The 60,948-nt window shown below is 45.6% G+C and overlaps 2 protein-coding genes across 3 annotated transcripts; both read left to right on the plus strand.

Annotated features, from left to right (window-relative positions):
- The first annotated feature begins 11,009 nt into the window (after nt 1–11,009).
- NTPCR (nucleoside-triphosphatase, cancer-related) lies at nt 11,010–40,682 on the plus strand. 2 transcript variants are annotated; one of them, XM_066605408.1, is made up of 5 exons: nt 11,010–11,148; nt 15,528–15,690; nt 22,157–22,256; nt 32,032–32,241; nt 40,517–40,682. In XM_066605408.1, the coding sequence occupies exons 1-5, from the start codon at nt 11,115–11,117 to the stop codon at nt 40,595–40,597; spliced, it is 588 nt and encodes a 195-aa protein (XP_066461505.1). In that variant the 5' UTR covers nt 11,010–11,114; the 3' UTR covers nt 40,598–40,682. The 2 variants fall into 2 exon arrangements, with proteins under 2 accessions (XP_066461505.1, XP_066461506.1); XM_066605409.1 differs by having other exon boundaries at nt 32,035–32,241.
- Nucleotides 40,683–46,626: 5,944 nt separating this feature from the next.
- On the plus strand, nt 46,627–53,240 carry EXOC8 (exocyst complex component 8). The gene is made up of 2 exons (XM_066605410.1): nt 46,627–47,122; nt 49,130–53,240. Exons 1-2 carry the CDS (start codon nt 46,674–46,676, stop codon nt 50,739–50,741), a joined length of 2,061 nt encoding a protein of 686 aa, XP_066461507.1. The 5' UTR covers nt 46,627–46,673; the 3' UTR covers nt 50,742–53,240.
- Nucleotides 53,241–60,948: the final 7,708 nt, after the last annotated feature.

The raw sequence follows: 60,948 nt of genomic DNA on the forward strand, positions 1-60,948 counted from the left end.
CCGTACCTGAAGACGGACGTCTCTCTGCAGCGCTGATGAAAGAACACATGACCGGCAATGAAGCCGGTCACATGTTCTTTCCTCCGGCGCTGCAGAGAGATGTCCGTCTTCAGTTAAGGCCGTCTGCTACCTGCAGTAACACGGGCGCCAATCAGCCCGTGTGACTGAGCCCTCAAAGGACGCGTACTTCTTGGGCATGTCCATCTATGTAGCTACATGATAGGGCAGTAATCGCACCTACTGTTCATTGGAGATGGAAAGGTGTGGGCTATGAGGGGATATGGAGGAGGCCCACACTGTTAGCTTTTTGCTAACAGTTTTTTTGCTAGGTGCGCTTTAATTCATCTGCTCCTATTTTAAGAAACGCAGCCTCAAAGGACGCGTTGTTATTGGGCATGTCCATCTATGTAGCTACATTATAGGACAGTAATCGCACCTACTGTTCATTGGAGATGGAAAGGTGTGGGCTATGAGGGGATATGGAGGAGGCCCACACTGTTAGCTTTTTGCTAACCGTTTTTTTGCTAGGTGCGCTTTAATCCATCTGCTCCTATTTTAAGAAATGCAGCCTCAAAGGACGCGTTGTTATTGGGCATGTCCGTCTATGTAGCTACATTATAAGGCAGAAATCGCACCTACTGAACATTGGAGATGGAAAGGTGTGGGCTATGAGGGGATATGGAGGAGGCCCACACTGTTAGCTTTTTGCTAACAGTTTTTTTGCTAGGTGCGCTTTAATCCATCTGCTCCTAGTCTAGGAAACGCAGCCTCAAAGGACGCGTAATTATTGGGCATGCCCGTCTATGTAGCTACATTATAGGGCAGTAATCGCACCTACTGAACATTGGAGATGGAAAGGTGTGGGCTATGAGGGGATATGGAGGAGGCCCACACTGTTAGCTGTTTGCTAACAGTTTTTTTGCTAGGTGCGCTTTAATCCATCTGCTCCTTGTCTAGGAAACGCAGCCTCAAAGGACGCGTAATTATTGGGCAAGTCCGTCTTTGTAGCTACATTATACGGCAGAAATCGCACCTACTGAACATTGGAGATGGAAAGGTGTGGGCTATGAGGGGATATGGAGGAGGCCCACACTGTTAGCTTTTTGCTAACAGTTTTTTTGCTAGGTGAGCTTTAATCCATCTGCTCCTATTTTAAGAAACGCAGCCTCAAAGGACGCATTGTCATTGGGCATGTCCGTCTATGTAGCTACATTATAAGGCAGAAATCGCACCTACTGTACATTGGAGATGGAAAGGTGTGGGCTATGAGGGGATATGGAGGAGGCCCACACTGTTAGCTTTTTGCTAACAGTTTTTTTGCTAGGTGCGCTTTAATCCATCTGCTCCTAGTCTAGGAAACGCAGCCTCAAAGGACGCGTAATTATTGGGCATGCCCGTCTATGTAGCTACATTATAGGGCAGTAATCGCACCTACTGTACATTGGAGATGGAAAGGTGTGGGCTATGAGGGGATATGGAGGAGGCCCACAGTGTTAGCTTTTTGCTAACAGTTTTTTTGCTAAGTGCGCTTTAATTCATCTGCTCCTATTTTAAGAAATGCAGCCTCAAAGGACGCGTTGTTATTGGGCATGTCTGTCTATGTAGCTACATTATAGGACAGTAATCGCACCTACTGTTCATTGGAGATGGAAAGGTGTGGGCTATGATGGGATATGGAGGAGGCCCACACTGTTAGCTTTTTGCTAACAGTTTTTTTGCTAGGTGCGCTTTAATCTATCTGCTCCTATTTTAAGAAATGCAGCCTCAAAGGACGCGTAATTATTGGGCATGTCCGTCTATGTAGCTACATTATAGGACAGTAATCGCACCTACTGTTTATTGGAGATGGAAAGGTGTAGGCTATGAGGGGATATGGAGGAGGCCCACACTGTTAGCTTTTTGCTAACAGTTTTTTTGCTAGGTGCGCTTTAATCCATCTGCTCCTAGTCTAGGAAACGCAGCCTCAAAGGACGCATAATTATTGGGCATGTCCGTCTATGTAGCTACATTATAAGGCAGAAATCGCACCTACTGTACATTGGAGATGGAAAGGTATGGGCTATGAGGGGATATGGAGGCGGCCCACACTGTTAGCTTTTTGCTAACAGTTTTTTTGCTAGGTGCGCTTTAATCCATCTGCTCCTAGTCTAGGAAACGCAGCCTCAAAGGATGCATAATCATTGGGCATCTCCGTCTATGTAGCTACATTATACGGCAGAAATCGCACCTACTGAACATTGGAGATGGAAAGTTGTGGGCTATGAGGGGATATGGAGGAGGCCCACACTGTTAGCTTTTTGCTAACAGTTTTTTTGCTAGGTGCGCTTTAATCCATCTGCTCCTAGTCTAGGAAACGCAGCCTCAAAGGATGCGTAATTATTGGGCATGCCCGTCTATGTAGCTACATTATAGGGCAGTAATCGCACCTACTGTACATTGGAGATGGAAAGGTGTGGGCTATGAGGGGATATGGAGGAGGCCCACACTGTTAGCTTTTTGCTAACAGTTTTTTTGCTAGGTGCACTTTAATCCATCTGCTCCTATTCTAAGAAATGCAGCCTCAAAGGATGCGTTGTTATTAGGCATGTCCGTCTATGTAGCTACATTATAGGACAGTAATCGCACCTACTGTTCATTGGAGATGGAAAGGTGTGGGCTATGAGGGGATATGGAGGAGGCCCACACTGCTAACTTTTTGCTAACAGTTTTTTTGCTAGGTGCGCTTTAATGCATCTGCTCCTATTCTAAGAAACGCAGCCTCAGGGCTCAGTCACACGGTGGCATCGGCACCCGTACACCGGCGCCAATGCTCCCCTGTGACTGACAGTTAGAAGACAGCCATACCTGAAGACGGACGTCTTTCTGCAGCGCTGATGAAGAACACATGACCGGCAATGAAGCCGGTCACATGTTCTTTCCTCCGGCGCTGCAGAGAGATGTCCGTCTTCAGTTAAGGCCGTCTGCTACCTGCAGTAACACGGGCGCCAATCAGCCCGTGTGACTGAGCCCTCAAAGGATGCGTACTTCTTGGGCATGTCCATCTATGTAGCTACATTATAGGGCAGTAATCACACCTACTGTACATTGGAGATGGAAAGGTGTGGGCTATGAGGGGATATGGAGGAGGCCCACACTGTTAGCTTTTTGCTAACAGTTTTTTTGCTAGGTGCGCTTTAATCCATCTGCTCCTAGTCTAGGAAACGCAGCCTCAAAGGACGCGTAATTATTGGGCATGCCCGTCTATGTAGCTACATTATAAAGCAGTAATCGCACCTACTGTTCATTGGAGATGGAAAGGTGTGGGCTATGAGGGGATATGGAGGAGGCCCACACTGTTAGCTTTTTGCTAACAGTTTTTTTGCTAGGTGCGCTTTAATCCATCTGATCCTATTCTAAGAAACGCAGCTTCAGGGCTCAGTCACACAGTGGCATCGGCGCCCGTACACCGGCGCCAATGCTCCCCTGTGACTGACAGTTAGAAGACAGCCGTACCTGAAGACGGACGTCTTTCTGCAGCGCTGATGAAAGAATACATGACCGGCAATGAAGCCGGTCACATGTTTTTTCCTCCGTCGCTGCAGAGGCATGTCCGTCTTCAGTTAAGGCCGTCTGCTACCTGCAGTAACACGGGTGCCAATCAGCCCGTGTGACTGAGCCCTCAAAGGACGCGTAGTTCTTGGGCATGTCCATCTATGTAGCTACATGATAGGGCAGTAATCGCACCTACTGTTCATTGGAGATGGAAAGGTGTGGGCTATGAGGGGATATGGAGGAGGCCCACACTGTTAGCTTTTTGCTAACAGTTTTTTTGCTAAGTGCGCTTTAATCCATCTGCTCCAATTCTAAGAAACGCAGCCTCAAAGGACGCGTTGTTATTGGGCATGTCCGTCTATGTAGCTACATTATAGGACAGTAATCGCACCTACTGTTCATTGGAGATGGAAAGGTGTGGGCTATGAGGGGATATGGAGGAGGCCTACACTGTTAGCTTTTTGCTAACAGTTTTTTTGCTAGGTGCGCTTTAATCCATCTGCTCCTATTTTAAGAAACGCAGCCTCAAAGGACGCGTTGTTATTGGGCATGTCCGTCTATGTAGCTACATTATAGGACAGTAATCGCACCTACTGTTCATTGGAGATGGAAAGGTGTGGGCTATGAGGGGATATGGAGGAGGCCTACACTGTTAGCTTTTTGCTAACAGTTTTTTTGCTAGGTGCGCTTTAATCCATCTGCTCCTATTTTAAGAAACGCAGCCTCAAAGGATGCGTAATTATTGGGCATGTCCATCTATGTAGCTACATTATAGTTCAGTAATCGCAGCTACTGTACATTGGAGATGGAAAGGTGTGGGCTATGAGGGGATATGGAGGAGGTCCACACTGTTAGCTTTTTGCTAACAGTTTTTTTGCTAGGTGCGCTTTAATCCATCTGCTCCTATTCTAAGAAACGCAGCCTCAGGGCTCAGTCACACGGTGGCATCGGCACCCATACACCGGCGCCAATGCTCCCCTGTGACTGACAGTTAGAAAACAGCCGTACCTGAAGACGGACGTCTCTCTGCAGCGCTGATGAAAGAACACATGACCGGCAATGAAGCCGGTCACATGTTCTTTCCTCCGGCGCTGCAGAGAGATGTCCATCTTCAGTTAAGGCCGTCTGCTACCTGCAGTAACACGGGCGCCAATCAGCCCGTGTGACTGAGCCCTCAAAGGACGCGTAGTTCTTGGGCATGTCCATCTATGTAGCTACATTATAAGGCAGTAATCGCACCTACTGTACACTGGAGATGGAAAGGTGTGGGCTATGAGGGGATATGGAGGAGGCCCACACTGTTAGCTTTTTGCTAACAGTTTTTTTGCTAGGTGCGCTTTAATCCATCTGCTCCTATTTTAAGAAACGCAGCCTCAAAGGATGCGTTGTTATTGGGCATGTCCGTCTATGTATACGAGGGACGAGTGCGTAAAGCGCTCTTTATACATACACTGCCATGAACTCTAGACAAGATAGAAATATTCATTTTGGCAGATTGCCTTATTTGTTGCCGCTTTCTTCTTCAGACTTTTTCCATTGAAATACAATGTAGGTGTGTACAATATCTGATCAACCTGTAACACTGATTTAAAGTATTCTCTGATCCTCTCTGTGTTACAGCAATTATAATTATTTAGGTTTAGATAAAGTTTTTAACTTTTTCAATATATTTTACTTAAAAAACGTTATTAAACTTTTTTAGTCCCATTAGGGGCCTTGAACATGCGATTGCTGACAAAATTGTACCTTATCCCTGTTGAGACTTAAAAGGTCTTATTATAATACCCACTAGTCCCAGGAGCATTAACGAGTCCTTGGGTTGCCATAGTAACCCATGGGCACCCTATAGTCATGCTGCGGGAAGGGATGGAGGGATTCCCTCTAGCTGCTTAGATGCCACATTCAGCATTGAGTGTGAAATATGTTAAGCAGCTGGCATCTGACCCCAGAACACGAAGAGGGATGTCTGCTATTTAACACATTCGGCACCCTCTGTGCTTGATGCGGTCTCTGCTCCCATACATGTACAACCTTTGTTATGAAGGGGTTAATGAAATAACCAGCATTTTAGTTTTGTAATTTCCAAAGAAGCGATTTTTACCAATATCCTATGAAAAAGTCCCAATGACCCCGTATTTCATCACTACAAGCGCTTCAGTCATTGGAGAATAACAGGAACTACTTACACCTACAAATAGTCTTTTGTGGACTGACGGCCCCTTATAGAACCGTTTCTTTACATAAGCATGAAATAGATAAGGGCCCTCAATGAATACCATATAGGCCAAATATCTCCATAGGAAATCATCTCCTGTGTGTCGGCCCATTACAGGAAAGTACAACAATGTCATATTTCTGTAGTAAAGGGCTTTCTGGTTAGGTGATGTTTTCATGTTCTCTCTTTCTGTCCTCTGGATAGGAGATAACTGATCGGTGGGGATCCGACGGCCGGCATTCCTCCAGTCACCAGAATGTTAGTCCTGAAGCTTGCAGAATGAATAGAGCGGTGGCCGTACACGCACGCTGCTGCTGCTCCATTTATTGCAGTACGACGGCTACAGTGGCCATTGTAACTTGTTTGAGCCTCTACTTTATTTGGTAAACCTCAGGACCCTTATTGTGGCGATCAATGAGGGGTCCCAGCAGTAGGACCCCACTGATCTATTCGTTTTCAAAAAAATGTACCAAACCGGAAAACCCCTTTTCCCTCTATTCTTTCATATCTCAATGGCTATTCAGTATGTGTGTGTATTTTATTTATATAGAATATATGATGTATGCGTGTATATACATAGATTATTGTTTCTCTATAATCACACAAATATATTACATGTAGAATATCGTCCGACTCCTCCTACAGCATTAGGCCTCCCTCACACAAGGCGTTTGCAGAAACGCAGTGTTTTTCAACGCTGCGTTACTGCAGATTCCGCCCCGTTTCAGCAGCGCTGGAATACTTTATCATGAAAACTTGGCTGAAAACACAGCCAAGAATGCTGAAAAGAAAAAAAAAGTAATACTCAACTAGCCGCTGCAGTCCGGGTCGCAGCCGCTGGTCTCTGCCGCTGATCCGGGCTTCCTCGGCACTCCCAAGTCTATTGCTGGAGGGCAGGTTTGAGAACCCCGCCTCCGGCAATAGAGTGCTGTGATTGGTTGTCGGTGCTTGCTCGATGCCCAATCACAGCCCTTCATTGACTGTCTCAGCCAATCAGAGCTTGCCGGCGCTGATTGGCTGAGACAGTCAATGAAGGGCTGTGATTGGTTATCGGCACGCTCGATGCCCAATCACAGCACTCTATTGCCGGAGGCGGGGTTCTCAAACCTGCCCTCCAGCAATAGACTTGGGAGTGTTGGAGAAGCCCGGATCAGCGGCAAAGACCAGCGGCCGCGACCCGGACTGCAGCGGCTAGGTGAGTATTAACTTTCTTTTTTTCTGTCTACCTAGCTGGGGCAGATTTTCGGGGTAGGGCTTCTATTGCAAGCCCTCACCCCGAAAATCGGCGAGCGGTTAACGCTGCCAAAAACGCGGCACCAAGTGTTGCCGCGTTTTCAGCAGTGCTAAAACTGCTGCCCATTCATTTCAATGGGCGACGCAGGGCTGAAAACGCCCCAAAATAGAACTTGCATCGCTGTCGAAGCGCAGCGTTGCAAGGCGCTGCATTTTCAGCCCTGTGTGAGCAGCCCCACTGAAATGAATGGGAGTGTTGTACAGCGTTTAGTGCTGGGCTGAAAAGGCAGTGCTAAACGCTGTATAAAACGCCCTGTGTGAGGGAGGCCTAAGGGTGCGTCACACGGGCAAGAATGATTTCGGTGTGGACTCCTGCACGGTGAATCAGCATATGCTGCAGATTTCACGGTTTTTAATCTAAAAGGTGAAATCTGCAGAAAGTCCACACCAAAATCCAAGACCAAATCCTCACCGTTAAACTGCCTTAAATGACTGCTAATCTTTGTGTGACTTGGTTGCTTACGACTCCAGGCGACCCCCTCGCTGGCGCTCCTTGAGGCTGACGCTGCGGCCGGCACTGGCTTCCCCTCTGACAGCTGCGGTTCACTGGTCCCATCAGGTAATAATCCAGTCCTTAATGTCTGTTCCGTCTGTCCTCCAACGTATTTGGCCCCTAGATGGGTCTCCACTGCGCTCTTTGTCTGCCTGGTCTTTGCTACAGGATAGATCTCCTTGGACTCTCTGAAGGACTTGCTGTTGCCTCTTCTTTCTTCTCCGTCTGCCACTGTCACCATTTCTCCTCTTCTGGCTTCTCCAGCTGTTCCTGGCAAAATCCAATCCAGTTATATTACCATCTTGTCAGCAGTACCAGCAGTTCTCATCTGGCTTCAAGATGGCTTCTGACTGACCAACTGCCACTTTTCCCACTGGAAGCTCCGCCCACTCCAGGCTCCGCCCACTTCACTGCACTATACAGGTTAAGTGTTATGTCTTGTCTTACAAGAACTAAATTAAAGGGCCAAAATCACACCTTACAACAGTAAAAAAAAATGTTTGTGTATAATGTGTGTGTATATAATATATATAATGATCTAAAAACCCTAGCTAGGTTGGCCTCACACAGCGCATTTTTCATGTGGTGTGATGTAATATATTTATATATAATATGATCAATGATGGTCGTTATCACTGATCAGACTTGTACAACGCACGTATGTTACATAATACATGTTTTACATCTGTTTTTTAAGGTCATCCATGCTCCTCTAGGAAATATGCAAATACTGAAGATAGAACAATACCTCTACAGCGCCACCAATTGGAAGGCAGGATTCCTGCAAGTCAATGTCAGAGTCTTTAAACAAGCCTTATAACTCATTTAAGGGGACATAGTGATTTTTATAATATAAAGGGGTGCAATGTGTATTATTAATCATTTTAGGGGCACAGTATTACATATTATAAAATATATATATATATATCAGGGGCTACAGTGTGTATTCTAATTAATTTTTATAAGCACAGTGTATAATATAATTTTTCAGGTGCCACAGTATGTTTTATAATTTATGGGAATGCTGAGTATATTGATTTCAAGGGGCACAGTGTATACACTCCTTCAAATATTTGAACAGTGAAAAGAGGGGCAACTCTTGTGTAGCCATAACAATATTTCTTTATATCCATGTCCCTTTTACGTTAAGCCACAACCTTTATTTCCCCCCACAGTATTAGTGTCTGTTATACCCATTTTTCTTTCCCAGGCAATCTATAGAAAGCATGAGGTTTTTTAGTTCAACATGTTTTTATGAATTTTTTTTTACATACATAGGAGGGAATGTAAATGCATGATGGTAGACGTTCAATAGGATAATGGGTCATTAAAGAACATTTTCGAAAATAGTGATAGAGTATCTAATTTGAGAGAGTCGATTTACAAACTTTTAGGTAGTATCTTTTTGTGTCCTATTAAAGGAAAATTACATAAGAATAGGTAGAAAGGGGAAGGGGGGATTTAGGAGGGGGGGAATATGAGGTTTTGTATCTGGATTCCTGTACCAAATAAGAAACAAAAAACCAGCAGACCTTGTTGGCTTCATGAATAAACCAAGATTAGATTTTTACAGCTCTTCTCTACCTACATGGCCCCAGCAGGGCTCAAGTAGTATCCAGGAGTCGTTATGTAATGGTGTCACACGCGAGGCCCCCACCTCGCTCCTAGATCACATCAATTATAGGGTAATCAGAGCTATGAGATATTGGAGGAAGATGATGGGGGATGGATTATTGGACATTAGAGGAAGATGATGAGGTGGATTACAGGACATTGGAAGAAGATGATGGGGGATGGATTGTGGGACATTGGAGGAAGATGATCAGTCCACTGCTGGTGGGAATATTATAATATTTTATACTTTGGCAGTTTGCCTTTTGTAAGGTGATCAGATTTTCCTCGGGTTAAAGTGGGACAGTGAGGTGTGGTCAGGGGCGGGGCTTATCACAAAGCATGGCTTTACCTCCATCATTCTAAAAAGTACAGGGTTTCAAAACAGACAGGGAGCAAATTCTGCAGCATTTCCGCATCCAAAAAGCAGTCAAAATGCGTACCATTGATGTGGATTTAGACTGGAAATACTCTGTGGCACTCCTCCTCATCTTCTCCAAAGGCATTCCGTTGTCAGTGGTCCCCCGGCTTCTGGTTCCCAGCAGCCTGTCATGGCTTCACCTGATCAGCGGCGCTGCTCCTGACCGAGCCACCAGGTCAAGAGCAGTGGGGAAGCCGCTCCTCTGTCCCGACAAGCTGTGGGAGCGCCTAGTAGGGTAGCTCCTCCTCTGGCCCTCCGCTAGGCTGGCTCCTCCATCCAGACAAGCTCTTGTTGTGGTTTGCCCCAGCTGGGTGTGTGACTTGCTTGTTCCCTGTCACTGATCCTGGGAATCCATGTCTCCACGCATAGTTCCGGTGGAGACCTATTACAGTAGTACCGTAATAGTGACCCCCACAGTGGCCTCAGTAGTAATAGTGTCCCCTATATCGGACACAGTGCTAATAGTGTCCCCCACAGTAGCCTCAGTAGTAATAGTGTACGCTATATTAAACGCAGTAATAAGTGTGTGCATCCTGCAGCAGCTCCACAGAACGATTACCAGCCGGGGAGCCGCGGCATGCCGGCTCATAATCACCTTCATGGTGACCAGACGTCCCGAAAGCAGGACAATAGGCTGTCTCACTTAGAGACCCTGGGGAAAGCGGAACACAGGGTCTCAAAACTGGACAGTCCAGCCTAAATTGGGACGTCTGGTCACCCTACCTTTTGGCATTACGTAGAATGTCTAGAATGTATTAAACATTCATCATTTGATACCTGAACCAATCACAGGCATTCATCGAGCGCTGGCTATGATTGGCTAAGCGTCATTTAACCACAGCCAACGCTTCCATAAACCGGGGCCAGCACAGAAGCAGAAGATCAGTGCAGGTACCCGGGGAGAAGATGCGGCCAGGCTGACAGCTCGTCTAAGGAGATGTATGTGTATTTTTTCCCTTGCCGTCCGTCTGCTGCGGATAAGCCGCCCAGCGGAAGCTGACGTGGGGTGGAAAATCCATGATGTCAGTTCTGGCACCGTTTCCGTTGCAGACTCTCTTCTCTCTACGTTATCTCGGAATACAAGCTGAAAAAAACGTTTCAAAACCCGCGCCAAATGGTGCGAGTTTTGAAGCACGGTTTCTGCTGCGGTCCCACTGTGGATGTTTCACAAGATTTTTGTCCCATGGGAACCCAGCCGCTGTACATATATGTACTGTGTGTTGCTGTGGGAACGTTACACATGTGGGGAAAGGGGGGCAGACTATCAGAAGGGATTGAGGAAAAATGGAACAGCTGCAAGTCTGATTCTGATTCCCATTTGTCAGAAGCTTTTGGTAAATGAGAGGAACGAGCGGCTGGTGAGTGCGGCACCTAGCGGGGGATTCCTGCATAGAGACATAAAAGTATAACCTCACACGTGCTGGCTGCAGACTGGTCACATGGTCATTACGTCATCACAGGTCCTTCAGCTCACTAGAGAGAGGTCACGTGACGCGGCCGGGATTCCCGGCTATAGTTACTTTTTACCCAGCAGACTGAAGCCTGCAGTCATGTTCTGTCACGTGTTCCTAACCGGACCTCCAGGTAATGCTCCTCACTTGTTTGGGGTTGTTGCGGGAGCAGCTGAGAGTGCTGGGGACGCTCTGCACCCCTGAGGGGAGAGTTTGCGCTGGAGCCGCTGCGCACACGTGAAGGGGCGGGGGGTTTGCGCCGGGGCCACTGCGTACGCCTGAGGGGGCGGGGGTTTGGCCGGGCCACTGCGCACACCTGAGGGGGCGGGGCGCGTCGGGGCCACTGCGCACACCTGAGGGGGCGGGGCGCGTCGGGGCCACTGCGCACACCTGTGGGGGCGGGGGTTGCGTCGGGGCCACTGCGCACACCTGAGAGGGCGGGGAGCGGGTGCGTCGGGGCCACTGCGCACACCTGAGGGGGGCGGGGAGGGGGGGGCGCGTCGGGGCCACTGCGCACACCTGAGGGGGGCGGGGAGGGGGGGTGCGTCAGGTTCACTGCGCACACCGGGGGGGGCGCGTCGGGGCCACTGCGCACACCTGTGGGGGCGGGGGTTGCGTCGGGGCCACTGCGCACACCTGAGAGGGCGGGCAGCGGGTGCGTCGGGGCCACTGCGCACACCTGAGGGGGGCGGGGAGGGGGGGTGCGTCGGGGCCACTGCGCACACCTGAGGGGGGCGGGGCGGGGAGGGGGGTGCGTCGGGGCCACTGCGCACACCTGAGGGGGGTGCGTCGGGGCCACTGCGCACACCTGAGGGGGGCGGGGAGGGGGGTGCGTCGGGGCCACTGCGCACACCTGAGGGGGGTGCGTCGGGGCCACTGCGCACACCTGAGGGGGGCGGGGAGGGGGGTGCGTCGGGGCCACTGCGCACACCTGAGGGGGGTGCGTCGGGGCCACTGCGCACACCTGAGGGGGGCGGGGAGGGGGTGCGTCGGGGCCACTGCGCACACCTGAGGGGGGCGGGGAGGGGAGGTGCGTCGGCGCCACTGCGCACACCTGAGGGGGCGGGGAGGGGGGCGCGTCGGGGCCACTGCGCACACCGGGGGGGGGGCGCGTCGGGGCCACTGCGCACACCGGGGGGGGGGCGCGTCGGGGCCACTGTGCACACCGGGGGGGGGGGGGGCGCGTCGGGGCCACTGCGCACACCGGGGGGGGGGGGGTGCGTCGGGGCCACTGCGCACACCTGGGGGGGGGCGTCGGGGCCACTGCGCACACCTGAGGGGGGTGCGTCGGGGCCACTGCGCACACCTGAGGGGGGGGCGTCGGGGCCACTGCGCACACCTGAGGGGGGGGCGTCGGGGCCACTGCGCACACCTGAGGGGGGGGCGTCGGGGCCACTGCGCACACCTGAGGGTGGGGGCGTCGGCGCCACTGCGCACACCTGAGGGGGCGGGGAGGGGGGCGCGTCGGGGCCACTGCGCACACCGGGGGGGGGCGCGTCGGGGCCACTGCGCACACCGGGGGGGGGGGCGCGTCGGGGCCACTGCGCACACCGGGGGGGGGGGCGCGTCGGGGCCACTGCGCACACCGGGGGGGGGGGCGCGTCGGGGCCACTGCGCACACCGGGGGGGGGCGCGTCGGGGCCACTGCGCACACCGGGGGGGGGGGCGCGTCGGGGCCACTGCGCACACCCGGGGGGGGGTGCGTCGGGGCCACTGCGCACACCTGAGGGGGGGGCGTCGGGGCCACTGCGCACACCTGAGGGGGGGGGGCGTCGGGGCTACTGCGCACACCTGAGGGGGGGGGCGTCGGGGCCACTGCGCACACCTGAGGGTGGGGGCGTCGGGGCCACTGCGCACACCTGAGGGGGGGGGGGCGTCGGGGCCACTGCGCACACCTGAGGGGGGGGGGCGTCGGGGCCACTGCGCACACCTGAGGGGGGGGGCGTCGGGGCCACTGCGCACACCTGAGGGGGGGGGGCGTCGGGGCCACTGCGCACACCTGAGGGGGGGGGCGTCGGGGCCACTGCGCACACCTGAGGGGGGGGGCGTCGGGGCCACTGCGCACACCTGAGGGGGGGGGGGGCGTCGGGGCCACTGCGCACACCTGAGGGGGGGGGCGTCGGGGCCACTGCGCACACCTGAGGGGGGGGGCGTCGGGGCCACTGCGCACACCTGAGGGGGGGGGCGTCGGGGCCACTGCGCACACCTGAGGGGGGGGGGATGCGTCGGGGCCACTGCGCACACCTGAGGGGGGGGGATGCGTCGGGGCCACTGCACACACCTGAGGGGGGGGGGCGTCGGGGCCACTGCGCACACCTGAGGGGGGGGGGGTTGGGTTGGGTTGCGCCAGGGCTGCTGCTGCACACCGTGAAGGGGGTGCGGTGGGGTAGTGATTCCAATGGGAGACCTCACATTACACTGATGTGCACGCCATGCAATGTGTTTGTTTGTCCCCTTGAAAGCAGAGGGCGATGTGCTTTTTTTCTGTGAGGGGAAAAATCACTCCATTCAAAAGAATACCGGCGCTCATGTGAGACTATTTCCATGAATCTGAGGCAAAAGTAAAGTGCTGGTGCACAGTTCAATAGGCACAATAAGTAGGCCCAATGTCCACGGCGGATTTAATTTGTGGAGTCTGTGCGATGCATCCGCAAATCAAGCTGCCCATAGAGAAGCATAGGCGTCCACAGATTAATCAAAGCATGTGGATTTGATTTGCGAACCTTCTGGTCCGGAAAACCAATAATAGCATGCTCTATTTCTGTGCGGGTCCTGCACTGCTTCGATTGAAGTCAACGGGAGCCATCCGAACCACGGCTCACCCACAGCTATCAGTGCGGACATGCCTCGGATCCACAGTAAAGCAGTTAAAAAAAAATAAAGGATCCGAAATGCAAAAGAAAGAAGATCCCGACAGGTAAAAAATGTCCTCTGCTGCGGGCAGAATCCAACCCACCTGTGGACATGATGCCTTGGAATTAAAGATACCTGTAATCCCTTATAATGAACAACATAAAACATGCCAGAATAAAAATAACTCTTCCACAAAAGAAGGGGAAAAAAAGCACAGATAGCATTTTTTTTCTTTACCCGTCCCCCTGGTTATCTAGGGACGGTACGCTAGAGCCAGATTATCACAAATAATGGGGATTTGTCCCTGTGCTTGCCCGAAGAGGTCTCCCCCATGGTTTGTCTACAATTGTGTCCATATGTGGACTCTTTAGAACCTATGTGAACTATATGTAGACCACTTGCAACTTTTGAGACCTTACTGTTACAGCCTTCCCCACCAACACACCTTCTCTCTGTGATTCACTCCATGCTTTCTAGTCCCTCTTTTCACAAATCACTTGCTTTTCAAAGGGCATGGGAGGAGAACTTAGTGTGTCCATGTCAGTCAAAGAATGGCCCAAAGCGCTTTTGCTCGCCCATAGGATGGCCATGGCTTGTGCCGTTATAGAATTGGGACACGGTGGTACCGATCTGATTTCTTCGTGCAGAATCTACCCCTTGGTTTCTGAACTTTGCTGGCAGGGTTTGTCCAGTATGAGTCACATGTGGTGGATCTATACGGACCTGGAAAGATTCTGTGAGAGCGGAGGAAAAATCACAGCATGCTCTATTTTGCTGCAGACCCCGCACGGATGGGCTTCATTGAAGTCAATGGAGGTAGTCTGACCCGCAGCCCATATGCAATTAACAATGCATATGGGCCGCGGGTACCTGTGTCGTTGCTAGGCAACAGCACAAGAAATACAAACATATAGAAAAAAAACTGTTCTGTGCATAACTGTCGCAGTCATCCTCATAACAGAATAATCAAGTGCGCAAGGTCGGCATCGCATCTCCAATACGCTGCAGGATCCGACCCAGTCGTATGAAGCCGGCCTAAGTAGTCAGTGACATAGTAGGTCCATGCTTGCTGCATAACCATATTGTCTCTGGGATTGGTGTCTGAGTAATGTTTTCTGACTGCACCTATCTGTAGCCCTCATGTTTATGGGCACGCATAGATTCTGAGTATGGCATTCCGCAGCGGATTTCTGCCGTGCCCGCAGACATGAGGGAAAAAATACATTTACCCACCTGTCAGGACGCGGCGCGGTTCTCCTTTGTCGTGGCCGGATCTTCTTTCTTCTGCCCGGCGGATGCTCCATGCCTTTTTTCTTTTTGCCCTGTGCTTTGCCATGGATCTGCGGCACGTCCACAGTGTTAGCTGCAGGCGTGCCGTGGATCGGACGGCTTCCATTGACTTTAATGGAAGCTGTCCCTGCAGGATCCGCAGAGAAATGGGGCATGCTGCGTTTTTTGCACGCGGGGAAAAAAGTGACAGCCATAGGTATTTAAATACCTGTGGATGCCCAATGATCTATGGTCATATTGAAGTGCAGATCATCCGTGTGGGTGACCAATGCGAATTCCGCAATTCAATTATGGACATGAGGCCATAAATAAGGATATGTGTGTGTATATTCTATTCTATTTTAACACTTCATTTTATTTTTGTTAAAGGGATTGGAAAGACAACTTTAATTCGAAAAGTCTCTGAAGTGCTGATCTCATCCGGAGTTCCTGTTGATGGCTTTTATACAGAGGAAGTCAGGCAGGGACACAGAAGGGTGGGATTTGATGTTGTTACCATTTCAGGAAATCGAGGAAAATTGGCAAGAATTAGGTATGAAAACTATAGACAAGGCAATGCTTCTATTTCACAAACTCTTTATATTCTAAATAGACCGGATCTAGAGAATCTCTAAAAATGACAAGTTAGATGGAACAGTTAAAGGAAACTTGTCTTACATGAACTTGGAGATCACCTAGCCCACCCCAGCTCATATGAAGGCTGCGTCTGGTGATCAGCTAAATGCCATAGGTCCAGCTAGTGCCGCCTCAAGTGGGCATCCACTACTATTACTCAATCATCAGAAGAAGGTCGCCACAGCAATCAACTGATCTGAGCACTGCCAGGTAACAGCTGACATTGCCATTGGAAGACATTGCCACCCAGGCATTTCTTCTGCAGTGGTTGTTGCAAGTGTTACATGGCAGCTATTCAGATAAATAGTCATTAATGTAAAATTATGTTTAAGTCTGCAAGAACTGGGGCTGCTCTCTGCTGTAGTTCCCTGCTCTTGCTTATTGAGGCAGACCCTCAACTGCAATCTTTTATATGCCTTAGGGCTCCCACACACTTGTGTTTTTTAATGGGACTTTCTAATGTTAAAAACGCAACTTGCGCTTTTGTTGCGTTTTTAACATTAGAAAGTCCCATTGACAATCGTGTTAACAAAAACACAGGTGTGTGGGAGCCCTAAAAGAGGTTTTCCAGGGAAATACTATTGATGACCTATCCTCAGGAGAGGTCATGAATAGTTGGGTCAGCTGGGATCCGGATCATCAGCTGATCAGGCACTCATTGTCAGCACCACTAAACACAGGGGTAAGGAGTGGAAACTGCCGCACTGACTCCTGTGTAGCGGCCGGCGCTTGTAACTGCAGATGCAGCCTCATACTTCTGTGTACATAATCCCACACGGTGAAAATCATCCTTGAAAAATATGTAATGCCAGGATTGCCTGTGATTTATTTAAGTGTTACCCTATATCCAAGAAGGAAATTGAATAAAATGCGGTCTAAAAGCTGAATGTACCCCAAAATGCTATGTCACAGTGAGGGTTCTGCTGTAATCTCTAAAACATAACTTTTATTCATCAAAATAAAAAATAAAAATGATTCTGGATCTCAAAATCCTAAATTCTAGACACACGAACAAAATATAGATATATAAAACCTGACCCCTATCTAAAAGAGGGGAAAGCCAAGTATGAACTGCCTAGACAAAAGGTATTTTGTATCGAAGATATCGGTTTTCTATCCCTGTGTTCAGCCGTATATAACTTATGGATAGAGAAAGAGTATAGGTCAGTTCACTAAGATTGATGTTCCCAGCTTAGTTGTATTGCTGCAGCTATTCAATAGGTAGGAAACATATAAAGCCTCCGTCTTTATAGTGGATGTATTGTTCCTCCTACTGATATATGCTGCCTGCTGTCTCGGAGAGCCGTGGGTATGAAAGCAGATGCTGCAATTTAAGTCTGGGGGAAACTGGGTTTATTTGGTTGCTTTGCCTAGTGATAGGATCGTCTATCTCCCTCAATTTTTTGAGGTCTTTCTCCCTATTTTGGGATTGACCTACTAGCAACAAGCTGACTTATTTGTTGACAATTTGGGTGGTTCCTGATGAGGCTACGCCATTGTAGCGGAAACACGTTGAACCCATGAAAGAATTTATTTTGGCAGTTTGGTGTACTGCACTTTGGCTCTCGTTGGCTATAGCTCACAAAAATTGTGTGGAGCTTTAGCTATACTTAAAGGTCAGCTAATCATTGTTTTTTCAAATCCCGGATCAGCCGTAGAAAGCGCATCTGCTTTCATACCCACGGCTCTCCGAGACAGCAGGCAGCATATATCAGTAGGAGGAACAATACATCCACTATAAAGACGGAGGCTTTATATGTTTCCTACCTATTGAATAGCTGCAGCAATACAACTAAGCTGGGAACATCAATCTTAGTGAACTGACCTATACTCTTTCTCTATCCATAAGTTATATACGGCTGAACACAGGGATAGAAAACCGATATCTTCGATACAAAATACCTTTTGTCTAGACAGTTCATACTTGGCTTTCCCCTCTTTTAGATAGGGGTCAGGTTTCATATATATTTTGTTCGTGTGTCTAGAATTTAGGATTTTGAGATCCAGAATCCTTTTTATTTTTTATTTTGATGAATAAAAGTTATGTTTTAGAGATTACAACAGAACCCTCACTGTGACATACTAATCTACATCTAGGTGTTCTTCCTGCAACTGTGATACCCCAAAATGCTATTATTAAATGCTACAGGCACCTTGAAAAATCGAGCCCTCCCACAACCCGATCGACAAAAAAATGTAAAAAATTATGGAAGTCAAAAGATGGAGACAGCAAATTTGTAACTTTTTTTTTTATACTACTAATCTTTATTTGTATAGCCCCAACTTATTCGGCAGCGCTTTCAAGCATGGGATAAATGTAAACAATACAACAATTACAATCTAAGGTATAATCAGTTTAAAACAATTGGGGTGGTACAGGAGGTACAAGGGTGGGGGGGGGGCGAGGCAGAGGCATGGGGGAACACAGGCAGTTGAGGATTTCATGTGGAAATCAATTATTAGAAAGCAAACTGGGTGCGGCGGTAAGGAGGTGCAGGGCTAGAGGTCGTATGTGATAGACAGGATGGAAGGTGTGGGGAGTCATAGGGATGGGCGGGGGACTAGGTCAGGAGATTTGGTATGCTTCCTTGAAGAGCTGCGTTTTTAAGGCACGTCTAAAGTTTTGTGCATTGGCAATTGTCCGGATGCCTTGGGGTAGAGCGTTCCAGAGGATGGGTGCTGCTCTGGTGAAGTCCTGGAGATGAGCATGAGAGGTTCGTATTGGAGAGGTGTTTAGTCTAAGTGTGTTAGTGGATCAGAGTGAGCTGGCTGGGTGGTGTACGGACAGGAGGGAGGCAATGTATGCTGGCGCAGCGCCATGCAGAGCTTTGTGGGTGAGGTTGAAAAGTTTAAATTTAGTTCTGCAGTGGATGGACAGCCAATGCAGCTACTGGCATAATGCAGAGGCATCTGAGTAATGGCTGGGTAGAAAAATGAGCCTAGCTGCCGCTTTTAGTATGGATTGGAGTGGAGCGAGTCCAGTGTGGGGGAGGCCAATGAGTAGCGAGTTGCAGTAGTTGAGTCAGGAGTGGATGAGGGCGACCACAAGTGTCTTTAGCGTGTCTGTGGTGTGAAACGGACGTATTTTAGCAATATTTCTGAGGTGCAGGTGGCATGCTGACTGGAGGTTATGATGGTGCCAGACACTGGAATTGAGATGTTGAGGGGAGGCCTGTTGGAAGGTGGAAAGACGAGATCAATTTTAGAGAGGTTAAGTTTGAGAAAAAGGGAGGACATAGTGTTAGAGACAGCGGACAGATAGTTGGTGATATTTTTGGAGGATTGGTTCAGAGATCTCACGAGAAGGGGTATATAGTTGGGTGTCGTCAGCGTAGAGATGGTATTGGATACTGAATTTGTGGATGGTTTGTCCAATTGGGGCTGTGTGGATAGAGAAGAGAAGGGGACCAAGGACTGAGTCCTGGGGAACCCCAATAGCGAGAGGAAGTGGAGAGGAGATAGAGCCAGCAAAGGAGACACCAGGACAGAGCAGTGCCCTTTAGACCAATAGAGCGGAGCATAGTGAGAAGGAGGTCATGGTCGACAGTGTCAAATGCAGCAGACAGGTCAAGGAGGATTAGTAGGGGGTAGTTGTCCCTTGACTTTGCCATCAAAAGGTCATTTGATACTATTGTGAGGGCAGTTTCGGTCGAGTGTAGAGAGTGGAAACCAGACTGGAGAGGATCGAGGAGTGAGTTGTCAGAGAGAAAGCATGATAGGCGGGAGTAGACAAGGTGTTGTAGTAATTTGGAGATGAAGGGGAGGTTTGAGATGGGTCGGTAGTTGGCAGCATCAGTCGAGTCCAGGGTTGTTTTTTTTTAAGCAAAGGGGATATGGTGGACTGTTTAAATGAGGAGGGGAAAGTGCCAGAGGTTAGAGAGAGGTTGCAGGTTGTGGTGAGGTGAGTAATGAGAGCTGGGGAAAGGGACCGGAGGAGGGGAGAAGAGAGAGGGTCGCTAGCGCAGGTGGTGGGGTGAGCAGCGGAAAGCAGCCTGGAGACTTCTTCCTCTGTCGTCGGTTCTAACGTAGAAAGTGAATAAGTGCTGGATGCAGTGATGACGAGACTGGGATCGGGGCTAGCCGTGCAGTTTTCAGAGATTTCTTTTCAGATTTGTGGATTTTATTTTTCTCTTTGAAATAGACAGCTAGGTCTCCAGCAGTCAGATCCATCACGGGTGCCTGTTCTTTGGGGCTGAGGAGGGAGTGGAAGGTCTTGAAGAGTCGTTTGGGGTTGTGGGATAGTGAGGAGACAAGGGAGGTGAAATAAACTTGTTTGGCATGGTGAAGGGTTAGGTTATAAGTTTTGAGCATGAATTTGAAGTGGAGAAAGTCTTCAGGCAGCTTTGATTTTCTGCACAGCCGCTTGGCACACCTAGAGGACTGCCGGATGGAGTGCGTTTGGGACGTGAGATAAGGTTGCCTTGGTCTGCGGTTGACACTTGTCACAGGTGGTGCTGCTTCATCCAGGGCACGGCTGAGGGTGGTGTGGTAGTGTTCGGCTGCCAGGTTAGGGCAGGGGAGGAAAAAGATAAATGAGGGAGGACTGAATGGTCTTGTCAAACTGTTTAGTGCGGACGGACTGGAGGTTCCTAGAAGTGCGATAGATAGGAGGGTCAGGGGAGATGCTAGGGTGCCTGATGGAGAAAGAGAGGAGGTTGTGATCTGAAAGTGGAAGGGGGGAGTTAGTGAAGTGAGAGGCAGAGCTGAGATGGGGAAGACTAAATCGAGAGTGTTGCCATCTCTGTGAGTGCGGGAGTCAGAGATTAGCGATAGACTGAGGGAAGAGGTAAAAACCGGGAGGCAGATGATAAGCTGGGGTTGTTAGTAGGGATGTTGAAATCGCAAAGGATGAGGGTTGGGATTTCACAGGATAGGAAGTGGGGGAGCCAGGTGGTCTAGGAAGAGGCAGGTGGGACCTGGGGGACTGTAAATGACTGTGACACACAGGGGCAGTGGGCGGAAGAGTCGCAGGGTGTGGACTTCGAATGACTGGAAGGGTGAGCAAGGGAGCTGAGGGACTGACCTGGAAGGTACAGTTAGGCAAAAGGATGACTCCTACTCCGCCGCTGTGCCTGTCGTCCGATCTGGGGATATGGGAGAACTGCAGGCCATCATAGGACAATGCAGTGGGGGGGGGGGGGGGTTACAATTGGAGGGCTGTATCCAGGTTTCGGTGGGGGCGAGCAGGTTAAAGTGTTAGGTGGTCAAGAGATCATGGATAGTTGGGACTTTGTTGCATGTGGATTGGGCGTTCCATAGGGCGCATTTGAATGGGGCAGGGGGGGCATTTTTGTAGAGAGCAGTACGGGGTGGGTCTGGGATGGAGGATATGTTCCCTGCGGCTAGGAGTAGCGAGGGTGAGTACGTGGTTAAGGGATTTGTGCGGATGATATACTACATAAAGAACTATATAAATTTGGTATTGTCGTAATCATACTGACCCATAAAACAAAGAAAGCGCCTCATTTTTACTGAACTGTGTATTTCATCAAGACAAACACCTGCCAAAATGTACACAGTTGCATTTTTTTTTTGCCATTTCTCTCCACTTTTTAACCCTTTCCAATCCACTGTCTGACGTCTAAAGACATTTTGATTGAAGGCTGTACTGCTTTGATGTCGGAAGACGTCCGGCAGGGTATTCTTACTGTAGATTACTGTCCACTCTGTTATCGGGGGGCCTCTCCAGCATGTCACATACCGCAGTACTGGCTCTAGCCAGTAGATGGCGCTATTGTATAATGGCAGAAAGAAAAGGCCCCCTAGGAAACCCTGAATCCAAAATTGGATTGCAAAGGGTTAAAGCTTTCCAGTACATTTTATGGTTAAATGGTACTGAAAAATACAACTCGTGCTGCAAAATACAAGACTTCATGTAATCGGAAAAGTAAGTTATAGGTTTTTTAAAAGTGTGGAAGGAAAAAGAAAATGAAAAGGGGCCGCAGCAGGAAGGGGTTAATAATAGAGTGCATTTCTAAAGTATGAAAAAGGGGCCGTGGCTTATGACTGCTGTGGGTTCGAATCAACTAAGCTGTCAGACAAGTCGGTTAAATCATATTAGTGGCTTTTTGTGAGGTAAATTCACATCCCGTAGATGATTTAACCCTTTCCAATCCACTGTCTGACGTCTGAAGACATTCTGATTGAAGCCTGTTACAGCTCCGATGTCGGAAGACGTCCGGCAGGGTAATATTACTGGCCGCTCTGTTGTTGGGGGCCTCTCCAGCATGCCCCATACCACAGTACAGGCTCTAACCAGCAAATGGCGCCATCGTAAAATGGCAGAAAGAGAAAACCCCCTAGGAAACCCTGAATCCAAGGTTAAAGGCGCAAGGTTTTTACCCTGATATTATAAATCTAGATAATTGTTTTTCCTTTTTCAGTGGTGATGCAAATAATGACCGCTGTAGACACCGAGTTGGGCAATATGTTGTGGACATCAGTTCCTTTGAACAACTCGTCCTTCCTCTGATGGATCCTTTTGTAAGTTCTTTTCTATGGCTCTAGAATTACACTGTAACTTGTATATTGTTGTACTTTCCCATATATAAATGCTACAAAGTTTTACTCAAAGGTAAAAACAAAGTGATTACAGTTTTAGGCTCCCTTCACACGGGTGTACGTGTATCTGTGCACACCTGAGTACTGCATATTTCTGGAATGGACTATGCGTTTTTGCGTGTGCCTCGGTGTATTTTACTGTACTTTTGTGCCCGCTACGCATGTTCATTTGTGCGCTGCAAAAAAATATGCATCGATTGAAACAGCTACTTAGTCAGAGTTCCAGATATGTTCTATTCCTGTGCAATTACACAGTGTTTCACGCCTCTCCTAGCATATTGCGCATGCCTTTGCACATCCCCATTTACTTTAATGCGTCCTTTGTATGCACAGTTAAATAGAGCATGCTGTGTTTTGGGGGTTTTTTGTGTTGCGCAACCGAAATGTGCAGGAAAATACGTGCATGTGGACGAACCCATTGAAATCAATGGGTTCTATTCTCTGCGTATTATACACACTGATACGCCCGTGTGAAGGGGGCCTTAATAGTATTTTATATGCAAATGACGGTCAGACTTCATATATATTGCATATTGTAAAAATTGTGTCTGTGTTCAGCCACAGTTCCTTTTTCTTTACATGGCTTTTTGTAAATCTATGTCTATATGTCTGGTTATAACATAAGATACATCTGTCAATACGCTAGTACAAGGGCAGATTCAGATCTTTAAAGACAAAGCCCATATAGGGAATATTTGACTATCCAACTATTAATATATTCGACAATTATTTTAATGAATTATGGAATAAATGTAAGCAGATATTGCAAATAGATGTGTTTCCTATATACACCCCCCTCTGAAGGAACCCTAAATTGCCAGAGGTTTTTAGATTTAGAGGGATTTTCACCATGGGAGAAGACAGGGGCAATCTCTTTGGAACAGGTACATCCTGGGGGTCTTTTTTCTATAGTTTTGAACAAGGTAGAGAGCTTTATGATGATCCCCACAGTTATTCTTTCCAATTCCATCACTTAGGACATGTGATTGCTGCTCAGGCCCGATCAGTATCTGTGCCTATGGTTCAACACCGTTTGGTGAATTTTCTTGGGCGTTCTGGTGCTGTGAAGGGTGAATATCTGATTTATAGACAGATACTTTCCTATTATACACAGAAATTCCCAATAAAGGTAAAATATAAATGGGTGGGGGGTTGGGAGATTTAGGCCATATAGACAGTGTAACAGTGTCCTCCAGGGGTTTGGGGGCGGCAACGAGACACTGGACTCAAAAGTGCATAAAAACTTACTTCAGTCTTTATTTTAACGTATGCTTCCAGGCAACAAAACAGCAACACAGAAGTCCATGTGGTATAACAGAAGAAATGCTGCACTACGCAGGGTGCTCAGAGGCTTCCTCCTCAGGCTGTCAGACACTGACTCCTTAGGAGCTGCAGCCTTTTATGTCCCAGTACGGGGTCCGTGCCTACAGCTGAGCTTCCTAAGAACCAGGGTGAAGTGGTGGACTGGACCGCCACCCTGTCCAGACTAAGAGCCTGGGAGGGAGATATACGCCATCCACAACTTCACCCTTTAATTGCCTACATAAGACGTAAATGGGCTGTAGTGTTGCTTATGATTCCAGTGATATCTCTATCTGAAAGTCAACGAGTATCGCAGTTGTATTTAGTGCATAGAGTTTATCGTACTCCATTAAAGTTGTCTAACAGGTGTTTTAGATCAAACTCAGACTGTCCGATATGTTATATGGATGGTGCAGATTTAATGCATATGGTCTGGGATTGTGTAAAATGGTGTGAATTTCAGAATGTGGCACTAGTGATTAATTTAAAATATGTATCTTGTCCGTATTAGTCTTAAGGCCCATTTACACGTAACAATTATCGATCAAAATTTGTTCAAAAGAACGAATCTGAGCGATAACCGTTCAGTGTGAATGCAAAAAAAAAAATCGCTCACTTGTCGCTGGCTTAAAAAAACTTTGGTTTGTCGCTTCTTGTAAATGCTCCCCACACAGCACTTCCCATAGAAGAAGCGGACAAGAAGCCTGTGAGCCGTCCGGCACGAGCACTGATGACATTAGCGGTGACGTCAGCGCTCGTGTAGTCGTCTAAAAGACTGTCTGCCCGTGTAAAAGGGCCATTAATCCCAGAACTTGTATACTAGGTATTGTTGATGGAAATACAATGCTCTCTGAATTCCCAGAAGAGTATCAGGCGCGGAAGCTGATTACTGTCTGTTGGGTGCAGCTGCCGCTCCAACACTGGGAAAGTTTGTTGCAAAGATAAGAGGGTTATATCTTTGGAAAGGGGACTAACTTTGAGAAAATTTGGGGAAGAAGGTCTGAGAGATATACATATAGATATATTTTTTTCTTTTTCATTTGGGGGTGAGGAGGGGGGATGGGAAAAATTGATTTCCTTAAGCATAGTTATGATTGATTTTATTGTTTTTGTGGGGTGAGGATATGTTTTGTGTATATTATACGTATGCATGTATAAATGTCTTGAAATTAAGGGGTAATTGTATTCAAAAAGATTACTTTCCCCAGTCGTCTCCACGACAGCACCAATTGAGATTGCCTCCTCCTGATAGGACAGGAACATACTGAGAGGTTAAAAGCTCCCCTCCCCACTTTCCTCAGTGTCTTCCTGTCCTGCCAGGAGGCAGGATCTCTGAGAGGGGCTGGTGGAGAAGCCAGCCAGAAGCTACTCACAGGCGGATCGGAGGGCAGTGGGTCAGCCAGTCCTCCCTTCCTAGCCAGACAACTCCCGGGACGCCACATGGGGTGGTAGCCCCCGGGCCAGGTTCCTCCCGCGACGGCCCATGGGGGGTATAAAGCGGGAGCCTCAGTCCCCCTCCTCCTCCCTGCAGAGTTACAGCGCGGCGCTCCAGGAAGCCCCTTGACGGCGGGGGGCGGGGCGTCGCGTCACGTGTCCAGCGCGATGACATCATCGCCCCCGCATCAGGAGGCGCATGGAGGGGGCGGGGCTTAGCGCTGGAGCGCGAAAATTTAAAATAAAGGAACCTGAGAGAAGCCAGAAGGTGGACCAGCACTACAGGTCGCAGGGTGTCTGCAGCACCGGTATAGCAATGAGTGCTCCAGAACTTCCTTGGGTATACGAATTGGAGTACGACATGCCACTATCACCTAGAACATACAAACTGCTGCAGTTGGATGGCTGAGTACTTATCCAATATTTCAATATTCCTAATTCTGCCTTTAATCATAACTAACTAAAGTGATTTCTATTAGTTATATTTCTCTTTTTCCCTTTCCATGGCCACTGTCCAGGTGGTTATACACTCAGTTGTCCCATTTTTAAACCACCAAAACTTCTAGTGAAGAGATAAAGGCCTCCTTCCCACGAACGGATTTCCGCCGCATAATTCGCGGCGAAAATCCGCTGCGTTGCCCGCAGCTATTAGGTTCTATTGAACCTAATAGCTCAGGGCACACGGTGCGGAATTCCGCACCGTGAAATCTCCCGTCCTCGCCCGCGGCATGCTCTATTTGCCGCGGGTGTACGCGCTGACGGATTCCGTTGCAGTCAATGGAAGCCGTCCGTTCACGCTATCTCCCGCTGTAACACAGCCGCCGCCGCGTCACATGACGTGGCCGGCCGCGTCATGTGACGCGGTGGGCGTGTCATGTGACGCGGTGGGCGGGGAAGCATCATGCGGGAGCGAAGACGCCGGATCCGCTGGTAAGTATGGGGTCTCTGGGGGGCGCTGTGACGGGCTTCGCCGCAGAAGATTCCGCGGCGGAGCCCGTCACGCTCGTGTGCAGCCGGCCTAAAGGTCCACTTTTATGAGCAGACAATTGGTCAGATTCAAATGCTAAAGAGGGAGTATGTATGATCACCTACCGTAATGCAAAGGGGTAAAAATCGACTGAATGATTTGCTTGTTGATCGTGTGAACAAGGGCACCGTTACATGAGCACCGCTAACCCTTGCTGACTTTCATGTATCACCTGGTGATTGGCTCTAAATTGTGAGCACTTACCAGCATGTACTAGTGCCATAAATGTTTTATAGATGCGTACACAGGATTCTGTAAACTAGGGAAGGTGGGGTGTTCATGACCATATAGGTACCAAACACAGCAGCTTTGACATTTTAAAATAGTGTTTCTCAACGCCATTCTTCATGTATCCTCCACAGGTCCTGTTTTCAGGATCTCCTTAGTATTTGCATAGATGATGAAAGGATCTCCTCAAATGACAACCTATTGGGAGGAACTTGAGGACTTGAGTTGAGAAATACTACATTAAATCCACCTGCTTGAGGCCACTCGCACAATCACTGCTTTTTACTGCAATAAGCAGGGGGGTCCCGAATGCCACAGTACAACGCCGCCATTAATTTCAATGAGGCTCTTGCAGACCTGTGCTCGAACGCCGAGACTTTTACACGCCGGATGTTCTGTTTTCGCATGCACCTCATCACCCATCACAATGATGGGATGCGTTTAAAAAACGCTGTACAATGCGTTCAAAAACACGACGCGAAATCGCTGTAAAATGCCACGATTTCTAAACGCATGTGTGAGAGTGGCCTAATACTGCGTGAGCTTCCCTTTTGTTGCTAAAACAGCTTTCACCTCTAAAGATGACCTGTGATACCTGCTGCTGAGACCCCCACTCATCGCTAGAACAGGTCAGTTAAAGCACTAGACCAATTACTGTCCCTGTGGACCTGCTGAAGACAAGTCTATAGACTTTCTATTGAGCTCCTCTTCAGCTAATGAGTAGTGACAGTGAAGCACCCGCCTGTTCTAGCTATTAGTGGGTCCCAGCAGCTGGACACCAAGCAATCAACATTTTTGACAGATCCCTATGATGTGTCACGGTTTTAGAAAGCGCAGTTACACTTTAAGTCCTGTAAGTTGTGAAGTAGGACCTTCGTGGATCAGGCTTGGTTGACCGTTACATCCCACGGATGTTTAATCAGATTTAGATCTGGGAAATTTGGAGGCCAAGTCTACACCATGGAATCTATCATCTTCCTCAAACCATTCCTGAACAAGGTATACAGCGTGGAACAGAATGGCTTGCCATGTGCATGAATGAACCTTGGTCGCCAGTTCACCAGTAGTCCTTTCTTGAACTATTTTTGGTAGGCACTAAGCAATATTCCCTCTAAGTTGTGGCAACTTTTGGTGTTCATTGGGGGACCATGAATAAGCTTGATATAAATGCAGCAGCTACTACTGCATACCTTAAAGGCACGCTTGTGAACACCTGCCCATCCAAAACATTCATGTGTGTTTACTGTCAGCACCTCATAATCATCTCAGCTGCTTCAGAACATCATACACACCTCAACTGCTAAAGAAAATCCTTAAAACAAAAAAATCCTCAACTGGTGCAAAACTTCATAATACACATTGTTCTTCACACTACTCACGTCTGTTGCTGCAGAATTTCATATTGCATATCACACTTCATTGTTATCTCTTTTTTATTCCCACAACCAACCATCATGAAAATATGATGTGGTGCATTACATGGTAATTTGGTTTGGAAATGTAAGATATAAAGCCAGGCTTTTATTGTGACTGTTGCTCTCCGAGCAAGGCCAGTTCCGGAGGAAAGTATTGTAGGTGCATCATAGATCTGATGTGGTAAGTTCGGGTCAGTAGACCTGCAGTAGGACCGGGACGCTTGTCCGCATTCCGCTTTAACAAATGTGCCAGTATTGTGATCTTCTGAAACTGGCCTTAAGAAAGAAGTCAGAGTGGTACTACTTAATAACCCTAACTTACAATCACTAATATTACTACCTTAAAAATCTAGTACTAATCATATATTCAGTCTGAATGGCTTGGTTAGATATTCCTGCTTTGCCTCAGTGAGTTAGGCTACTATCAGACAAGTGTATTTCAGCTCCATAGTTGATCCATGTTTTGTGGATCCATTATAAATCTACAGTGGGTATACAAAGTCTACACACCCCTGTTAAAATGGCATATTCTTGTCATGTCAAAAAAATCCAACAAAGATGAAATATTTCAGATTTATTTCCACCTTCAATATAAACTATTAGCTGTACAATTCCATTGAAAAACAAAATGAAATTAAAGCAATTTATAAAAGTTATACAGTGCATTTATATATACCCAAATATGATGGCATTAAAAATTGCAACGAAAAAATAAAAATGATGGCTCTAGAAAGGAGATGATGAAAGGGGTATTCTGCGACTTTTTTTTTTTTTCTATTTATGACTGGCAACTGTTGCTTGCAACGCTGCCGATCAGCTGATTTTCAGGGTTGCTGTCACTGGTTGGCACAGGAAACATAAAGTGCTGACCCTACTGCATTCAGCTGATCATTCCGCATCTGCTGCTCGGATCCAAGTGTACTCCAACTGGAAAATGTTCAACTTTAAACTATAGTCCATAATAAAGAGCTTAACGGTTAGATTTGGAGTTAGGATATGTTCATATCTATATTAGGAACCTCCATTTTGGAGGTTCTGACACAGATCTGTCACAAAATCCTGGAAGTAAAAGGAAGGTATGAAGGAATGTTTTGTCTGGTAAAATGCCGGACAGCGGAATGGACACCATTATAGTCAACGAGGTCCGCTTGGCACCATTTCATCATAAAACTTATCTGTTCGGCCAAGGGATTTCTCTTTCCTGTTACCATAATGGAGGAAAACTGCACTCCGAACGCAGATGTGAACATGGCCTTAGTATCACTGTCTGTCAATATCGCTTGGTCATCCTCTGTAATAAGGTCTTCTCTTCCTCTTGGATCTCAACCAGTGCCTCACACAGGGCCCGGGATTAAACGGCTCAAGTGACTGGCCTTCAGAGCTGTTTTGGATTATATCCTCGAGTAGAAATATGAAGTGAATTTCATACTTGTGAGTTTATTCTTTTTGATAAAACATTCTTGTAATCAGTAGAGTAAGCCTCCTTTATCACGATGCCCTCACAAATTGCTGTAGGACATATCTGCTAGAATTTCTGGTGAAAGGATTGCCTCCAAATCACAGCCATTTTTCAACAAGACTGTTTTATACCCTTTTTTATTAGTCTCAATCTCCTCTTCTCCATAGGTGGGCATAGGTATCCTGGCAAATGATAAACGCTGTATGATGTCAGAACCTCCTGTGCTACCTTCCTGGTCTTTATCAATCAGAATTCCAAATTTCTTTCTCGTTCTGCTATTGTTTCTCCAATGGTTTGAGGTTATGGAATGGACCCCAAAATTTTTGATGTCTTGAAATGCAATACTTGTAACACTGATGGTTCTGGCATGCCTTTCAGCTTTGGCACTTAAATTAGGTATTAGTGTAATTGGATTAACCCACAGAATAAAAGTAACCTGTCATTTTATACTTGCAGTTTTTGATCACTACATCTTGCAAAAACAAAAACCTACGGTTACCCCAAAATTGTACCAACAAATGAGTCAACTCCTCCCATAAAAACAAGCTGTCTCACAACTCTTTAGAAGAAAACTAAAACGTTGTGTCTCTGAATATGCTTTTATTTTGCAAAATTTGTTTAACAGAATATTTATTGGTTTTATGATGATCCAAAATATCAATCAAGAATTCCAGCATTACAGTCCTGTGTAAAGTCCAGCGGCAAGTAGAGTGAACAGATAAATCAGGAGTTACATTGCCACATGTAATTTCTAATAAACATACAAGGTAAAATAAAACCTGTTTGGGAAAGTTAGGGATTCATTTACCCAGTAGAGCTTCCCAGGGTGTGTGGGTTTTTTTTTTTGTTTTTTTTTTTTGTAGTGACAGGTTTGTAATGGAAAATATTAAAGTATATACCTGGATCCAGAACCTACGAAGCCTAGGACAATTCCACCAAATGTGTAGGAAGGAACCCTCACCTCCACATCCTCTGAATCAGATGCCCGACATCCCAGGGAACATACTGGCCAGTCACCACGGAACCATATACCATCGCATTAAAATTTAAATATAAATTTGATATTGCTATAATTATACTGGCTCGAAAAATAAGGCTAACCTGTATTTATATTATATGGTAAATAGCGCGTTTTTTATTTAATTTTTTTTATGTCAGAATTTTATATTATTTTAGTACGACTTGGCTTCTAAAAATACAACAAAATGGTACCAATGAAATCATCAGCTCATGCCACAAAAAACAAGCTCCACAGGGCTTTGTACACGGAATTAAAAAAATCATGGTTCTCTGAATATGACCATGAAACATATATAAGCAGCAAAATCTATTTTAAAAAAACAAAACTATTTAAATTTGGTATCACCATAATTCTAGTGATCCACAGAAAAAAGTTAACGTTATTTATCTTTGAATACTATAAAAACAAAAATTGTACAACAATGGTGGAATTGCTATTTTTCCATCCTCCTCTCTGAACCCACCAAAAACTAAGCCCTGATGTACTCCACACACCTTGCATATGTAACTCCCCACCCCATTTCTGAATTGACATACGAGTGAGACCCCCTAGAGCAATAACCTAAAGGTTTTAGTTTCCAAAATGGGTCACTTTAGCGGTGGTTCCCATTGCACTGGTACCTCAGGGGGCTCGGCAAATGCAACATGGCAACCAAAAATTATTTCAGCAGACTCTGTACACATTCTCTTCTGAACGCTGCTATGCATCCAAACAGCAGTGTATACCCACATGGGACACTTCTGTATTCAGGAGAAATTGGGTAACACATTCTGTGGTGATTTTTCTAATGTAACACCTAGTTGAAAAGAAATATTATAATTTTTCATTTTCATGATCAATGTTTACAACTACCACTCAACATACACTACACGTCTTAATAAATTCCCTGAGGGGTCTAGTTTCCAAAATAGGAGTTACTATGTTACTACCTCAAGGGCTCTGCAAATGCAAAATGGCTTCCAAAAATGATTCCAGCAAAATATGCACTCAAAGAGCCAAATGGTGCTGCTTCCCTTCTGACCTCTCCCATGTGCCCAAACAGGAGTTTATGTCCGAAAATGGGGCATTTTAGCACTTTGGAGAAATTGGGTAGAAAATTGTAGGGTGCGCTTTTTTTTTCCCCCCCTGCTATAATGCCCCTCATAAAACTGAAATATTTGTGGCTAATGTTAAGTATTTGTAAAGCTGAAATGGCTCACTTTTCAAGGCCTAATTCTAAAATACCTGTGCGGTCAAAATACTCACTGTATCCCGTTATAAATTTCTCTTAAGGGTGTGGTTTCCAAAATGATGACTTTTGTTTTAAAGGGTGATTCTTAACGCTTGGCACCCCAAGGCCTATGTAACCCTGAGACGGTGTCTGGAAATGGCCCAATATAAGCTAACGTGCATGTACATCAGAGGGCAAACATCTCTTGCAGCAAGAAGTAGAAATTGTATGTACATATTAACCCTTTCCAATCCACTGTCTGACCTCTGAAGACATTATGATTTAAGGCTGTACAGCTCCGATGTTGGAAGACGTTCTCTTACTGTCTATTGCCAACTCTCTGCTGTCGGAGCCTATCCAATGTGTCACCTCATGCAGTACTGGCTTTAGCCAGCATATAGCGCTATTGTATAGCAGCAGAAAAAGAGAAAGCCCCCTAGGAAAACCAGGATACAAATTGGATTGGAAAGGGTTAAAAAGAGGACCTAGAACTGACAATTGACTTAACCAGCAAAGCTAAACCTACTGTATAATGATATCAATGATGATTTCCTAATCACGAGTTTCTTTTTTTTCCATTTCTTTTGTGCTTTCAACCCAGAAGTCCTCTACAAAGGCGCTGAACAAACGTGTGTGCGTTATAGATGAGATTGGAAAAATGGAGCTATTTAGCCAACCATTTACATCAGCTGTGGGTAAAGTCTTGGATAACCCGTCTGTGGTGGTGTTGGGAACTTTACCAGTATCCAAAGGGAGACTTCTTCCATTTGTTGAAGAAATAAGACATCGGCAGGATGTTAAATTGTTTAATGTAGGTGCATTTTTACTAATATAAGTAGATAGAAGCTGACATGCTGTCATCCTTACTCCTATATACAAGGCCGTATGTACTGGCCAAGAAAAACATGCAAGTTCTTTGCAATTGCAAGACACACAAAAATTGCACTTTGTAATAACCCATTACAGTAAAACCTCTACTAATGTTGGTAATCCGTCTGAAAGCAATCGGCTTTACCTGAAACTGTTGCTACTCGAGGTAATTATTTCCATAGGAATTAATGTAAATCCAATTAATTTGTTCTAGACATTCCAAAACACACCAAACCCCATTTAATGGAGAATAAATATGATCTTTAGTACTAAAAACAATAACAATAATAAATGAATATAAAAGACTACTGTAAAGAATAAACGAACATTTAACATGTTATTGAACATGTTACTGTCGTGTTACATAGGACTGCAGGTCACATCTAGTACATCATCTGTCCTCAGTGTTATCACTATGTTCTCTGTGGCGTTACATAGGACTGCAGGTGACATCATTATCTATTCTCAGCGGTATCACTGTGTTCTGTATGCTGTTACATTGGAGTGCAATTGTACAGTACTAGTGTATTACCCAGCACCGAAGATGAAGGGTGGGTTGCATTAGCAGGAGGAGAAGATGCCGAGCAGATCATCACATGGATTCAGCAGCATGGTCACGTGGGCCGGCACACAGCAGGGTTATTACAGGCAACCAATGTTACTAGAGACAAAATTTTGGATAAAAATGACCTTAGTCGAAATCGGCCTTGGTAGAGGTCAATGCTAGTAGAGGTTTTACTGTACTTTAAATTAGTTAATTTGGTGATTTTAATTTTTTTCTGCCTCTCACAGCGATGCTGAGAGATAGAAAAAACGCAGCATGTAATTTTCACGAGCTTGAAAATTGCATATGCAGCGATGCAGTTAGTTTTCTTGCAAAACTCTTGCAGGCAAAATCACAGGTTTGCAAGTGCAATATTGGTCTAAGTTTCAACTAATTTTGATAGTAGATTGTTTGTTTCCACGTGTAAAAACTCCTAGACAACTACTTTTAGATACTCAAAATCATGATTGCAAATCTTAAGGAGCGCTAGAAATTTCCTTCCCACAAAATCCATGTGTTCTTCGACTGTAAACCAAATTACACTATTTTAATGCTGTTTTGGTTAATAAAGCGAATATATCCACATAATCTGTGGACCTCACATTGATTCACATGAAAAGACTAATTTGACAATGTGAAATATATGAAGGTTCAGAGAGGTATTCTGCGAAATGTCAATCTTGGATTTGGCAGTCATATTACATCTTCATATACCTGTGTAGAGGCATGTAATCTATATTCATTCTGTATGAATTCCTCATGAATTGTGATAATCACATACAGACTGCACTTGTTACCTTTGGCCAAGGACAGCATGTTGGTGACATTCAAATCTCTGACCCAATGCAGTATCTCTGCTGTCAAGATTTCCAAAGTGTATCAGCTATATTGTCTGTCTTCTCCTGCTCTCTAAAATTGCACATGGAAAAAACTGAGTTCCATAACTTCCTTCATCTCGCTCAACCCACCCAACAGACTTATCAATCACAGTCAGTAGCTTCATGCTTTCCCCACTCTCATAAATTCACTGCTTCCGGGTAACCTTTAATTCTGCTCTCCTCAAAGAAACTTGGGGAAAGGCACAATAGCAAAGGGGTCATTCCGTGTCAGTTCAACCAACGCTCCCGGTCGACCATCTCAGATTTCAATGAAACTTTGCACAAAGATAGACCCTGACCCTAAACTAAGATAGCCAGAATATTAGGCTTCAAAGTGCTTTGGTTCACAAGCTACAGGTCTTAATCTAGGGGGTTGTCATGTGATTACAGCCTACAGGTCTTAAAGGGGTTGTCCCGAGGCAGCAAGTGGGTCTATACACTTCTGCATGGCCATAATAATGCACTTTGTAATATACATTGTGCATTAATTATGAGCCATACAGAAGTTATAAAAAGTTTTATACTTACCTGCTCCGTTGCTGGCGTCCTCGTCTCCATGGTGCCGACTAATTTTCGCCCTCCGATGGCCAAATTAGCCGCGCTTGCGCAGTCCGGGTCTTCTTCTTTTCTGAATGGGGCTCCGTGTAGCTCCGTGTAGCTCCGCCCCGTCACGTGCCGATTCCAGCCAATCAGGAGGCTGGAATCGGCAATGGACCGCACAGAAGAGCTGCGGTCCACGAAGGTAGAAGATCCCGGCGGCCATCTTCAGCGGTAAGTATTGAAGACGCCGGACCGCCGGGATTCAGGTAAGCGCTGTGCGGGTGGTTTTTTTAACCCCTGCATCGGGGTTGTCTCGCGCCGAACGGGGGGGGGGGTTAAAAAAAAAAAAAACCCCGTTTCGGCGCGGGACATCTCCTTTAATCTAGGGGGTTGTCATGTGATTACAGCGCGCAACCTGAAAAAAGTGGCGCTTTCAATCCATTGCCAAGCCAGTTCCAATGACTCTAGAGCAATGAAACTTCACACACTAGGAGAACTTTTGGTGCTGAATCCAGCTAAGCTCCTCAGACTGCCACTCTTATCATCATTCTGCCACCATTGCATGTCAAAGTAGCTGAAAAATTCTATAGCGCAAAATAAAACTCATTTTAAGCAGTAATAACTCATAATCAATGCGATCCAACTCAGCTATGAATTTATCAATGTGCACTCCATAGAAATGTTTCTCATTATTCACATTATGGACCCAAAAGGATGCATAGCTCTTAAGATACAATCAGTCAAAAATGGCAAAAAACACTTTTTTGCTAATTTTTCCCTTTTTCAAAGGCGAAAATCGGAATGTACTCCAGTTTTATTTTTTTTCATTTTTGTTCTATTTGGAAGAGAATTTTTTGCTCTACAAGATTCGATGTTTTTCATTTTGTTCCCAGACCTTCTAGATGGGAAAATATCAATGCCTGTGAAGGTCCTATGCACTCGCGGAGGTCAAATAATAAAATAAGTGTACGTTTTGCATGGATGTATAATTAGTTTAGAAATCATGAGAAGGTAAATTATTTTTGGAATGAGACAACTTTTTGTGCTCAAGAAACTTATGTGATCAAAAAGTGCATGGCGAGTTCAGGTGAGCCACAAGCTTTGGCCTAAGATGGTCAGAATATCATTGAGTGTTGCATAATGATTGTGGTAGATTACAGTGATCACTGGGCTTATTTAGCACTCTATCCATATTGGATACTAAGATTATCTAAGGCTAGCATTTGTGTAATAAATAACTAGTATAAATTTATTTATTACACAAATGCTAGCCTTAGCTAATCTTAGTATCCAATATGGATAGAGTGCTAAATAAGCCCAGTGATCACTGTAATATACCACAATCATTATGCAACACTCAATGATATTCTGACCATCTTAGGCCAAAGCTTGTGGCTCACCTGAACTCGCCATGCACTTTTTGATCACATAAGTTTCTTGAGCACAAAAAGTTGTCTCATTCCAAAAATAATTTACCTTCTCATGATTTCTAAACTAATTATACATCCATGCAAAACGTACACTTATTTTATTATTTGACCTCCGCGAGTGCATAGGACCTTCACAGGCATTGATATTTTCCCATCTAGAAGGTCTGGGAACAAAATGAAAAACATCGAATCTTGTAGAGCAAAAAATTCTCTTCCAAATAGAACAAAAATGAAAAAAAATAAAACTGGAGTACATTCCGATTTTCGCCTTTGAAAAAGGGAAAAATTAGCAAAAAAGTGTTTTTTGCCATTTTTGACTGATTGTATCTTAAGAGCTATGCATCCTTTTGGGTCCATAATGTGAATAATGAGAAACATTTCTATGGAGTGCACATTGATAAATTCATAGCTGAGTTGGATCGCATTGATTATGAGTTATTACTGCTTAAAATGAGTTTTATTTTGCGCTATAGAATTTTTCAGCTACTTTGACATGCAATGGTGGCAGAATGATGATAAGAGTGGCAGTCTGAGGAGCTTAGCTGGATTCAGCACCAAAAGTTCTCCTAGTGTGTGAAGTTTCATTGCTCTAGAGTCATTGGAACTGGCTTGGCAATGGATTGAAATCGCCACTTTTTTTCAGGTTGCGCGCTGTAATCACATGACAACCCCCTAGATTAAGACCTGTAGGCTGTAATCACATGACAACCCCCTAGATTAAGACCTGTAGCTCGTGAACCAAAGCACCTTGAAGCCTAATATTCTGGCTATCTTAGTTTAGGGTCAGGGTCTATCTTTGTGCAAAGTTTCATTGAAATCTGAGATGGTCGACCGGGAGCGTTGGTTGAACTGACACGGAATGACCCAAAGGGAAGGGGGGGGGGGGGGACAAAGAGGTGCTATCTAATGTAGTAAGTTTAAGAAAAAAAAACTTGGTGTAGAGTGTAGTAGCCAATGCTCTCACCTGGTAAAGTTGTTTCACAATGCACACAGCAATATACAGACACCGCAAAACCATAAATGTGATGGGCTCAACAGAGAGGGGATTTGCCAGAGTTTTAAATTGGCTCTAAATACCCTATGTGGCCGCCTCTAGCTTGGATGTGATACAGGTCGGCATGGAGGCATACAGGTTCCGTATGGTATCCTGCAACATATCTGTCCACCTTTGCTGTAACTGAACCTCTAGATCATGCAAACTCGTAGGCTGTCAAAGTTGTCATCCCAAATGGTTATATCAAACTACTAACGACCACTTGTCCGTTAGTATATGTGTGTGGGTGCTTCTCATACTCCTTCCTTTATCACATGCTGGTGACATCATCGCGGGTCTTACAGCATGAAACATGCAGAGCATGACAGCAGCCGTGTGCTCACAGGACCTTTTGATGTCACCAGCACGTGATCAGCCACCAGTAATTAGCTCCACCCCCTGATTACATGACTGGAATGTCATAGCTTGATAAAGACTGGAGTGTCCAGTTGAAAAAGTTGCAGGTGATGCAGTGGTCTGTTGTTCAAAATAAAGGTTAGACCATGAAGGATTGGATGTATTTCATCCTTGGTTTTTTGCGCTTCTGTTGCTGCTCTACAACTATTTCTTGGGACTGTATTTTTGTGGATCTTGAAGTCCGAATCCATTTTTATAGCGTGCAACATCTGTTTTTGCTCTCCAAAGAGGGATAATTTTGTAGTGCTGCTATTATAACCTTTTTAGTGTGTCCCACAAAAAACATAAATATTTGGGTAGAATAAGAAACCTATAAAAGAATCCAAGGAAGCTCTGCAGGCTCCACAGCATCAGCAAGAGTCCATCCATACCTTTAAGCTGGGTTCACACAGGGCAGAAATCTTGTGGAATGTCCGCAGCAGGACCATGTGAAAATTCCGCTAAACTTAGCTAAGAGGGGTAGCTTCAGAACCCACGCAGGTTTGGCGCAGCTTGTCCACCTGCATTCCGCTGCAGGAATCTATCCCCATAGAGAGGAGAGAGCCCGCAGCGGACATGACGATACAATTGACAGGCCGCGGCTTTGAATTCGATGCGGCATGTCCGTTTCAGCACAGCTCAGCCGCAACAGACTGTCTGCAGCTTGTGGACGAGGTTTTTGCAAATCTCATCCACTTTGTTGCTTAGGGTTTAAGATTGCCGGCGGAATTTCTGTGCAGAAAGTCTGCAGCAATTCCGCCCCGTGTGAACCCAACTTTATAGAACATGGAAGCAGATACTATTCAGATGTTTTTTCAACTGCTTTATGCAAGAATATTCTATCTTGCATGACATATGACACTTGAGACCAGGAAAGTCACCCCTGCGGCAGGAAGTGAAGTGCAGTGGGGACCAGCAGGACAGTAGTGGTGGTGGGGAGGTAACAGTTTTTTTTTAATGGTTTTTACGTCACTCTGAGCAGATATAAAAAATGTTGGGGTCGGCTAGATCAGTGTTCCCCAACCCCAGTCCTCAGGGACCACCAACAGGTCATGTTTTCAGGATTTCCTCAGCGTTGCACAGGTGTTCTTACCATAGGAAATCCTGAAAACATGACCTGTTGGTGGTCCCTGAGGACTGGAGTTGGGGACCCCTGGGCTAGATAACCCTTTTAAAAGCATCTCTAAGCTGATCAAGCTTTGCCTGCCTGAAGTTTTGTGCCTTTTTTGGCTCCTTGACATCATAGTCTCTATTTTCTAAGTGCTCCCCTAATTTCCATCCCTGTTGGTCTGTTAGAGCTCTTGGTTAAAACTACTTCCAAAAAAGCACTCCCTCTATAGTTCCCGGATATGTCCTCAATAAAGACTAATTTTATGACAGGGTCCACATTTTTTTTGCCAACATGTGACTGTGTATACAGGATACGTATATAATATTTCTATAGATTTTTACCGGCAATGTCAAAATCGAATAATAAAGAATATACCGTTTTTAAATTGGTGATTTGTACTTTCTGCAGGATATAATATATAGTTTTGTTTTCACCTGGTTACGTAATTATATATATATATATATATATATATATATATATATAGACGAAAGCCCTGACTGACTGACTCACTCGCCAAAAGTTCTCCAACTTCCCGATGTCGTAGAAACATGAATTTTGGTACAAGCATAGATTATCTCCAAAATAGGAAAAGTAATTGGGTCCCAACTCGATTATTCAATTCTAGCGCAAAAGAATTAGCGTCGAAATTTAACGTACATAATCTAAATCTCTCACTTCCCAATGTCATAGAAACTTAAAATTTGGCTCGAGCATTGAATATGTCCTAAATAGGAAAAGCCAATGGGTCCCAACTCGATTATTCAATTCTATGCAGAAAAGAATTAGCGTCCAAATTTTACGTACAGAATGTAATTCTCTCACTTTCCGGTGTCATAGAAACTCGAAATTTGGTACGAGCATTGATTATGTCATAAATAGTAAAGGCTAATGGGTCCCAACTCGATTATTCAATTCTATGCGGAAAAGAATTAGCATCCAAATTTTACATACGGAATTAATTTTCTCACTTTCCGGTGTCATAGAAATGTGAAATTTGGCACGAACATTGATTATGTCATAAATAGGAAAAGCTAATAGGTCCCAACTCGATTATTCAATTCTATGTGCAAAAGAATTAGCGTCCAAATTTTACGTACGGAATGTAATTTCTCACTTTCCGGTGTCATAGAAACTTGAAATTTGGCACGGGCATTGATTGTGTCATAAATATGAAAAGTTAATGGGTCCCAACTAGAGATGAGCGAACACGTTCGGCTCCGCCCCTTTTTCGCCCGAACACCGAACTTTGCGAACACTTCAGTGTTCGGGCGAAAAAGTTCGGGGGCCGCCGTGGCAGCGCGGGGGGGTGCGGCGGGGAGTGGGGGGGAGAGGGAGAGAGAGAGGGCTCCCCCCTGTTCCCCGCTACTGCCGCCCGCGCCGCCGCGCATCTCCCCGCCCCCCGGCGGCACCCGGACACTTACGCGCGAACACTGCAGTGTTCGGCAAAGCCGGTGTCCGGGTGCGGATGTGTCCGTAACGGACACGTTCGCTCATCCCTAGTCCCAACTCGATTATTCAATTCTAAGCGCAAAAGAATTAGCGTCCAAATTTTACGTACGGAATCTAATTCTCTCACTTCCCGTTGTCGTAGAAACATGAAATTTGCCATGAGCATTGATTATGTCATAAATAGGAAAAGGTAATGGGTCCCAACTTGATTATTTAATTCTAGCGCAAAAGAATTAGCGTCGAATTTTTACGTACATATTCTAAATCTCTCACTTCCCAATGTCATAGAAACATGAATTTTGCCATAAGCATTGATTATGTCATAAATAGGAAACGTTAATGGGTCCCAACTCCATTATTCAATTCTAGCACAAAAGAACTAGCGTCCAAATTTTACATACGGAATCTAATTCTCTCACTTCTTGGTGTCATAGAAACATGAAATTTGGAACGGGCATTGATTACGTCATAAATAGGAAAAGTTAATGGGTCCCACCTCGATTGTTCAATTCTAAGTGCAAAAGAATTAGCGTCCAAATTTTACGTATGGAATCTAATTCTCTCACTTCCTGATGTCATTTTATATAAAGGAAACGTCGCATGGTTACCTCCCGTGGTGTTTCCTGGGTAACGCAGAGAGCTATGCAAAATGGTGAACATATGTTTTTCCTCAGTATCTCTAAAGTAACCACGACTTCATAAGATTTTCCGTGTGAACACCAGATAAACACCAGGACCAAATTAACTCGGGTGAAGCCGGGTATATCAGCTAGTAATTGTATAAAATTGCAGCTTGATTTGAAGCTCTAGTGTTTGTACACTTTTTGTATTTCAGGTTACAAAACAAAACCGAGATGAAATTGTACATGAAATAGTGACCTCCATAGAAGAATGCCGCATTGAAAAATCCAAATAAGTATAAACTATTGTGAATTCATTATCACCCAGTTGTCACTGAATATTACATTAACACATTCAATTAAACTTGTCACATAAATGCATTCAAGGTCTTTATGGTAATTTCTTCATAAATCTGACTAAGTTAAAGGGGTATTCCCAAGATTGAGTTTGTCACCTATCGATAGGATGAGTAATAAAATTTTGATTGCTGCCTCCCCTACCGATCCCGTGTCCCCCTCTCCTCCTCACTTCAGGCTCACTGCACGTCCCCGCAGTGATTTGGAGATTGATTCAGAGGTGGACGAACATTCATTTAATGGGGCTGCGGAGATGGTGGAGTACAAGATCTTAGCTATCTCTGGCAATCCCATTGATGATAAATGAAGTGACACTGTACATGCTCTACTGCCGCTCTATTCAGTCCTCACTATAGGGGGTACAGTAAGCCCATAGTAAGGGGGACACAGAAGACCCGTTTTTGGGATTGGTGGAGACCCCCACAATCAGACTTTTACTACCTATCCTATGGACAGGTGATAAAAGTCAATCTTGGGAATACCCCTTTAAGGAAATTAAAAGCATTTGTACCACCTCTAGCTTGGATACACGATGTGATATGGAATGGAGGCATATTGGTACACATTTGCTGTAACTGAGCCCCTGATCCAAAACAAAGGCAGAATTGAGGCGCTCACCACAAGGTCTCCAGACATGAACATGGCCGTTGCCTGTGTGCGAACTAAGCCTGGATTCGTTGCTGAAAACAACCCAGTTCTACACCGTAGCAGTCCAGTTTAATCTGAGGCTACGATGGGTGTTTGTCAAAAGCAGTACATGTAATAGGTGTAGTGAGACCAAATGTCCTTCAGTCAAGCGCCTGGAAATGGTGTCAACAGACAGGGAGCCTGTAAAAATGGTGCTGCCTGTCTTTGGATGGCCAACAACAAAACGGTTGCAGCTGTTCATGTTTGTCAGATGATCCTCTTTTCTAGTGGTCTGTTGAGGGCATTCTGAGCCCAGTCACCTTGTGCCTGTGCCCCTCACACATTAATTGGTCCCAACACCTGCCAACAGTCTGGTAAGAACGGCCCAGGTGGCAGGCGATTAGTAATTACGACCATTCAGCATTCCAATAATGCGCCCTTCTCAAACTCTGTTAACTAGGTGAAATCTCTTTGATTGCATCGTAGAGGCGTCTAGTGGTAAGCAAGTTCTAGACAAATGGGGAAAAAAAAGTCCACAAGTAGCCTCTGAGAGCCTTTTTATAGGCCAAGGACCTCAGGTAGCAAGACCGTTCATCTAATCACACCATAACTTTAATCATTTGCATATCTGCCTGAGATGTAACTGCATGCTGGGATTTGCAGCAGAATGACGACTAATTCTAGATGCTTGATTTTTTTTTTTTTTTTTTTGAGTGTAAAAGAAATAACTCGGAAATTCCGTTTAAGTTAAACTTTAGCAGTATGTAGTTGTGCTTAAGAGGGTATTCCCAAAATCTTAAGTTACCTAAGGTTAACTTGCTGATCGGTGGTGGACAGGGGGGGTGGGTGAGGGGGACAGCCACTGGGTTCTCTGTCGATCCTGACAAGGATCCAGAGTGTTCAGCATCAAATGTTTTTATCATTGATGTTTAACGTATTAAGGCCAGGCTCACATGGCCGGATTTGGATTGCGGATTCTGTGATTGCCGTCCATGTGGGCGATCTGCTGTAGAACATGGGCATTGAAAAGCATGCACTTTCATTCACACTCGCAAATACGAATTGCATATTCTGCGAGCAGAAGAAAAATTGTAATATGCTCTATTTTGCCACGGGATCCGCTCGGATGGCCCCCATTGATGTCCATGGAGGCCATCTGACCCACAGCCCATACGCAATTAACATTACGTATGGGCTGTGGGTACCCGCGTCATCACTAGCGACGGCGCAGGGAGTACAAATAAATAAAAAAAACTGTACTGCTCATGTCCACCTGCAAGCCATCGTGGTCATTCACAATACAGTAATAGCAGGTACACAGGGTTGCCAACCAGGGTCGGAATCCGCTGCAGGCCTCCCACATGCTGAACCCGGTCCGCCCGTGTAAGCCCAGCTTAACTGAGGCCATTGAACTGCAGAATCCACGTGGCTTGCCCGCAGCTGACGCTGTAGATAGGCTGCAAATCCCGTGGGAAAGTGGGAGGTTTTTTTTTAAAAAAAAATGCCTTTACTGCACATGTGCAGTGGAGAAGATGGAAGACCCACACAGCCACGCAGAGGATCCGGACGGGTAGGTAATGTCCTTTTGCCATGGGCAGGGAGGAATTCTGCAGCGAGCTCCCGCCCGTGGACATGAGGTCTTAGAGTGAGATGCAGCTCTTGCGGGTTTTTTTTTTTGTAATTTTTTTGAGCATTGCATGGTCTGACCCCGGGGTGAGTCTGCTGACACGTCCACTTCTGGGAAGATTTTCAGCCATCTCTAATATTATTTACAAGTGGAAAACCTTTCTCACAGTAGAATGATTCTACTCCACATGGTTTGGGAATGGCCTTACAACCATTCCCAGTTTGATGAGCAGCAACAATTGCTTCTCTAACATCATCGCTGATATCTTTTCTCCTTGGAATTGTGTTGACACATAACTACTGAACGCTCTAGAGCACCAAACTGCCCAAGCTTCTGCTTTTATAGAAGAGGTCACATGCTGGTGATCAGTTAAGGGTATTTGATTAGCAGCGCTTGGCTTCTATTTACCCTCTTAATTTTTTTTGTCCTGTTAGTGAAACCATAGATTTCAAAGAGGGTCTACTTAGTTTTTCTCAATAGTGTAGTTTGAGTCTGGTGTATTCATGGGGGAAATGCTCCCTCTGCCTCTCCCACGTCCTCCGCCATTCAGCATGGTGATTGACCGTCTAATGCTGCCTTCACACTTGCGAGTATATGGTGTGATTTTTGCCCGATGCGAGAGTGTGTGAAAATGCAGAATTAGGGAACCAATGCTTTTGAATGGCTTTATTCCCATTTGCAATTTTTTTTCTCTCATGCGATGTTCGAGATTTAAAAATCGCCGCTTATCTTTCTGCGTGTTTGAGAGATATACCGGTATATATTTTATTATTTAATTTTTTTAATCACTCATGTTTTCCTAAGGCGTCTGTTTTACTGCATCGCACAGACTTGTGATGTTCTTACGAAGCATTTCTTGACATTAGAAACTCCTACTGTCTATTCCGGGAAAAAAATCTAAGCGCAAGCGATGCAATGCAAGAGTCTGTGTCAGGTAAAAAGCATTGCTGACGCTCAAACATATCATGGGTCAAAATGTGATTTTTCTTGTGATATTTCGATCTCCAGTGAGAGGGAGTCCTAACAATCAATGGAGAGGGGCAATAGGATATTAGGAAGTACTTAGTTGACTAGTCAGTGCTACATTTTAGAAGAAAAATAGCATTTTGGCTAATTATGTGCTCAATTACACTATTGATACTTTCTAAAGCTATACATTTTATGGTATGTGGAATATGGCAAGAGCAGAATCTAATAAAACAGACATTGGCTAGAATCCTGCCAGCCATTGGTGTTTCATATCTATCTAACATATCCCTTTCTTTTTCAAACTTATAGGCTTACTTCACAAGAGCGAGCGTGATATCGCTGCGAGAAAATCATAGCAATATGCCATATTTGCTCATGTGATGCTTGGGCGTCAGCTATGCTTTTTCCTTGAAAATAATTGAGCATAGCATGGCAACATCCTGCGTTTTTGTCACTTGATAGACAACAACAGGAGTTGCTAATATTAAAAACACATTGCAAGTTCATGCGCTGTGATAAATCGGAGGCTTCATGGGGAAACATGGGCAAGAAAAAAACCGCAAAACGCAGAAACTCTGGACCATGCAGCGATTTCCAAATCTCACAACATCGCAGATGGGAATGAAGTCATTGAAAGGTGTGGGTTTCATAATTCTGCGTTTTCTTTCACCTTGTATCGTTCACACAGTGTGATTTCCTCGCCCATGTGAGGGCACCCATAGGCCACTCTCACACAGGCATTTTGTACAGCGTTTTGGAAGCGTTTGAAACATTTGCTAAAAAGGCTGTACTGAGCCTCCAACGGAATTTACCGCGGCTTGTAGTGCATCTTGGAGCCTATGGCGTTCGGTGTGAAAGGTCCCTAAATCAATGCTGTGAAGTAATATGTCAGGTCATTTTGAAAGAAAGAGAAGGAATCACAGAGAAATGAAAGTCCCATGTGTGGGACACACAAAGCCGGCAGCATCCTACGTGCAGCTAGTGCAAATACTGGTACTGAGTACCAAGAGGGAGAAAGACATACAAACTCGTTTCAAGGACTGAAATGGTCCTCTTCCTCAGGGATCTAATTTTAGCCTTATGAGCCAGTAAATCATATCCCCTTTTGTGCTCCAATGGTCATAACTGTATTTTTCTTCAATGTATGTCCTGTAGGTGGCGGGTGCTCAGAAGTGAGCAGTGCTATCTGGCTGCAACAGCGGGGATCAATAAGCACACCGAACCCTGCTATTAACCCCCTACATTCTGTGAACAATGTACATCGCAGCGTGGAAAAGGTTCACAGAGGGAGTATGCTAGCTCTCTAATGTCAGTGGACCTCCACTATGTAATTATGGGGGGAAAGGTGGAGGAGGCAACTGGAAACCATAGCCCTGCCATGGCCTGTGGTGGCTATTGTAAGCGATACAGAACTACTGCAGTTATCCATTATCTAATAGCTTTTATGGTTCACGTCTCCTACCCAGACAAAAAAACTATTTACACTTTTTATTTATTTTTTTAAAGAAAAAAGCCACATAAAAAAAAAATTGTGCACTTTCTTCTGTTTGTACAATAAGTTGAACACTATTTCTACTGCATGGCAAAAAGTGTAAAAAACGAAGGTAAAATGCGTGTTTTGTTCATTTTGTCTCCAAAATAACGCAATAAGTCCAGCTTCCTCTGACTGAGAAAATCATGCAGGATTAGATTCACGGACTCATATTGCGCTCACCCGTGTGAAGTTAGTCTAAAAGTGGTAAAAAAAAACTGCATATACTTCAAAACGGTACAAAACAAAACTACAGCTTGTCCAGCAAAAAACAATCCCCCACAGAGCGCCGGCCATGGAAAAATAAAAAAGTTCTAGGACTTTGAACGAGGAAGACTGTGCGTGACAGCGTGTTACTGCGTGTGCGTGTGCGCCGGCCTCAGAGAAACCGTAAAACCAGACTGCAAAGGCCGAAAGAGCACAAAACCTGTAGCACAGCACAGTGCCGTGGAGAAACAGGGCTGCCCAGAGACATCCAGCTGGAGGAGACTGGCACAAGCCACATGCTGCAGTCATGCCCTCCTGTCCGGTATGAACAGCAGTGCTGGGCGGGAGGTATTTCTGAGAACACATATGGGAAGCTATTTTGCAGCGGTGGGCTCCTGGCTTCAAATCCCACTGCGGACAACATCTGCATGGAGTTTATGTAGGGCTCCTCTCACACACCAAAAACATGTAGGCAGGTGACTGCAGACTATGAGCTCCAATGAGGGCAGAACTCAACATCACGTGATGTCAAGTGCTGCCTAATATGTATGTGCTATATAATTAATATTATTATTACATTCCAACAGTGGCTCTAATAAAGTGGCTATTCCGTGTGTACTTTCTATATAGTATTTGTATAGAGACTCCATTGTGGACATTTCCAAAGCCGTGGGGTATGTGCAGGAAGTGAGTGTCCAGCAGGCATCCTGCTCGCATATATTTATATTCCACAACACTTCTGCTCGATTCAACAACCAATCACTGTGAATCAGCCAACCCAAACAACCAATCACTGTGAATCAGCCAACCCAAACAACCAATCACTGTGAATCAGCCAACCCAAACAACCAATCACTGTGAATCAGCCAACCCAAACAACCAATCACTGTGAATCAGCCAACCCAAACAACCAATCACTGTGAATCAGCCAACCCAAACAACCAATCAGCTTGTGAATCGATCCTTCGCTGCTCCCCTCAGCGCTGAGCCAAACGCTACGTGCGGTCATGTGACCGGTGATGCCGCTCCGGCTACGTTTCCTGCGGCAGGCAGTATGGCGGAGGTGAGTGGCTCGGTGCTGCGGCTCCGGCGGCAGCTGGAGTACAGCCACTTCCAGGCCGAGCAGTATGTGAAGCTGCTCTCGCAGCAGTCGGACGGGGACCGGGACTTGCAGGAGCACCGGCAGCGCATCCAGGGCTTAGCGGACGAGACGGCGCAGAGCCTGAAGCGGAACGTCTACCAGAACTACCGGCAGTTCATCGAGACGGCCAAGGAGATCAGTTACCTGGAGGGGGAGATGTACCAGCTGAGCCACATCCTCACCGAGCAGAAGGGCATCATGGAGAGTGTGGCGCAGACCCTGCTGCACTCCGACCGCGCCGAGGCCGCCCGTGAGCTCAAGGCGGCCTTCCACGAAGAGGCGGAGGAGGGCAAGACCCGCAACCTGACCACCCTGCTGGAGAAGGTGGAGGGCTGCAAGAACCTGCTGGAGACCCCGGGAAGGTACTGCTGCGCTGCGGCTGCTGACAGGTGTTCACGTGACCCCTCCGCTCACACAGCTGATCCGCGGCAGATGTGTGTAATACAAACTAGTGGTGTCATGTGGGATCTGATGTGGATCTGCAGCAAAACCCGCTGTGTGTGAACGGACGCTTAGAAGTGTTGTTTTTTTGTTAAATTGTAGGGTGTAGGGATCATTTTTAATAATTGCCTCTACTAACTAAATTCCGCCCTTTGAGCGTAGGTTTAGGCCGCCTTCACACAAGCGTTTGCATATTTGCGCACACATCACATTTTTGTAGAACGAACGCAGCTTTTTTGCATGCATCAGCGTATTTTATTGTACTTTTTACACACACAGGTCGTGCACAATTGTATGTGAAAAGAAATACGCACCAAATCTCCCAGCCACTGAGGGGGTAACTAGTCTAATGGGGTGTATTCCTGTGCAATTAGTGTTTCATGCATTTCAGAGCATATTTCGCGTGCATTTGCACATCCCCATTGACTTCTATGCCGAGTCTTGGCGTGTAAATGCGCAGGAAAATAGATCGCATGGTGGATATTGGCGCAGATTTTTTGCAACAGAAAATCTACATCAAAAGCCGCATCATTTCTGCAGTAGAAACTGCAGGTCTGGAGCCGATATTACACGGGCCAGTGCAGCACCCTGTATGTGGGTGCAAGTTCACCATGGTGAATTTCAGCATGTGAACGTACTCTGAGGCTTCCTGCACACTGGTGGGAGCGATACTGGGCTGTGAGTCACAAACCTTCTAAGAACTCCTGGATGTGAGGCGTTCTCATGAGAAAACAGCCTTGCATTGCTGCCAGGGTTCCTTTAATTCTGTTGCTTTCAATGGGGTAGCAGCAGTGCTGCCTCTAGTGAAACCAATGGGGGAACATAACTATCTCCTGCTGTGACAGTAGCATCAGGGGATTCCTTTATCCCTGCGAGGAGTCCCCTTATCGCTGACCACTGTGACAGCAGTGTCAGGGGATTCCTTCATCTCAGCAGGTAGTTCCCTCATCTCTGTACAGCCTGCCGCTGCTGTCAGTGATCAGTGATGAGGGGGCTCATTCTCTGTTTTCAATGGGGCCAGAGCTGCTGCCGCTGGCCCCGTTGAACACAAGGTGAAACCTGTGAATGAAGGAAACCCCTGCTGCAGCTGTCACTGCAGCAGATCACGATCTTCTCCCATTGCTTTCAATGGGGCCAACGCTGGTGCTGCTGCTGCTGACAGCCCCATTGGGGACAGTGGGTGACATCGCAGAAAGATAGGACATGCTGCGATTTCTCCCCCCCCCCCCCCCTCCCTCCACGCAGCATTGCAGGAGTGGAATCATCGGAAATGAGAATTAAACCATTGAAACTTGCGCAAATAGGAACTCCACTTTTTTGAATGGAGCCCTACATATGAGCGATTTTTGTATTTCTTTATTTATTCTCTCCCCTCCCGCTACATGCCCTATTATTTTGTGCCCCTCAGAAATCCTCACCCATTGCACAGCATGTGATGTTTGACTGTCCCAATGGAAACAATGGGCGATGAGTGCTGGGGGACGCACAATAATATGACGTGTAGCGATTTGTTGTTTTTCTCTTTAACTTGTAGCATTGTTGTAAAGGGGGGAAAAAATTCCACCTCTAAAACTTGCATCTTTCTGCATGCAGAAATCTAATGCGGTGATTCACCTTTCAGTGTGTTTCCACATCAAGAAGTGACATGTCTCTTTTTGATGGGGAAACGCATGGAAACTAGATTTTCGACAGCAGATTCTGTCCGTTGACCGGGCAAATACCGCATGCACATCCGCACGAAAATCCAAGTAAAAAAGTGTATTTTAGAGGCGGAATTCAGGTGTAATTTTTCCATGGTGAATTCTGCTGTGTGAATATACTCGAATATCGCACACATCTTTTTTCGTGACGGTGGTGCAACCGTACATGAACTGCTACATATTACATATGAAATAGTTGTGTCTGCACTAATCTCATTTCTTTTGCAGGTATTTACTGTATAACGGCGACCTGACGGAGTTTGATGTGGATAATATGGTGCTAATCCAAAAGGTGCACACCTTCTTGATGAACGATTGTCTGCTTATAGCTACATCCTTGCCAAATCGCAGAGGGATGTACAAATATGATGCGTTATACAACCTGGACGATCTGGCCGTCGTGAACGTAAAGGAAAACCCTCCGATGAAAAATATGTTTAAGATCCTCATGTTTCCCGAGAGCCGAATTTTTCAAGCGGAGAATGCAAAAATCAAGAAAGAGTGGCTGGATGTTCTGGAGGAGACGAAGAAGAATAAAATTCTCATTGAGAAATGTAAGAAAGAAGACGTGTTGTGTCCTTCTCCCTTGGTGGACGTGTCGGGCAACTCTAACCCACAGGAGAAGAAGGCCATCAAAGAGGAAAAGGAGGAGAAGATTAATCTGTCCTTTGACTGGATCCAAGAGCTTCCTGATAATTTAGATGTTTGCATAGCACAGAGAAATTTTGAAGGAGCCGTTGACTTGTTGGCCAAGCTGAATGGTTACTTACAAGATAAACCACTGACCTACTCTGTGCAGGAGCTGCGAGCAAAAGTGGACCCTCGGATGAGGCACCTGACCGATGTTTTGGTCTTTGAACTCTCCCCAGACCGGTCGTTACGCGGAGGTCCAAAAGCGACACGTAGAGCGGTCTCTCAACTCGTTCGCCTAGGACAGTCAACAAAAGCATGTGGACTCTTCTTCCAGAATAGAGCCACCGCGGTGCACACCGCTATACGTCAGCTGCGGATAGAGGGAGCGACATTACTTTACGTCCATAAACTCTGCAATGTTTTTTTCACCAGTTTACTTGAAACGGCCAAAGAGTTTGAGATGGACTTTTCTGGGAACAACGGCTGCTACTCCGCATTTATCGTTTGGTCTTGTTCCGCCTTGAAAATGTTTGTCGATGCTTTTAGTAAGCAGGTCTTTGACAGCAAGGAAAACCTTTCGACCGCAGCAGAGTGCGTAAAAGTTGCAAAAGAACATTGTAAGCATCTGTCTGAAATCGGTTTGGATCTGACCTTTATATTGCAAGCCTTTCTAGTCAAAGACCTGAAAGCCGTCTTGCAAAGCAACAAAGATATCATTATTGAAGCCACAAAGCATCGCAATTCTGAAGAAATGTGGAGGAAGATGAACCTGATGACGCCGGAGGCCCTTGGAAAGTTGAGGGAGGAGATGCAGAACTGTGGGGTGTCTAATTTTGAACAGTATATCGGAGAAGACTGTTGGGTTAATCTCAGTTACACAATTGTTGCTTTCACAAAACAAATCATGTTCTTCTTGGAAGAAGCGCTGAAATTGTACTTCCCTGAGCTGCACATGGTGCTTCTGGAGAGCTTGATAGAAATAATCCTGGTAGCCGTCCAACATGTAGACTATAGTCTGAGATGTGAGCAGGACTTCGAGAAGAGGGGTTTCATAAGGCAGAATGCATCTTTCTTGTATGACATTGTGCTACCGGTGGTAGAAAAGCGGTTTGAGGAAGGGGTAGGGAAGCCGGCCAAACAACTGCAGGATCTGAGAAGTATATCTAGATTGGTCAGAGTTAACCCCGGTACAACATCCATTGTGTAGAGGTGTTTGTGCTTTTAGGGAGACCTGTTTCCTAAAAATGCACTGTGCCTGCTTGGCTTTCTTAGCATTAATCTACTATATTGAGGCACTTGTATGAAGAGACTATTTACTGTTAATACTCATCCCAGTCGCTAGGACAGCATAAAATGGTGTGAGACCCTGATTCCATCCGTGTGTCGCTTACTGGATGTCGTGCTCTACTTCCCATAAAATCCGTCCTTTATCATCGGGGCAGAGGATGTAGTCTTCTCCATACTTCCCATCCCGCTCCCCCTCTACTGATTGCACCTCTATACTGACCAGAGGGAGAAATCTGCCACTATAGTTCTACGGAGAGTGCAGATATTTGGTGAAACGGGATAGCAGACTCGTCCTTAATGGAGGAACAGCAAAGAGCTGACAAAGTCTTGTGTAGCGGCAGAGAATTGGTGAAAAATGTTACTCCTAAACCGCTTTGTATGAATATCATTGTATTTGCTTCTAGCTCTGCAAAACACTTACAACATTGAGGGGGCTTGTAACATAACCACCTTTTGAAGCAATCTTCTCCTGCTATTGTAATTACCTATTTAAACATTCAGATCAGATCTTTTTTTTAATTTCCTGTAATATTAATCACTTAATGACTAGTCGTACTGGTCTTTTACGACAGTCACCTTAGGCTAGACCGGTGTCAAAACACAATGGCCTAGCATAAGGTCTGTACAGGAATCCCATATAGGAAAGAGCCAGGTCCCGGATGTCCGATGACAGCTGGGACCATGCACTAACGGCCAGGACCTGTGAAACCTTTTGTTAGCGATTGGTTAAGCTCTTACATACCGCGATCAATAGCGATCACAGCAAATAAAACAGGTGACAGGAAGAAGTAGGTTCTCCTGTCATCCATCAGCATAGTCAATAAAGTTAAAGGAAAAAAAGATGTGTATATAGCTCTATTACTTCTCATAAAAAAAAATGAATCTTTACTATTATGTCGTAAAGTAAAAATAAAAAAAACGCTTGCCAGAGAACAGTACCTACACGGCTGCTGCATCTGGCGAGGATCTCCAGTGCCAGGGAGAGTGGGTGCTCGGCTGGCACTTGCTTCAACAGCAAGGAGTGAAGAAACCTCTGATCCCTGCTGTTTAACCATTTACACGCCACACTCAGTGCGATCATGGTATCTAAAAGCCTGACAGATGGAGGGGCCTCCCTCTGTGACCCATGATGTGATCACAGTATCCTGACAGAGCCTTTAATATAGCACTGGCTGAGCTTTATAGGCTTTCCAATGCACTACTATACTGATGTATAGTATTGTATTAGAAGAATATTATAAGAAATAGATGTTGATAATCAAGTCCCCTAGTGGAACAATAATAAGTCAAGTAGTAAAAAATAATAAAAAATGCCATTCCCCCCCCCCCCCCCCTTTTACTATGTAAAAAAATAAATAAAATAACATATGTACTATTGTGGCATTTGTAGTGACCCAGGAAAAAAAGTTATTTATCCTGCAGAGTGGGCGTCATGAAAAAAATATACAAAAGAACATGGTGAAAATAGCCTTCTAATATACAATTATAATAGTCATTTTCACATGGATCAACAAATGGTACTATTAAAAAGTACAACTTATTTTGACATAAAAAGAAAACTGTTAGGGGTCTTCAAATGCCACGATAAAAATGTACTCTTTAAAAAAAAACAAAAAAAAAACCCTATAAATTTGGTATTGACATAATCTTACTACCCTGCAGAATTCATTTACCATATTTACACTGCATGCTGAATGCTATTAAAAATTTTAAAAATGCCAGAATTGTGGATTTTGTTAGCATTGCCTCTAGAAAAAGATGGAATAAAAAACAATCAAAAATGGGTAAATGAAGACTAGAGTTCGTTTATCAAAACTCAAGAGCTTCGTCAATGTAAAAATGAAAATGTTATGGCTCTTGTCTTGATGACACAAAAGTAAATCTTAAAAAAAAAAAAAAAAAAAAAATCTTAAGCTACTCAATACATTATATGTACCCCAAAATGATGCCATTAAAAAGACAACTTGGCCTACAAAAAACAAGCCCTCATACGACTATGTCGAAGGAAAAATTTAAGTTATGGCTCCTGGAATGTGACTATGAAAAAAAAAATGAGTCAGTCATTCAGACGCAAACAGGTTTCGTTTTTAAGGGGTTAAAGGTTACAGAATATTACATGACAAAATCATGACCACTCCTACTAATGAATAAATGAGGTAATTAAACACATGATAATAAGACGCAAAACATTAGTATAGAATAAAGATTCATTTTTTTATGACCAGTGCTGGAGCTGTATGCGTCCTTTTTCCTACATTGCATTCCTGAGAAACGGGCTTGGCGTTGTCCTCCACGCACTCCCCCAAATGGAGGTTGGCTGTTTGGCATATTGCTGCAGACTTTTCTTTATGTGGTGAGCTGTAGTTTTATCTTTTTACTGTTTTATATAACTTTAAATAAAGTTTATTAGAGAAAAATACTAATCTGTGACAATGCATGCTTGGGTGCTGTATTTTTTTCATGGCTCTCCCAATAAACCCTGGGTCCGGATCGCCCAGGGGATCTGTCCTAAAGCTCGCTCTTACGACTTTTCCATAAACTCAATGCCCAGAGGACCTCTCTTTAAGGGTGACTACCCACTACAGTTCTTTTTCACTGTGAAATTCGCAGTGTTTTTTTTCCTCCAGGGGTTTATGGGACTTGCGCGATCGCGATTTTAACATTAACAAGTCCCATAGACCCCTGCAGGAAAAAAAACGCTGCGAATTTCGCTGTGAAAAGGAACTGTAGTGGGTAGTCACCCTTAAACTGCTTTCACATGGGCTACAAAATTGCGCAATTTTGTAGCAATGCGACAGTGCTACAAAACGCAGGTATGAAAAGCCCATGGTTTTAAATGGGCTTTTTCACATGAGCGATGTTATGTAGCCTGCAACATTGCTAGAATACAAAATCACAGCATGCTTTATACAGTGTTTTTTATTAATTTTTTTTTTTGTAGCTCCTGTTTCCCTATGAATCCTTGCTTCCTGTTGCATCGTACGAAAACGTAGTTTTTGTGCGATGCAATTTTTTTAGTAGGAAATCATACAGTGAAAGCCCTAAAATAAGCCCTAGCTGCATAAAAATATATCACCTAAGAGGCGCTGTCCAGCTACGACACATGTCTTCTCTTCAGGTAAGGCTTCCTGGTCAGGAGTTTGAAAAACCCCATCTCCAGGAAGTCCGCAAATGAATTAAAGCATGTAGATTTGTTTTGCGGACCAAGATTTGTTTTGCGCACCATTTTGGTGAGGTTCCCGCACAGACGACTTCCATAAAAGTTAACGGAAGCCACCTGACACTGTGGACGGGCCACGGATCCCGCGGGAAAGCAGGAGATTTTAAAAAATAAATAAATCTGTACAGCGCATGGATATTGGTGCATCTTGTCTCCACTACAATAATGGGTGGAGACATGGTTTGGCAGTACTCAGAATGAAACGCCCCCATCGGCTAATTGGCTGCCGCAGATGTGCCCTTCTGAGCTCTGCCTCCTGCCCCAGTGGCTAATTAGCTGCTGCAGATGTGCCCTCCTGAGCTCTGCTTCATCCTCCTGGCACTGAAGCTGCGGATGCTACTTCTGCAGGGCGGCCAAATCCCGCAGTAACCCACCCTCCTGTGGAGCAGAAAAACATGCCACTGGAAACTACGCTGGCACTCTGCGGCTGCTAGTGCTGCTGCCCGTCCAGCTCCTCGAGCGGCAGCATGCATCCATGGTGAGAGCAGGGCTGTCTTCAGTGGCGCAGGAGGAGCATCTGACCACACCACAGTCCGCCAGGGAGATGAGCGAGGACCACAGTGAGAGTGGTCCCTGTTGCAGCTGCCGCAGGGGGAACAGGAGCGGAGATGGCAGTCCGGCGGGGAGAGCAGCGGAGCCCACAGTGAGAGCGCAACCGGCTGCAACAGCCGCAGGGGTAACGGGAGTGGAGCTGGGAGTTCGACGGAAAGAGAGAGTCAGCCAGGGAACGTGTGGGAGCAGAGGGGGCCATGTGCCCTGGGGCAACAAGAACGAAGATAGCAGTCCTGTGGGAAGAGAGAGTCAGACAGGAACATGTGTGGGAGCTGAGGGGGGCGTGTGCCCTGGGAGTTCCCTGTCTTACACTGGCCAACCCGTGTCTCCACCCATACATCCAGTGGAGACAATCTGCACTAGTATACACATGTGGACTATCCATAGTACAGAAAACCTCCAAGCATCTGCTGGGTGTTTCATCAGTAGGCAAGTGTAGTACAAGCTCTGTGGCAACCCCTCCTGTCTAGTTTAATTGACAGCTCTTTGCAGCTGACACCAGACAATGGAGGCATCTAACACCTCAATCAAGCCTAGATGTGCGAGGAGTTTTTACCAAGATTGCTGAAGAAATGCCCAGTGGACACCTGCAGATTAATTTGCATGTGGCATAGTTATTCTACAGTGTGCTATATTACTGATGGTGCACAGGTATGTTCAAAAAGGTCTCCCTAGCACCTACATGGTGGTAATAACAAATTGGGAAGGGCTCAAAACCATTGACAGGTTCCCTTTAAGGCTGGGTCCACATAGGAACTGATTTGCAGCAGATCAGCAGCGGAAAGCCTGCCTCCAAACTTGCTTCTGCGCAGAATTCAACCCCTTATTCAGAAGAGGTGAATTCTGCAGTGCATGTAAATTACCACTTAATTTTTTTGCAGATTATTCCTGCAACTTGATTATTTTCAAAATCTCATCCACTTTGTTGCCATTGTAAATGCAGCAGAAGTTCCGTTCGGAGGGTCAGCACGGAAACTCCTCAGCAAATCCGCCCTGACTGGACTCGCACTTAGTAATCTTGTCTGTCATACTAACAATGCCGGGAGAGAGGAAGTTCTCAACACTGGACAGGAACTACTTAACATGCCAAAATTAATATATATCTCAAAAAAACCAACAACCCGTTAAAAACAATTTATGATAGTCACATGTAGCTTGTTATTTTGTCAAAAAGAAAATGAATGGAGTTGTCGCTTAGGCCGGCTTCACACAACAAGATTTTTTTCTGCAGAATCCGCAGTCCGTGTCCACATGGGGGATCCGCAACAAACAGCATACTTTGAAAGGTATGTAAAAATGCTTTTTCCTTCACACGTGCAAAAATGAATTGTGTGTTCTGTAAGCAAAGGAAAAATCGCAGCATGTTCTATTTTGCTGTGGACTCCGCTTGCATGGCCTCCATTGAAGTCAATGAAAGCCATCCGACCCGCAGCTCATCTGCAATTGACATTGTGGATAGACTGTGGGCACCTGCGTCATCGCCTAGCGACGGCGCAGGAAAAAACAAACATTAAAAGGAAATCTGTAGTGCGCATGACCAACAGCGAGCGTCCGCGGTCATCCGCAGTACAGAAAAATGCAAGGTTGCCGGCCAGGGTCACAGCCAGGTTCCGCTGCGGGGACCCACATGCGGAATCCGGCTCTGCCGTGTGCAGCCGGCCTTAAACACAGATTTGAAAGGCACCTTGGAACTGCCTAATTTCTATTTACTGTGCAATAGAATGTTATCTAATAGTGCTTGCAAATGTTTAAGGGCAAGGAGAGGCTGATTCTCAATAGCCGTGCAGGAAAACCTTTGTCACTACTTTTATCTCAGAAAACTCCAGTTCTTAGCACATTCACATATTTGTAAAATATAGTACTGTAGTGCACTATTTCTATAAGCTTCACTTTCATGTTGCTAGTTTTACATTTACTTTTCTTTTTAACTAAGGTGACTAGACATTCCAATTTAGGTGGGACAGTCTGGCTTTAGGACCCTGTGTGCTGCTTTCCCCAGGGTCCCAGGTGGGACAGTCATTTTTCTATCCGTCCCGCTTTCAGGACTAGGGGTCACCATTCAAGTGATTACCAGCCGGGGTCAGCTTCCCAGCTGGTAATCACTCACTGCTGCTGCTGCGTCGGGATACACACACTGAAGGCAGTGTGTGTATCCGGGATCTTCTTCCCCTGACCTCTTCTCATTGATTCTGCAGGAGAAGAGGAGAAGGGAGGAGGTGCTCCTGCGGGCGCACACACTTCCACCCATAGCAGCACTGGGAAGACGAGGAGAAGGTAAGTAAATCGGTCTCAGGGGGGCTACTGTGGGGGTCACTATTAATACTGGTGCCAATATAGAGCACACTATTAGTTATAGTGTCCCCTATTTCAGCCCCAGTAGTAATAGTATTACCACTAGAGCTACTGTGGGGGTCATTATTACTACAGAGGCCACTGTAGGGGTTACTATTACTCCTGAGGCCACTGTGGAGATCACTATTAATATTGAGGCCAATATAGGAGAGACTATTACTACTGGGTCTACAGTGGATGTCCCTATTACTACTGGGGCCGATATAGGGGACACTATTACTACTGGGGCCACCATGGGGGTCACTATTACTACTGGGGCCACCATGGGGGTCACTATTACTACTGAGGCCACCATGGGGGTCACTATTTCTACTGGGGCTGATATAGAGCACACTATTACTACTGGGCCACTCTGCACTTGGCAGCATACCTGAAGCTGACATTGGGTATGATTACAAGTGGAGGAAATGCTGCGGAATGTCTACAGCGGTAATTTCCGTAGCAAATTCCGCAACATTTTCGCATCCAAAAAGATTTTGACCGGAAATCAGCTGCGTATCCACAGCTGATTTCATACTATGTGGCCCTCCCCTCACCTCCTCCGAATGCTTCCCGCTGTCTGCTCTCCCCGATCTCCAGCTCCCAACACCACTGGTCAAGTGAGGCCACACTACAGGCTTCTGAGAATCGGAAGCCAGTGTAGCTGACAGTGGGAAGCCTTTGGAGGAGTTAAGGGCAGTGCCACATAGCATAATATTGGCTGCGGGTACGCAGCTGGTTTCCAGTCAAAATCCGCACCAATGGTATGGATTTTTACTGTTTTTTCTGGATGCAGAAGTGCTGCAAAATTTGCTCCCAGCCTTTTTGTACTTTTTATAACGACGGAGATGAAATCATAAGTCGTGATAAGCCCCGCCTCCTGGTCAAACTTCTTTGTCCCGCTTTGACCCTGGGAAAATCTGGTCACCTTATTTTATCAATTTATCACCTTCAAATGGATTACCTAGCTGAGAAAACTGAGGCAAGTGTTAAAAAGAGAAAAGCAAGAGTAGAGTCAACGGGGGCCATGGCTGCAGAGCTATGCAGCCAGCCCTGGCGATTTTATCACCTGATAGGTTCTGTTTACTGCTTTTTTTTTTCTAATTTTATATGTTGCTGTCAATACAGTAAATCCTCTACTTGCGAACGTTCGAGTTATGAACTTCGCTAGATACGAACAAACCTGTCTGTAAGTATGATGTAATGCTATAGGATTACATCATACTGTACAGGGAATGGACAGGCATTCTATCAAGCTGTGCCATAAAAGCAAGCAGAAACTGAATGAGTGGACGAAAATCGTCCAGACGTTTAGTTTTAAGCAGCTTAAAATTCGAACGACCATCGTTCATTGTAAACCGCAGCCGTTCAGCTAATCATCGACCACTGCTTACAGTGAATGGAGAGGGCTTCGTTTGCACGACACTCGTTATGTATAAAAGGGCCTTTACAGTTTTCACACTGGCTACTGGGTCTTACAATAGACTGACACTTCCTGTTCTTTAGAGATCATTTCTCAGCAGTCATCTCATTATCAACACAGGCAGAACTAAAAGGTAACACCTCTACTAAAAGGCTGGGGACAGATAACACAGGATTACATAATTGTGCAGGGAGGAGCAGGAAGTGAGATGTCCTATCACTTATTGTTATCTCCAGCTGTATATTCACATTGCACACTAATGCCCCATTTAGACATGACAATAGTGTTTAGATAAGCAGAGAAGTATGGATGACTTCATAAGTCTCCTCAATCAGTTCTAGGTGCTCTCTTAAAGGAGATGTCCCGCGCCGAAACGGGTTTATTTTTTTTTTAAACCCCCCCCCCGTTCGGCGCGAGACAACCCCGATGCAGGGGTTAAAAAAACCACCCGCACAGCGCTTACCTGAATCCCGGCGGTCCGGCGTCTTCATACTCACCTGCTGAAGATGGCCGCCGGGATCCTCTGTCTTCATGGACCGCAGGGCTTCTGTGCGGTCCATTGCCGATTCCAGCCTCCTGATTGGCTGGAATCGGCACGTGACGGGGCGGAGCTACACGGAGCTACACGGAGCCCCATTCAGAAAAGAAGAAGACCCGGACTGCGCAAGCGCGGCTAATTTGGCCATCGGAGGGCGAAAATTAGTCGGCACCATGGAGACGAGGACGCCAGCAACGGAGCAGGTAAGTATAAAACTTTTTATAACTTCTGTATGGCTCATAATTAATGCACAATGTACATTACAAAGTGCATTATTATGGCCATGCAGAAGTGTATAGACCCACTTGCTGCCTCGGGACAACCCCTTTAAGGAGAAATGATACCCTTCTCAACCCATGCCACAGGCCTCTCACTAGCCAAGCCAGAAACCTACCGCACACTAATGAGGGGCAAACACCTGAAACAGCTGTCCGTGTATGGATTCTGGCTTGGTTTTCAATCCCCAGTCATTGTTATAAGGAATGTCTAAACAGTCTGACATTAACTTGCAGGAATGCTGCCTTCCAATGGGTGGCGCTGCAGAGGTATTGTTCCATCTTTCTTATTTGCTTGGCTTGGAAAATAAGCTGCTGTCAGATACCTCTGATGGAGGCTTATTTCCCTTAAAAACAAAAAATTGGTCTTGTTGAAATGCAACATGCCCTACACTTATTTTCTCCAACCTCTGCCATTGGGTGAGAGTCAGAACACCCTTTTATATATTAGATGGTTGCTAGTCCTGACGAAACCATCAGGATCATCTGAAATTCATCTAATGTGTATGGCCAGCTTGAGAATGTATGAGGAATAATTAGTTTCTTGACATTTAAATCCTGCACCAAGCATAATATTTAAAATAAAGTTGACACATATTTGAGCTGGTTGCAGCATATAGTACAGTAATAAAAGAATAAAGTTGCCACAGGGCAACCAAAAGCCTATTGGTTATGACCCCCAATGAAGTAAAACATAACAAACAAGTGGTGTTAAGCTGTGAGAAAGGCAGTTTATCGTCCGATTCCCTCGTGTCCAATCCCTCATGCGTCGCCGGCACATGCTCATTGAGCATTCGTTGTGTCAGACAGCAGTATAGAACAGTGCATGCATGTCAATTCTGGTCAGACTTGCGCAATAAAGAAAAAACTACACTTGGACAAAATCAGAGATGATAACAGAGACTTCTCTATATAAAAATAGTCTCTTCCAGCCGGCCAGATACAATAACAAACAGCAAGTCAGTGTTAAGAGAGGTATTTGTACACCAACCAGGACCTGGGAAAATTTTGTTCCATATTCCCAGGCTATTGTGGGCATGAAAACAGATCAGTCATGCAAATGTTTTTCTCCATGCTTATATTGCCTTTAGGCCAAGCTCACACGACCATGTTGGTACAGCGCATTCCGAGTGCAGGTCTTGTGCGTGAAATACGCTGTATCAATCTGCCAAAGGCGGCCATGTTACCGCTCACACGACTTGCACACGACTCGCGCAAGAAAAATCACAGCATGTTCTATCTTGGCGCATATTATGCGTGCATACACACTAAGATAGTACATGGCAATGGGCGGCACACAGCCAATACAATGTAAAACACTGCTCTCAAAGCTGTAAAACTCTGCTATCTAATGGAAAGAGGGGGGAATATCTAAAGAAGAATATAAAGCAGCCTGCTGAAACTGAAGGGCAAGTGTCAGAAAAGCTGAAGCTGATAATAAATTGAGGCTTGCAAGAGAGGCCAAAAAAAATGTAAAAAGATTTTGAGGGTATGTCAAAAGCAAAAGAAGAGTCAAAGATGCTATAGGATTGTTACAGGATGAAAATGGTGAAATGGTTAAAAATGATATTGAGAAGGCCGAACTTTTAAATTCCTATTTTGTATCTGTTTTCTCTCAGAAAGAAAATGTAACATCAACTGATCTTCCCTGTGCTATTGGGGTAATAAAAGAATGCAGGCTATCTATAAACAGAGAGATGGTGAGGGAACACTTAGCTAACTTACATGAATTTAAGTCTCAAGGTCCAGATGAATTACATCCTAGGATACTGAAGGAAGCAGCAGAGG

Source organism: Eleutherodactylus coqui, chromosome 1, assembly GCF_035609145.1.
Source record: "Eleutherodactylus coqui strain aEleCoq1 chromosome 1, aEleCoq1.hap1, whole genome shotgun sequence".
Taxonomy (NCBI): Eukaryota; Metazoa; Chordata; class Amphibia; order Anura; family Eleutherodactylidae; genus Eleutherodactylus; species Eleutherodactylus coqui.

Bases quoted from the DNA above. Each gene is read 5' to 3' on its own strand.
- NTPCR (XM_066605408.1), top strand. From the start codon at position 11,115: ATGTTCTGTCACGTGTTCCTAACCGGACCTCCAG. The intron at 22,257-32,031 runs GTAAGTTCTTTT...CTTTCAACCCAG, and splicing joins TTCCTCTGATGGATCCTTTT to AAGTCCTCTACAAAGGCGCT. The intron at 32,242-40,516 runs GTAGGTGCATTT...TTTGTATTTCAG, and splicing joins AGGATGTTAAATTGTTTAAT to GTTACAAAACAAAACCGAGA.
- EXOC8 (XM_066605410.1), top strand. From the start codon at position 46,674: ATGGCGGAGGTGAGTGGCTCGGTGCTGCGGCTCCGGCGGCAGCTGGAG. The intron at 47,123-49,129 runs GTACTGCTGCGC...TTTCTTTTGCAG, and splicing joins CTGCTGGAGACCCCGGGAAG to GTATTTACTGTATAACGGCG.